The sequence below is a fragment of the Passer montanus genome, unplaced genomic scaffold, assembly GCF_014805655.1.
Source record: "Passer montanus isolate IOZ18808 unplaced genomic scaffold, ASM1480565v1 scaffold208, whole genome shotgun sequence".
In the NCBI taxonomy this organism is placed as follows: domain Eukaryota; kingdom Metazoa; phylum Chordata; class Aves; order Passeriformes; family Passeridae; genus Passer; species Passer montanus.
The window spans coordinates 26-72114 of NW_024366681.1; the positions used below are offsets into that span (position 1 = coordinate 26).

Below are 72089 nucleotides of genomic sequence, written 5' to 3' on the forward strand. Positions count from 1 at the left end.
AAGATAAAAGCAATATTTAAACAACAAGCATAGGTTAAAATGGGGGAGAAGTATGCGTTGTTTTCTTTAATACATATTACAGGAAAGAAAGGAATGGGGTAGAGAAGGCACCAGAAGGCAGCAATGTCAGTCTTCTCTACTCAACATCACAGAAAAATATGAAGGCAGAAGACACATGTCAAACTTAATGGTAAAAAAGCAAAATCAAAAATTCGTTTGGGGGTAATTCTGGTTTTTTGCTTTATTTCCCTACGTTAAATGGTTGAAAAACATCCATCTACAGGATGACTCTGTATCTCCCTAGGGTAAATTTAATGCTTAATGTATTAAATCATAAGAAGGAAAAATAGCTCTTTGCATCAGGTAATACTAAGATGCAAACAGCAATTTAGCACAGGCCTGATTTCAGTCTGTGACAGAAGGTCTGCAAGAATGATGTCAAAAAGGTAGTGATCTCTCCAGCAGCAGGAAGTTTATAGAAAACATTTGCACTTTCGGAATGCTTTGCTGCTTAGCAAGCCAAAGGAGGCCAAACTAGCCCAGAGAGTTGTGAACCAAGCAGGTCCTTTCCACTTTCCCAGAAAAAGTGGGAAAATGCCATGTTGAAAAGACATGGTCACCCTCTGAGGGGGACCCAATTCACTCATTTTTGAGATTGAGGCTGCAAGGAAATACCTGAATTTTACAGCATTATTTCTGACTTTTATGTATTACAATACTGACTTTAACAGCTCTCTAGTAATATTTAAAAAGTCCCTCCTCTCAGAACACATTAGAATAAAGTCTTAAACATTTACATTCCAAATATATCTTCCATTTTCCAGCTATTCAGGAAAGAGATAATGCAATGAAATGGTACAGAATGGCATTTAAATACATACTTCATCATCAAAACTAGCTCTCCCAGACTAAGACTGAATTTGCTTTATTATGCTTTAATTGTAGGAAGTATTTTAAATGCTTTCTTCAGCTACACAGAACAAGAAAAGGGAAGCAGCCTTTTAGAAATAATTACTAGTAAAATGCTATTAAATGCTGTATTATCAACAGAAGTAGTAAAAGCGAGTTCTAACAAAGCCTAGACATTCCAGCTAGCTGATAAAAAAAACAGAACTGCTGGGATAAGGCTTCATAATGGATAATACTGTCATTCTGTTTCCACCAAATTGTGGTTATTCATTATGTCTGTCTCCAGTTTGCAATCTTCTATCAAGCCAGTAAGGCAACTCCTCGCTGTTGGAGGTTAGAATTTTAAAATTTCTCTCTTTTTTTTTTTTTTTTGTTTGTTTGGGGTTTATGTTTTTATTTTTGTTTCTCTCAGGGAATTTTCTCCTTTGTGTTGCCTAAGGGATGGTAAGTACACCACTTAAGAGACAAAAGATGAGGATGGGAGGAGGAGGAGGAGGGGGAGGGTGCAGTTTGCTGCCATGTCTTAAAAGATTTTGGGTGGGGGATGAGGGGCTGGACTCCATCCTCGCTCACTCTCTTGTTCTCTGGATCTGAGGGGAGACGGTCGTGGTTTTAGTGTGGGACTGTTGCTGCAGCAAGAATTCACTGCCACCGCGAAGCTCTGTCCATCACAGTTCCTCCTTACCATGGGTGAGCCTTTGTTTGTAACAGCTGCCATTGAAACGGGACCTTTTCAACATCTGATTGCACTGGAAAGGACCCTCACCATCTACTCGGCTTCGGATGCCTCAGGAGAAATCCCGGGGCCCTGACCCCCTTCAACCTCCGGACGGAGTGCCTCCCCGCCTCCCCACTGCTTCGGGCCTTTTTTTTTTTTTTCTACATTTTAATCCACGGCCCTGTGTCTGCTGGGACACCCGGCAGCTCCTGCTATGGCTTTTGAATTTTTGCTACACTTTGTTTGTCACTCTGGGTGTGCCTGCCTCTGCTGTTCCAGCCTGCTGTTCTGAGGTTCCTGCTACAGCCCATTTCAGTGTCTGGAGGGGCACCAGGACAGCCTGCCTGTGCAGTTGTAAAGAAAGCCCCTTTCTATCGCTTCCACTGGCTGAGCGGCCACTACCATGTAGAGAGAGACAGCTGAGCTCACACCACAGCACCCCTTGCAGCTGGGGAGGAATCATCACACCTGCCCTGTCCGGCTGGGAGCCACCGGCGCCCCTGCCAGCTGTAACCGTAACTACAACAAAGGGAAAAGTGCTTGGCAGCCGAGAGAAGGCTGTTACTGGGTTTCTGGCTCTGTTTGCTGTTGATGCCATTGTGGTTATTTGTTTGCCTCGTTGCACATACATACATACATACATACATACATATGTGGCTGCATTTCTCTTCACAGAGAAAAGTAAGGCACAAACTCCCAAGGATATTTTCTGGGAATTGCAGCAAGGAACCTCAGAGAAAGAAAAAAAAATTCTTATCTCATTTGCTGCACCTGTGTTTGTGCAAAAGTAGAATGCAATATGGAGATTGTTTACCCAATGTGATGTTTTGTTTCCTTGGCTTATCAGGGCCAAGCACGTCTCCAGACTGTTGGTCAGGAGACAAGGACAAGATTCTGTTCAGTGAAATTCAGTGCTTGTGCAGATTCAGTTTAGATGTAGTGTAATACAGTATAGAATAATATAGTATAATAAAGTAATCAGCCTTCTGATATCAATGGAGTCAGATGCATCATTTTTCCCTTCATCGGGGTTGCCTGCTTTTACAATATCCATACATACATACCTGCATATATATATATATATATATATATATATAAAGAACTGTTATTCATGTCCCCATATCTTTGTCTGAAAGCCCTGTCAGTTCAAAGTTATAATAATTTGGAGGGGAGAGGGTCACATTTTTCCATTCCAAGGGAGGTTCCCACCTTCCTTGACAGACACCCGTCCATTAAACCAAGACAATGTACCAGCTGGATCTTACAAAACACAACCAACTACCTGAAACTGCAGAAGAGGTTTTACAGGAACTTCTGTGAGCCAGAGAACTTTGGTAAGAGAGGATCCATGTTCAGCCCTGAAAGAATTTTCTACCAAAGTCATTGACATAGAAACCAAGAAAGAAAGGATAAATAAGGGAAACTTTCTATTCCAGTTAGCACTTTGTTTGTCTTTCCTGAAAATTTACACCTGACAAAAGGTGTAAAATTACGAGTTTTGTAAGAATGTATAAAAAGCATGCATGCCATAATAAAACCGGGTTTGAAGCCTTCTGAAAATGGAGTGTTGCTTTGTCTTGTGACCATCTCAACTATGACATGAAACTACATACACTGATGGGTGCAGAAATCACAAGCCTTAAAAAGTAGTCAGAAAGAAAAAAAGACTCATAAAAAAAATTCTGAATTTAAGCTATGTGCTGACTGACTACTTCTCTGAAAATCAGAAAATAAGCTTCTTGTGAGAAATAATTGATTATTGAATTTTATCTTCTTTTCATTATTTTTTTAATATTCTGTAACAAATGCTAATAATTTCATTTCAGTTATTCAAAAATCATAAAACATGCCAGTCAGTATCTAGATGTTAGGGTATTATATAGTTTTGGTACTCCATATACTACTCTTTTCAACAGTCAACACCCAAATGGCTGAAAGCTGAAATGAGAGTTTCCTGTTTTAATCATAAGGCACACATATTAAATTGTTCATTTCCAAAACAGGTTCAAAGAATCACAACAGTCTCTAGAATAATTTAAATATCGTCATTTCTGGAAACTCTAGTTCTGTGCAGCACCTACCCAAGTAAATCTGCAAACTACCAATGTTATCAACAAACCAGATTCTTTCTTATATGACTGGTAGAATTCCATATTGCAAGTACTATTCTGAGAACCAAAGCTACTGTGCAAAGAGGGAGCAATTACATCACCTGGTCTAAGAAAAAATACATCTTTCCACTAAACTGCTTTGCTTCTACCAATAGACCACCATTATTATAATATTATTACTAGTTATTATTGAATGTATATAGGTGATGAAACCCTTTAAAAGGTACTATCTTACTTTAAAATATTACCACTGTGTATTTTATCATCTTATTTCATTAAAAAACCCACAATTCTGCATTTATTCGGCATACCACACAACACAGTGATTTTCAAATGCACATGTACCATTTTTACTCAAAATGGGAAATGCTTAGCCTATTGAAACTTGTATTTACTAGAATTTTCCAAAATTACCTGAAAAGTCTCTAAGTCCTCCACAAAGCGAAGATTCTTCTCTTGAATTTAGTTATACACCTTGGATGCACTGAATCAAACAAATGCTTGCAAACAAGGTAACAACACAGATATTAGGTCTTGATCTTTGGTCTCTAGAAGAGACTATAAAATATGCTGTCGTAATAGATAGTAAGTACTAATCAAAAGTTTAAGTTAAAAGAAGGGAATATTATCCCATAAAAGTGCTGCTGGAAAAATAAAGCCCTCCAAGACTGCTAGATTTAGACGGAATCTCTAAGTGTCTGTGATTTACACAAATCTAACAGTGGGGAAAGTAAGTCACGTGAGACCACAGAACTACTGATCTCATCTTGTGCAAAAGGAACTTGAAGATTTCTAAAGTAACAAAAATGTAGTCATGAAACTGAACTGGGGGAATCTACAGTAATCACTGAAAATTAATAATATGTTTATACTTTTATAATCAGATGCCAAACATTTGCCTTTAAATGTCTGTTGCTGTACATATTATATATATTTGTATAGGTGTATGTATACACACATACATGGGGGCTGATATACAGGTGTGCAAGTGACAGAGACTGAAATACTATAGTTGTTGACTTAAACATTTTCATGAAGGACTTTTATAACTGTATTACAAAAGCTGCACAGAATACCACCACACTCTGAATAGGCCTTCAGAGTGAGGCCTGGACCATTCACTGATGAAGGTAAGATAAAACTCAGGAACTGGAGACATTCACAAAGCACAACCTTAGCACTTTTGGGGAGAACACAACAGCTGCAATGCTGATCAGACCCTCCCACCAAAGGGGGTTGGGGGGAGAGACGTGCAGTGTGCAGACCAGCTCAGCTGAGGGGAAAGCTTATCCGAAGCTGAAGGAGGTGACACGACCCATCAAATCTGGAGACTCCCAGGGGTCTCCAGACCCTGCACCACAGCACCTGAGACGACGCAACAGACCTTCAGTGTTGCAAAGGACAATGTCAAACTGGACCCCTGCAAGTGGGGCAAAGCATGTATTTATCCACAGAATTATGTACTCCTCAGCATGTGTCAGCATGGCATGGGACCCTCACCACCAAGAAGACCAGATGGAAGGGAGCAACAAGGCCACATTGGGACCCTTGGATGGGTGATATGATTCCACCTAACTCCTGTCACTTTCCCCACACCCCCCACAAGTACTTTTTTTTCCTCTTTCTCTTTTCTCTCTTTCTTTCTTTCTCTTTTCTTTCTTTTTTTTCTTTCTGCCTCTTCTACTATTAAATAAAGTACATCAATTTCTTGGCACCAACATCTAACCTTGTTTGGTTTTAATCCCATTTTTTGGTATATTTTGAACCCCCCAAGTTCTTTCCAGTTTACACACAGAGAGTTAATTTTCTTTGCTTTTCTGGGTTTAAGCCAGATCATAACAGCATGTATACCTTATTCACTCAGATTGTTTTTTTTTCTTTTCTGGCAGAACTGTGTGATTTGTATTTCACCCACTTAACTTGATGCTTTCAACTTAAAACATCTCCTCCTGTGGGAAGAATGAGAAATTCAACCATTGGTGCAAATGTTTCAACTATATTTGGATTTTTTTTTTAATCAATGGCAAGAATAATACCCCAGCTACCCATCTTATTCTTTATTACCTCAAACAGATTTTTTTACCTCAGTTTTGAAAAAATGTAGATCAACAGCAAGAAGGGAGGCCAAAAAACATGCTTACCTTTTCTTCACATTTCCTGTGGCAGGCATACTTGCAAACTAAAACAAAACAAAAAAAAATTAAAATAGTAAGTGAATTGTCCCCTCCTTTTCTTTACATCAGCTTTCTGTAAGAGACCTAGCCAAACTCAACTCTATATCTCTAAAAGTATTTACATCAAAACAAAATTAAAAGAAAATATGCGTTTTACCTTTCATCTATTCATGAAAGACTAGTTAATTACAGCACTGTTGTCCGATTTGTGCATTCTATCAGCTAACGATACCACATATCTGGTTAAACATCATGAGCTGAATATCTTGACACCTTTAAAGCTTCACATATACTGGAAGTGTTACCATTTACATAGCACAGATAGTAAGATGAAATTGCTCCCAGTGTAACCTCTGAATCTTAGTCATATCAGCAGGCCCAGAGATGTAAGAAAAGCAAGTTAACTTCAAAGTCACAGGACAGCAGTACTAGCCAGACTGTAATTTGATTATTAAATTCAGGTTATACAGTGTTGCAAACATTACTTTCAAGAAGTGAGCACTTGATTTCTTTTAATTTACTTCTTCTTAAGAGCAGGAAAGGATGAATTGTACTAGCAATTTTAGATTCAGGAAACAGCATTTAACTTAAAAAGCAGCCAGATGAGCAGTGATGTAACTGTGATGCAAAGCACAATATCTAGAATCTGACACAAGCTGTTTTAAATTTGATTTTCCATATGCACTTCCTCCTTTATTCTGAAATTTGCTTTAATACCATGCAGTGTCTATCCTTTGGGTTACCATCAGGTAAGCTGTATTTTAAATTCAGGGAAAATTTACTTATTTAATCTCCAAGACTAAGCTGCAGAATACAATAGAGGTTTAACTGCAAGATTAACTGGGGCATAACCTCAGACCACTGAAGCTGAAAGCCATGTTTGTATCTCTGTGCTTCCTGACCCAACAGGAAAGATAAAACTACCAAGGTGTAAGGTCAGCAAATTCTCATACTCATTCAAGTGCAACAACTCATGAATGAAAAGCCCTAATGCCCCAATCACTGCTCAGGGGAAAAAAAGTAAGGCTTACTGACACATCTTCTATTCTATCTTGTACATGTGTCCTGGTAGAGGGCAGATTTGGGAGAAAATCTCCAAAAGGGGTCCACCAGAAAGCAAACCCACATGGCCCCTCTGCTCAACTGGTTCGGGAAAAATTTAGTCAGAGAGAAGTGGAAAAAACCTGTTTATTTAAACAGGAAAAGCACTCCCCAGCACAAAAAAAATTAACAATACCAGATGACGAAACTCATTCGCTGCTCTGAAGAGATGAGAAATTCAGAAAGACTCTCCTGTGGGTGGTCATTCTGTTATAATTTTCTCCAGCACTGGGAAAGGCTGCTGCCCAGAGCAGGCCCCAGCAGGCCACAAGGTACAAGCTCTCAGTGCTCCCCAGGTCCCAGTTCTGAGCAGGTTCAAACAGTTCCAAGAAAAGGGAAAGAAAACCCTTTTCTAGGAACTGTTTATTTATTCAGCATACCACACAAAACTTTTCTGCCTCAGCTATCTAAACTAACTAAAAAGCAAAAAACTGTTCTGCCCTCTCCGTGCCCAGACAACACAGTTCAGCAGAATGTGGAGGAGTAAGTGCAGGCTGATAAATTCTTCTCCCTTCCTTTGCTCTCAGAGCCAGTCTTGAAGGCACAGGATATAATATCCAGCATGAACAGAACACACGTTTGGGGATACAAGCATCATAATGTCACCCTAGGACAACATGCTATGTTCATTTATTTTCCCCACATAGAAGCAAGTTCTTTGTTCATAGTGCCTTACAGGATCAAGTTTCTTTATTTTCAAAATATATTAACATTCACACAAATACACTATTAGCATTGATAATTATATATACCACCTAAAAACTCTATCAACCTTAAAGCAAATGGAAGACTTTTCATAAATCATGAGGAAAAACTCAATTTTCTTGCATGACAGCATAGGGGATAAATGGCTAAATTCATTAAATTATTTCACATACCAAAACTGTCAGTTTTTTAGAAGAATCCATACTTTACATCAGTATGGTTTATTGGCAATGGAGGGAGGGAGACTGAGAGGTGATCAAAATCTCTTTATTGTGGACTACATATGCTTATGTACTATTCCAGGAAAGCTAGTAATTTTTTACTACAATGATTGGGTTAATCATCACATCAACAAACTTACACATTTTGCAACACCTCTTGCTTGTAGAAGTCTTGATGTAATCTTCTTTCTTGATTCTATCTTCTTGCTCTGATTGTTCTTGCCAAGGTATTCTGATTATCACATCTCTTATGCTAATCAGGTCCAAAGTACAGTGATTAGCTTTAATTTTGAAAAAGGATAAAAAATGCTCTAAAAATATACATATTACTTCTTTATTCTATAAGCTACTTTGAGATTTCCTCCAAAAATAAAGATAACCACAAAAAAAGTACATAATAAAATGGTGAATCTGTCAGAAAGGCCTGATATTACAGATAAGGTCTCATCTACTTTATAGGTGCTTAGACCTAGATTCCTGTGAGGCAAGAAGAAATATAAAACAGATTTAATTCCATGACAACTTCCATTATTTTGCTACTGGTTCATGTAAAACCAAATCACAAATATCACCAAAACACAAAGTCTCTATTAAAGTTGTTGATAACTAAATGCAAGCATTGATTTTTTATTTTTTTTTAAAGTTTTCATGTACAAGCAAATCAGCTTTTTCTGCACTTGTGTAACACAACAGCTCTTACAGTTTTTTTCTGGAAACAAATCACTCAAGTCAGATGTAAACTTAGTCATCAAGTTGCTGTCAAGGTTAAGTCTTTCAGAAGCTTCAAGAAAAACTGTCCCAAGCTGGCCAGCAGCAAAATAGAGACTAAGCCATATTTAGTCAATTTACTGCACTTCAAAACAGCTCCTAAACAACAGGGAGAAAAAGGGAGTAAGGGTATCAAAATGAAGATGTGTTAACTCCTGCAAGTTACCAGTATTGCTGCCAGGGTAAAGAGAGAAGAATAAGCATAGTGAATCATATTTTTTAGACTTAAGCTCCAAAGGTTTTGAAAAATGAAAGTTCTGCTTCTTACATTCTTGTGTGTAAGAAGCGAAGACCACTAGCAATGTATTTACAAAGCAAGAAACTACTGCTGTAAACAAACCGCAGAATGATTTATGCTTTACCAGGAGAAACTTTTCTCTGTCTGGTAAGGGCTCTGCACCTTGACACATTTAAGTATTTAATGGACTTATGTTATGGCAATGTTTCACATATTCCATCACAATGCACACATAGTGAATATGGCTGGTTTATAAAGACAACCATGCACTTAATCACAGCTTTTATCAAGAGATCCTCTGTGATAGGTTTTTGTGTGTTTGTTTTTAAACCCCACCATGTATGGAAAGGGTAGAAAAAAGATAATTCAGGAGTACTCTTGGGGTAGAAACTTGCATATTAGTAGAGAATCAAAGAGATGTAACCCAGTTTAACACCTTTCTAATCCCTAACAAAAATTTTTGTTCCAAAAACATACACCAGACAGGCCTGGATATTCATTTTTAACTTCCTGGTGACTAAAAAAACTGGGATACCAAATCAAAGGCCTAGATGTCTGAAAGATGCTTTCTTTCCCTCAGCAACTCCAATTCAACAAAACAGACACATGCTATTAAAGATAGATTTTGACAGTAATAGAAGAGTTCTCGAAAATTCACAACAGAATGTAATCTAAACCAAGCATATAAAAAGATTCATGTAATCAAGACTAAAGTTTTATAGTTCCAGACTTCTCTCTTAAATACCAGCACAGATGGATGTCAGAGGGTAATAGAAATGGTAGAGCCCAGCTATTTTAATATGAAGTCTAGTGATACTGCTACTGACCAACAGCTCACACCTGCAGGAAATATCATGCACAAAATATCAGGACTGTCATTGGCTGTGAAGAAAATTTATTTTCTTTTTGTTAAAATAACTTGATTTGGTTTCTAAAAATGCAAATTATGGTCACCACAACATAATCTCCTTGGGGTAGAGAAGGAGAAGAGGCCATTTTTTGACCAAAATCTCCCAAATGCCTAATGGCTACAGCAAACCGGTCTGGTTGAAATGGCTTTGTGGATGAAATGTTGCTACAAGTGCAGTCTACCAGCTATTTTTATTTCAACAAGTGTTTAATAATGTTGTGATCAGATTATGAGAAAAAAAAAATTCTGCTGACCTGCTCCTACCAACTTTGCAACAATTCAACTCAAGAAAAAAATCAAAAGAAAGCAGCATGAAAATCAGACACACAGAAATTAAGTGCAACATTAAAAATAAATTGGTATGCAATTTCGTGTGAGGCAGTTTTGTGCATTTCTTTTCCCAGCCCACTTTGTGTAGAGGGTGGGATAAGTATAGCCTAGCTGGAAATATTAGTCATTAGATGCAAAAATAAACACTTCTATTTTTAAGAAGTTACCAAAGCCACATGCCAAAGATCTCACTACTCTAACAGCCACATTACAGCAACATCTGCTGGTGCATTTCCTGTGCTTCAAATATTATCCTTCATTTTCTTTTGTTCTTTTTCTCATATTCAGCCAACCACTGTCTCGTCATCTGAATATTGCTCCCACTACTTCATGACAGTGCCATTGTTTTTGAAGAGAAGACTGTAGTGGTACTGGTTCGCCAATCTGAGTTTCCCAGTCAATACACCAGTATATGTAGTGGTTTTAGTGCTGGTCAAACAGCAGTGTACCCACTAGAAATTATTTACTCATTTCTTGCTGTGAAATATGGATTAGGAGGAAGAGAGTAAAACAGGTTCAAAACTTTAAAGGGTATGAAGAAAACTTAATTAACAGAATTAAAGAAAAATTATAAAAAAATCAGAATAAACCTTCAGAACACTTCTCTCCCCACACCCTCTTTTCTTTCCCACCAACAATGTAAAGAGACAAAACCTGGAATTTTCAATCAGTTTACCACCTCTAAAAATAATCTTTCTTCAGTCCACTCAGGAGAGGAGTCGCTCTTGCCATGCTATGGAGACTTCTCCACAACAAACAATTCTCTCAGCAGTCTTGGCTTCCATGTCACAGCCAATCAGCCACGTGGGTAAGGAAAATCTGTTCGCAGAAACAGTGTGAAAGTCCCTCCCATGTCTTGCTGCTTTCATGGGCCATGTCAACTTACAGGGTACTAATTTTAAGGATGAGCTGTTTTAGCATAAAAACAAAAGTTCTATTATTTTACCTCTGGGAACAAGGTTTTTCTTCTTCTATCTCATCTCTCTCTGTTCAAGCTTCTTGTTAGATTAGAGCTTTTCAGCATCCACACACTCCAGCATGAGTGCCCTTTCTTCATGGGCTGCAAGTGAATGCGGCATCCCCCCATGTACTTCACAAATTACAGGCAAAAAACAAAGTCAGATATATCAAAAATTTATGTCTTCACCATAGCCTCATCAAAGAATTTCAGTCCAAGACTAAGGCATCTCCTCAATCCTCTCCCATCTAGAATTTGATTTGCCTCTTTACTGACATCAGTGTCTCACACTGTTTTCCCTACATGTCTTCACCTTTTCCTCTTCCTGATTCGGGAGAGTATTGGTGTTCATAGGTTCATTTGTTCTCAAGCTTTATCAACTGAAACAGTTTTTATAGAGTTTTATAGCACTCAAAGGTTGATCTTATCCAGGCTCTGCATCAGGGAAATTGCTGTGTCTTTCGCTGCTATTGATGTGGTCTCTGCCGACACCGTGCAAACCTTGGCAGCTGTTGGCTTTACTTAGCGCTTTTCCTTCACTCAGAGTGCCAAAACCAAGAAAAGCTGCTGCTGACAGTTTTGTCCTTCTGTCCATAGTATGGCTCACTAAAAGTGGCTAAACAAACAAAGTCCATTATGAGCCACGCTGAGGCAGCCATGGCTGCGTGCCTTTGTCCCAGTCATGCCAATTTCATCTGCACAGTCTCGGCCCTGTGGCCCCTTCCCAGTCCAGGCTGGTGGCAGCCACACAGCCACCCCAGATCCGGCCACTCCTGGCCTCAGGGCTGCAGCCAGCGCCAACCATGGGACCACTCCTTGTGCTGGTCCCCACTGCATGGTTGCTCCTGGTGCTGATAAAGCTTCCGGCCAGCATGGCACAGCGGCACCAGTAGAACAAAGGACTAGCAGGCTTCACTGGGAAGGGGCCCAGCCCTGCTGGGAAGGGCCCCAGCCGCCTGCCAGGATGGGGCCCAGCAGGCTCCTTGGTGAGGGGCTCAAAAGCCCATGCACCATCCCTCATAGGGCAGAAATCTCAGCTGTGCTGTGGGCGAAGCCAACCTGGCCACACAGCACCAGCCCAGCCACGCAGGCGTGGCCCAGCCCTGCTCAACCTGGTCCCACAGGGCCAGGTCAGCCAACTACCTCCTCAAAAGCCAGAAGCCAAGAAAGCTTTCCCTGATGTTTGTAGTTTTAAAAAGTGCTTTTCCACAGATGCGTATTCACCTCTTTGAAGTGGTTTAACTGGATCTCAGTCTTCAAACCTGGCCAGATGATTGGTTCTTCAAAACTAGCCAGCTCGTTGGCAACACCAGGCTCCCCACAAGGAACCACCTCCCCCAACTGAAAACCAGACTTTCTTAAACCATGACCAGGCTAACAGACAGTTATGGGAAATTTGTGCAGAACTTCAGCATTTTGATGGGGGGCAGGGGTGGGGGGGGCAATGCAGAGTTGTGAATGAACCTTCCCACAGATGAAATATTCCACTTGCTGTTGCCAGCAACAGCTGTGGAAAATCTTTATAAAGAAAAAAATATTTTGGTCCTACAGCTGCAATAGCATGTCCTTTCTTTTCCTTTACTCCCACCTTCTTCCTGTCCTGTAGAAAAATCTTGACAACAAAAGGTTTACAAAGGCAGAACAGTAGTAACAATAAAAATGTTTTAACATTTAAAAAAATACACTGTTAATTTCTCGGATCTTTTTAAAGGTACACTTGCCTGTCAATTAATCAACCTTACTCCAGTTTAGAAACAAAGGTAATTTTTAGACCTCCTTCCTCCAGCTAAAAAGATAAACCCATGTTGCAACATTTCATCCACAAAACCTTTCCAACAAGACTGTGGATTACTGTAGACAGCAACTCACATGAAACCCAAAAAATGGCTGGACTGTCTCCGGGTTTTTCTTCTGTCTTCAGCTGCAGACAGTCTAAGATCTCAAGAGCTTGCATGTCTGTGATGGATCTTGAAAATACCTCCTGCATAAATTATGCTAAGAGCAAGGATCAAAGAAAAATAAAAAGAGATCAGCTTAAAATGGGTGATCTCCAAAGTAAGTAAGAAGGCAGATGTTGCTAGATTATGTGGGTAAAACCTTATGGACCTGGAGGTTCTGATTCACAGTTGTTCTTAAAGCTCATACAAAAAATGCAACAAAGACCACCAACAGATGAAAATATAATATGGGCTACGAAAAAGAAATCATCAATATGATATGCTGTGTCCTATAAGGAAGGCAGGAGCTTCTCTTAAAATGGAAAATGCAAACGCCCTCCCTTCAAATTATAATAATTTTGAAATTAAGGGACTCTCCGGTAAAGATATGGGAGTAGGAATAACAGTTCTTTATCAGGAAAAAATAAAAATAAAAATGCAGTAATAAAAAACAACACCAACAGAGTCAGAATATGACCTGACACCCTGTTGGTCAGAGTGTTCGTAGCAGTCCGATTAAATGGTGGCTGCAGTCCTACTGCAGTGACAGATGTGGTTCCGTTGAAGCAGTGATCCTGTAGAAGGTGTAGTTTTCCTCTGAAGGTCTAGTGGTGCTATAAGATGGGCCTGGTCTTCCCCTGGAAATCCAGTAAAAAAGGCTGACTGTGGTGTCCCAAATATGAGATTATATTCAGGCAGGAATGCCTGGCTCCTCCCCCTGGGTGGAGCATCTCACAATGGGATGATGAAATTTTATCAGTCATGCAGTGAGACTCAATGGCCCATTAACAGCAGGTACTTTCCAGAGGGAGGACTGGTTGTTGAAGAGCGAAGACAACTGCCCCACCTGGTTTTCAGTGGTGGCCCAATTAACAGAAGATAACTGCCCCACCTCTAACAGATGGCAACAGAATACACACCTCTAGCCACATCTTGCATTTCCAACCTAAGACATATGCTTATATAATCAATATGTTACGCTTGTAGCCTGCCTTAGGGTCTTGAAGCTTTCTTTATGTACCAAAACAAACTCTTCAGTATTACAATTTTCTTCATCCACCTCTTTAAATAAATTTTATCTTCCTATACATTATTTCTGTCTCCCATTGTAGTTGTTCCCCTGGTCCCACCCCTTGTTCTGAAGAAAATTAGAAGGGTGAAGTTGTTTTTGAAATGCATCAATATTACTTTGAGGTTCCTCTCCTCTCATAGCATATGAATTTTGTCACATTCACATCATATACTCTAAAGATACTAGCATTTAATTTCAGATTTTCCCATTAGAGCAGATAATTGATTTCCAATTGCCCTTAGGAATTTTATGTTCCCTTCAAGTGGGCTAAGCTTATAAAATTGCAGGAATATCAGATGAAATAGCCAATAGTCATTGACTTTGCTGGCAAAAACTGTGGGGTGAGGGATCAAATTTACTTCTTATATAATTATTTATTGGCCATAATAAAGAGAAGTTACAGCTTTTTAAAAACCTTAGAAGCACTAAGGTTAAAAGTAAGCTTTAAATGTTAACTTTAAATTAAATAATCACAGATCAAATTCTTGTATCATTAAGTTGGTGCTTCTGAGGTAAACAAATAGGGAACTCAGGTTCTACAGACAATTTTTTTGAAACATCATGTAACAGCTGTGAACAGTAAGTATTCCACAGAGGTCTTTGCCTTGTGTATTTTTTATTTTTAAGTTAGTAGGAACTTACCTCAGAAATTTTTGCCAAAATTCCTCCCCTCTCCCCGACTTTTTACTAAGGTACAAATATTCCATCAAAGGATGTCAATTTTACTGTCACTCTCAGCTACAGAGTGGCTGTGTTCAGCCAGAATGCTTATGTACCAGTTGTGTAGTGCCTACTGATTACAGTGGCTTCTTTTGTATCTCTATATGCTCCAGTACGTCTTTAATCATCATTCCCTTTCATGTCTGTGTTGTTGTTATGCACAAAACTTCCACGGTGAGCATAGTTTCCATGTCTCACTAGCTAAACTCTGAAATATTAATGCATATCTTGAGGAATTGTGTTAGAGTACATTTTACTAATCCAGTGGAACTTGCTATTTACTGGGTGCAACTTTTTTCTAGGGAAGAGGGGCTGACAATCCCAACCTTCTAATGCCACAGATGGGCTGCAGTCCACATTTCTTTTTTCATTCTCCTTCTTTCTAGGACAGTACACTCTGTGTCAGTCATATCCAGGTCAACATCCACCCATTTCTGAGGGGTCACTAAAAAGCTTCTCTGCTTCAGTTAACACAGTCTCACTTGGACATCTTCACAAACAAGACTGACAGTCAAATGAAATTTTACAGCAAGAACCTGGGTCCCAACCTAACTCAGCCTTGCTTGGGCAATTTGTAATCTCTCTTCCTTGGAGTTTACCAGAGCTGTAAGTTATTAATCTGCTATAGGGACAACAACAGACCATGCCATTTGGTCTGTTGCATGTCCTGCTTTAAATTTGGAGGTAATTATCAGTTAATCAATTTGGAAAATAGTATGGTTTTCTGGTTTGATTTCTGCTGTTTCTTGGTGAGTCTAAACCACACACACAAGAGATTCAAAGCAATCTTAAAACAATCCCGCAGAAGACAATCTGATTTGCTGGATCAGTCCTCAAGAAAACATATAAGTGTACAAACACCACACAGAGAGCAAACAGTGATATGATGAAAATCCCCTTCAATTTGATGACAATCTTTTCATTCTCTCAAAGACTTCCCATGTTATAACATCAACATGAGTAGACAGGTATGCCTGTTGCCATAACTAATGATCTTATGGTTAATCAACTAATGCCCATTGCCATAGTTAACGAGAAGGTGGTTTAGTTATGTTGAAGTTACAGTGTGTGTATCTATATATATATATATATAATAGATAGATCTCATAATACACCCATGTAAACACCTTACAGAACCTTAATTCACAAAGATCACTCAATGGAAATCAGACTGACACAAACACTCCTATCTCACTGCAATCTTTGCTATTTAGAGCCAACTGTAATGCCACTAACCGAAGCAGGATACAAATTCTTGCTTTCTAGTTTGGCAGTTCAAATTCAATTTCAAGCTTTCTAGTGTGTCTGTCAGGACTCTAACAAGAGACATTCTTTGCACATTATGAAGATGCTTGTAAGTTATTACTGATCTTAACACTTACTGAAAACCAGGGTATATAAAACCACCTGCAATATAATAACATAAAATTAAATACACATATATTTAGACACAGAGTATGCCCAAACAATTTGTCATGTCCATATGAGTCTTAATAAAAAAAACGTATTTTGACTTGCCATAAATTTGACAAGCAATGAATTTGATTAAATTCAGAGGGCTTTTTCAATTGAGTAACTCCAACTAACCCAAAAGCAAGATATTAAGTGGATCACTAGCCAACCACAAGCACAGTCACAAACAAGTGAATTTCAAAAGAAAATATCAAACCTCTTAAAGAAGAATTGCTCCAATTGTCTTCAAATCTTGATCTATGGTCTGTAAGTATGTGAAAGCACTTGATTAAACACAGATATTGCAATTTGATGAGAATATAGTTTCTATCATTAACCTGCTCAATGAAATAGTCCAGGACTTACTTACTATAAGCCAATTAACAAATGAATAAGACACATGTTAACACAATTTACAATTCACATTTAAAGATGGATAATATCTTACAAATAAGACAAGAAGATAAATTGTATTCTTTATTACACTCAGCTTGCACATAATATCATCTTAAGCATTTCTCTGCTCACAATAGCTAACAGCACATACCAACATAATTTGACACCTCCAGCTTACACTTATACAAGGTTTAAAGTAAGAAAGTATCAAAGGAAGAAAGCAAAACTCAAATGTAGTCAAAGCATCAAGGAAAAAGGTTTCAAAAAAATAAAAAAAACCAACAAACACCTAAGACAGAGGAACTAAAATTCTACAAGAACTCCTATTTGGATCACTCTAACATATATATTTCCAAAACAAGCACATTCATAGCTACATTAGATTAACAAAAAGATACTCAATTCATTCAAACAACCATTCATTGCTTCAAGTTCAAAAATTAGCTTATGGAATGCTTTGTATTGCATGTAAAGCCACACTAGCAGCTAAACCTAAACTAGGTAACTTAACTGTCAACTGGAGATAAGGGGAGTTTCATCAAAAGACATTTATACAGTGTTTCAACTTTTCACATATATTTCACCCATCACATCAATGTTCTAAGAGCTGTGAAATTACACTTTATTATTTCAAATTACTCACATCTCCCAAATCTGGTCTCCATTTTTTTTAATTGCCAAGAAATCTAGAGATTCAGAGCTCTCTGTTCTACACTAAAAATTATTTAGTCACAACACAACAAAGATAAATAATAATTTTTAAAAGGAAAGGAAAATAAAAGAAATTTTAGCACCTATTTTATAAATATAAAATATAAAGTAAAAATAATAAAATAGAAATCCACTTGTAAGGACAGAAATTACATCCTTATGACCACTTGTTTACTGTTGGAACCTGTCACATTCATATTTTCTGAAAAATCCCTTTGCCCAGGATTTTTCTTCTGGGAAGCTGAGAAGCCTTAAAGAAAAAGGAAAACAATTTTATCTCATTTGCCTTGCCTGTGTTTTGCTCCTTTGGAACGTGTTTGGAGATTGTTTACCAACAGGTGGTTGTTTCATTGGGTTTCTAATGTGAATTGTTTTGACTCAATGGCCAATCAGGGTCAAGCTGTGTCAGGACTCTAGAGAGAGTCACGAGTTTTCATTATTATTATCTTTTTAGCCGTCTGTAAGTATCCTTTCTGTATTTTTTAGTATAATTTAGGATTCTTTAATATAATATAGTATCATAAAATAATAAATTTTATAAATAAAAAAGCCTTCTGAGAACATGGAGTCAGATTCATCGTTCCTTCCTTCATTGGGGCACCCTGCAAATACAATAGGAAACCTGTTGCACAGGGAATATTTCTCTGCCTGTCCTGAGAAGTCCTGATACCCAGGAGAACACTGCTTTCCACCTTCAAACATGGAGGAAGCTTCCAACACTCTGGGATGAATTAAAGTCTATGAGTGTGTGATAGTTGTATAGTTTATCACAGGGTGAAAAACTTAAGAGTTGTGGGTTTTTAGTATGGAGGTAGATAGAAGACAAGACGGAAGATTTTGGGCATTGTCTGAAATCCTTCTTGCTCTTCATCTACTCTATTTTCTGCAGTGTTGGTAGCACAGAGGGATTGGTTAGAAAAAAACACAATGCAGATGTTGCATGAACAGATAAATAATTAGTTATTGGTAGAAAGGAAGAAATAAAATATGTTCTATTTTGGACAAAATAGCTTTAAAAAGACCTTGAACCTGTGTGCCCTGTGACTTTTGGTGCCTTCTTCTTGTATGCCAAGTCTGAGATATGGACAGTGTGCTGAACTTTTGATAAGAAAAAAAATAAACAGCAACTTGAAGACCAAAAAAAACCACAAGTCCCATTTGTCTCTCAATACTGGCACAGAACATTTTAGGGGTTTCCCCATCAGGGGGATCCTCAGCAGGGGGTTCTACATTTACAAAGAAGGTAAAATAGTGAACATTCAACATTTGGGGTAAGCTTAAAAAAAAATCAAAAAGCTCCTGTAACTCTAGTGGCCTTTTGCTAACTATGTAAATGTGCAAGATTATTATGTATTATTTGCTTAGCCATGAATTAAATTATACTGTACTTCAGGGAAAATCAAACCAGAACATTCAAGTTTGAGGTAGTGCTGAAGAGACATGGGGAGTTGTGCAGTCCTGGGCTTACTGCAAGATATGCAGGTACTGTCCAAATCAATCCACAACTTTTTGTCCTTCATAATGAGAATCTGTATCAAAGACAAACATGCTTACCATGCAGAAGAACAGCCAGGAGCTTCCCCTCCTTCAACTCTTTCCTTTTTGCCACTGCTTTTGTAAAAAAAAACCTGTAACTTTTATGAATGCTTTACTGGGACAGAATGAAAGTTGTCATGGTTTGACCCTAGCACAATGCCAGGGCCCCCATGGCAGGTGTATTTCCAAAATGGTTACTGTTTCCACTCACCACTGGATCAAAAGAGGAAGTTCTCTGGGAATCTTCTGCGTTTAACCCCTGTGTGTTCTCAGAGGCGTATCCAAATCCTCAGTGGCCACCCACAGGTGCCAATTTCAAATCTGGCCACTGATTGGTTTGACCACAACTTTTCCAGAAACTCACTTCTGGGCCAAACCACGACAAAAGTATAAAGGGACACCATTCAAAGGCACCTTTCATTCAAACATTCATTGTTCACAATAAGTTTTTACGCACCACATTTACAAGACAGGGCTAAAAAACACACCCCCAAAATGAGTACCACATACTACTAAAAAGCTATACAACACCCACTCACAGCTTTTTTATCCAAAACTGACTTAGATATAGACACAGATGTATCATAGACATGAATGTATTTGAATGGGGAGTGTGTTGGAAGGAAGTAGTATTTAAAAGACACATCAATGTGGCCCTTTAGGACATGATTTACATAGTGTTATACTTGGACGTGATGGGTTAGCACTTAGACGCAACGATGTCAGAGGTCTTTACCAGTCTAAATAATTCTATGAATCAAAGTTCTGATTCTCTCCTGATAGAGTAATTTTTACACTGAAGCTGATCAAGAGGGTCTTTAGGCAGTTCCTTCACTGAACAGTCTTCCTTCCAAAATTTCTGCTAAATTGAAAACAACTAAATCGTAAGAGCTTGGGAACCAACCTCCAGAACGACAGACAGAATAAATTTTTAAAGAAATGCACACATAATTACCACTACAATGATGATAGCTATAACGCCGAATATATAGCTGTTCTATGGTGCAGTCTGTACCACAGCTCAAAAAATGGCCACATTCCTTCCACATCCTCTCATACTTCCCTCTCAAACCCTCAGAGGGATCCTAGGTGTCTGAAGAATACAGAAGGGTGGAGATGGGAGAACGAGATCCAACTAGAACCTGAAGTTGGTGCAAACACCTCTAAGTGAAAACAGCAACCACTTTTTAAATGAACAGACAATAACACTCATTCTAGGAAGTAAACCATGCATATAGCAAGCAAAGAAACTCTTGATTAACATAACAAGAATAACAAGTGTCAAACATTAAACAGTTGGAACCAGGGGATCAAAAGCCCTATCCCTGGACAACCTGCAGCAAAGACCTATTAAGCTTTCCCAATATTTAATTTTATCACAGGTGAGCCCATGGAGAAGATGGAAGGATGCACAATTCTACACAGCAAGAGAGATGAGTGAGGGAAAACAGCATCAAGGTGCAGGTAGGAATGCCGCAGGCAGAAAGTCTCTAGTCTGTGTTATCCAGGAGATCTTCATTCTTTCAGTGAGTGATTAGACAGAGCATAATGCAAATGGAAAAATTAAAGTAAATAGACAACTGCTCTTGTGGTTTTTTTTTTTTACAAATTAACACAGATAAATCCTTCATGCCTTAGGGAGCAAGGGGCATACACTTCCTCATTTGTAGACTGAATTCCAGAGCCAAGTGTCATCCACTGTGCAAATGTCACTCATATGCCCCTCACAGATCCTCAGCAGGCACTGCCTTATTCTGTCTCAATAGCATAGTAGTAAAAGCACAAGTCCAATTACCTACTACAGAACACTATTCCCTGACAGTAGCAGGGAACCTTACTGTACTAAGGAAGGAAATAAACCAAAGGTAACTTAGTCCAAGAGGAATTACCAGAAATATGTATTCCTAGAAACTTTAACATAAATCTCATTTTTTTAACAAAGCAAGAAGGTAAAGACCACATCATGTATTACTCACCTCTGCAGGAAATTCTTTGTCTCTTGATGACTTGTTTGCAGAATCCACATATACTGGATTTCTTAAAAGACTTATTTTTGAAGGTGTGAGACCTTGAAGCTGTTTCTTGAGGCTGGAAGCAAGGAGAATAAAAAAAAGTGAGAATCACTCAGCTTTTGAGTAATAATTTTAAGGGAAATATAAATAATTTATAATAAAAATAGCAGTGGTGTTATATATAACAGTGTATATATATAAAACACTTTAACAGCATACTTCTGTATATAATACAATTTAACAGTAATGTTATATTTAGCAGTATAATAGTAGTAATATGAAAGTGCTCTCACTTACTCTCTCATCCTTGCTCTTCCACTCTCAAGTGTAGGAGACAACAGAACATGAGGAACCTCTTCCATATAAGGACATGGCCACTGCAATTAATTTTTTATCATAATTTCACAATTCCCTCTATAACTTATCTTTTAAGTGGAAATACAGAACAATGTCTATGATATGACCCAACACAGGGTCACCATATGGCCATCCGATGTAAGGTCTTATCTACAAAAAAAACTAGCATTGGTTCAGTTTAAACCGGTTAAAAATATCCTAAGTACTGCCCTATCACCAATTAGCCAATTTAACCAAGGCCTTAAAATCCCTTTGTTTCTTTCCTGCATAAGAAACATAGACTAGTTTAAAGTAGCATTATTTCCACAGTAGCTGAAATATCATATTGAAACATAATGCAATTATTACATTTCTAACTGGGGACAGAATTCAAGAAGTTGATACCATATTTGCAACGTGTATTTTATGGCTTCTGTGACTTAGGAAACATTTAGGTAGAAAAACAGAGAAGGCTACCAAAAGCTGTTGTTATCTTTTCTAGAAGGTGCAGAACAACATTCGTGTTCATTGGCAGACTTCTAAGAAATATCAGTCACTTATTCAGAAATAAATATACATTTCATCAGACCGTGAAAACTTCCAAGCACTCTTCACATTTCTTCATTTTCCATTTCATATTTCACCTTACTGTCCTTAAAATACTGCAAACAAGCCTGCATTCAACACTAACAGCTGTGCTGAGCTTTAGCACAAGCGTCTAGAAGCAGAAAGCTAGACCATTGTAGCACCAGACTTCCACCTGTGCGTTGGTTGAGAGAGCTTCCCAGCATGGTGCAGTGCATACGGTAACATGGTAAAGAGGTATCACAAGATTTCTTTGTGGCTTTAAGCAACCTTAAAGTTGCTTTCACCATCACTCTAGATGAAAGGTTTATTGACTCCAAAAATAACTACAACACAACTACACAACAGACACAAGAACAGTAACAAAAATCAATGACACTTTTCCTATCCAAATGGGCCTATCCAAAACTCCACAAAAGCCCTGAGGAGCACAGATTACAACAACTGACCACACTTAGCAGTGGGGGGACTCAGAGGCTATCCCCACTGGGAGTTCACAGTCAGTTTGATCTTAAGAATAGCTTCACAAAGTATTTTTGGTCTTGCCCGCAGTGTAAAATCAAGATAATTCACTTACATCTATAAACAATAAATTAGAGACTACAGGAATAAACTTTCAGGAAAATCTTTCCCATAATAAAGTATATTAATCAGCAGAATTTAGTGAGAGAAATAATTTACTAGTCCACATCCTTGGAAGTCTAAAAGAGAGGATGAAACATTTGAGAAATACAACTGAATTGTATACTTAATAATGCTTAATAGTGCTTAATAATGTATTGGGTTTGCATGGCCAGGCTTTGATGGGCAGGGTGACTACAGCAGTGGCTTCTATGAGAAACTGATAGAAGTTTCCTCCATTTCTAGCACACTCAATGCCAGCTGGCACCAAAACGGCCACTGCTGGTCAAGGCTCGGCCAATCAGAAATTGTAGTAATGCCTCTATGATAACATTTTTAAGAAGAAAAAAGTTATTGTGCAGATATAATTTTGGCCAGAGAAGAGCAGTGTGAGAATACATAGGAGGAACCACTCCGCAAACACCAAGGTCAGTAGAGACGGAGGGAGCAGAGGTGCTCCAAGTATGGGAGCTGAGCTTCCTCTGCAGTCTGTGTTAAAGACCATGGAGAAGCAGCTGTCCCTCTGCAGCCTACGAAGGATCACAGGGATGCAGAAATCCACCTGCAGCCCATGGAGGAGACCCACACTGGAGCAGATAGATGCCTGAGAGGAGGCTGTAAACATATGGGAGGCCTGTGCTAGAACAGGTTTCTGGCAGGGACCTGCAGAGGAGGGAGCAGGTTTCCTAGTAAGACTTGTGACTCCATGGAGGACCCATACCGGGAAAGACTGTTCTCAAAGAACCCATGGAACAGTGACCGACACTGCAGCAGTTTATGCAGAACTGCAGCCTGTGGGATGGATTCACATCGGTGGAGTTTATGAAGCATTATCTTCCATGGGAGGGACCTCATGCTGGAGGAAGGGGAAAGACTCCTCTCCCTGAGCAGCAGCAGAAACAACTTGTCACCAATTGATGTTCATCCCCATTCCCCATCTCCCTGCACTGCGGGCGGGGAGGAGGTAGAGCTGGTAAAAATGTAGGGGTGGGGAAAGGTATTTTTAAGGTCTAACTTCATTTTTTATTTGCCTGCTCTCATTTTGTTAACAACAAATTAAATTAGTATCTCTAATGTGAGCCTAGTTTGCCCAAGATGGCGTTTGGTGAGTCACCTTGTTGTGGTGTGGTTTTGGATTTTTAACTGTAATATGTTAGATTTTCCTACATTATGAAATGTTTTTTTCCACACCCCCCTGTTCAGTTTCAAAAATAGTTTTTCCAGAGTTGTTTACCCCATTTTTCCCGCCCTTCTTTATGTCAATCCTCATGCCAATCCCCTTTACCCCTCCCATACTTGTAAATCCTCCCTTGTCAATCTTCTAAACCCATCACCTGCAGCTTGTCAATTAGGGTTTGCTGTACCCCTTTTACCAGAAAGTCAGTTCTGTGTCAGTTTCCTGTCTGTCTGTTTCCTCTCATGCATTTGTCTATTATGTATTCACCCCTCCTTGCTTCTGCCTCATTGGTGTTATGTTAATGTAAGCCCACCCTATGCTCCTCCTTGCTAATCTCTAATTGGTTGTAGGCAGTCTCCTCCCGGGGGACTGCCCCCCTTTATAAGCTGTTGTCATGGGTGCTCTCCCGGTTCTTTCCTGAGTGTGCTTCCTGCGAGATGGTACAACAAAACAATCGCGCCACTTCTCTCTCGGGGGAAGAATAAACGTCTTGGAACTTTGCCACCAGAGAGTCCCTCTCTCCCTTTGTGTCACTCAGCGTCGAGGAGGAATCTCTGCGGGTGCCCACCTTCGGCCAGGCCAGGGAGAAGGGGAGGTTCCAGCCGAAAGGCCGAACCTCTACCCTCGGCCCCGGCTAAAGGAGCTCGAGGCAGGGAGCGGCCACTCAGTGGCACCGCTTGGAGGAAAAGGGCTGGGCAGCTAGCCGGTTGCGAGGCTCGCCCTTTCTCCCGGGATCCAGGCTGCGGCATCATCACCTGGCTCTGTCCTTAACTCACAAGCCCTTCCCTGTCCAGTTGCAGACAAAAGTGATAGAGAAGCTTTGGTGGGTGCTGTCATCCAGTCAGAGTCAACCCACTATAGTCTTCTTGGTGCCAAAACCCAGGAAGAGGTCTGCTGTGGTTTAAACCCAGATGGAAATAAAGTGCCACACAGCTGCTCTGTCAGCTCCTCTCTCTCTTTCCCCTCCACCCTGCATGGAATGGGGAGTAGAATTCATGTGAAACTTGTATGTTGAGATAAAAACAATTTATTAATAATTATTATTGTACTTAATTCTCAATGGTAAATAAGAATGATAATAAAAAGGAAATCATAAGCGGTGCATAATGCAATTGCTCACTACCTGCTGACTGATGCCAGATCACCCTTCTGAATGCAGACTGGCCACCCTTTCAGTAATTCATCCCACTTTTTACATACAGGGCATGATGTTTTATGGCATGGCATATCCCTTTGGTCAGTTCAGGTCACCTGTCCCATCTACACTCCCTCCCAGATTGTTTTGCCCACCTCCTCACCAGCAGAGTGTGAGACAAGGGGGAGAAAAAAGTTCTTGACTTAGTATAAACATAACTTGGCAAAACACAAAATATTAGTTTGTTATCAACACCATTTCATACCAAATCCAACACACAGCACTGTAACAGCTACTGAGAAGAATTACCTCCACCCTAGCTAAAACCAGGATAATTAGACACTTTGATCACTCCTTGTAGAAATCAAAGGCACAAATTCCCCTGTATGACATTTGCAGCATGTTACTTCAGGTTAAATTGGATGATATTGTCAGAAGTATGATTCATATCAAAAATAAACAATAAAGAAAAAGAATAGCTGAACTCCAGAATTACATAGGAACATAGCTGATGGCAAACAGATCAAAATTTTTAGTTTTGAAAAATCTTTGCCATGATTGATTCTTTTGCCTTTGAAACTACAGGAGATGTTTTTAAGGAGACGGGTCCGGGAGGAAGAAAAAGTGTCATTACACACAGGTTACTTCTCTAATCCAAGACAAGGAGGTTCTGTACTGGGTTTGGGCATTGTTCCCAAAGAGCTGGGAGTCCCTCATTTCCCTTAGTCCCTCATAGCCTCTTCTACATACACATTTTTAAAAAAAAAGGGGGGGGGGGGGGGGGGGGGGAAGCAATCTCCACTGGTTGCTGCAGTTTCTCTTTGTAGACTTCTAAACAAAAACCCACAATTCTTACTTTAGATTTATCATTCCTTCTTTGTTGGGGTGTGTTGTTTTATGTTGGTTTATTCCTATCACCCCTGTTTGTGTTAATGGTTCTACCCAGACCCTCTCTCTCCTTCTCTCTCCTTGATCGCCCTGCCTGTTATCCCTTTCTCCTCCCTATTCAGTTATTGTATCTCTCCAAACCCCTCCCTGGTTACCTGTCCATCCTTACCGGTGCCCACACCTTTCCATCCAGAACCTTCCACCCTGGGCATCGAGTGATTGGGCCAGGGGCCAGGGCTCCACCCCCAGTTGCCCACCATTGGATACCCGAGTTGTACGTTACTTGTTCATCCCGCCTTTGAAAAATTTTGATTGGTTGTTGCATATAAGTTATAAGCCCTTGCCGGGCACCTGTTCCTGGTCCACGACCGACGACCCTTCCCAAATAAAGACCCTTGTTTCCCGTGCCGTCGTGGTCCTGCTTTTTCATCCTCCTGCGGGTTGCAGCCTCATCCCTCCATCTAGCTCCGCGGATCCTCGTGTTCCAAAGGCGAAAGCCTTAGGCGCTCTCTCGAGGAAGCTCTCCGGCGAGAGAGTGCCCCCCAGTGCTGCCGGCGGTGCTGGCCGCAGCTTGCCGGGACACGCTCGATACCATTCGAGGCCAGCCGCCGCCGCTGCGCTTCTTCTCTGCAGAGTTTTACTTTTGGGACAGGTTTGTGACTTTCTCTGAAAATGAGTTCAGCAGAGCTTGCACTTTTGAAGAAATTAATGGATAAACTTCACTGTAAATTTATTCTGCTGCTAGGCCTGCTTCTCCTTATTTTCTACCTAACAAAAACACTGCTTTGCAAACCCTGGCACTTGCACTATTACAAAGAAAGACCTTAAGAAATTACTATTTCAAAGAAAGACCGTAACTCACAGTTTATATACTGAAGTTTAGTCTAAGTAGGTCTTGACATTAGTTAATCAACTAGTCAACCTGTCAATTTAATTTATAACATAAAAAACAATCGCAATTTTTCTCTGTGGTATTCAGGAAATATTCTGCATTGCAGTCTTGGCATCTGTATTTAAAAATATGCATGTTTTGTTCCCTGTTGTTCATTTTAGGCCACTGTGGGCTCTCTAAGCGATTCAGTTAAACAGTTAATTTAGGAAATTCAGTACCCACAACTTACAGTCTCTTTATATGAGAACTCAGCATAACCTACTGTGAAATCTACAGAAGCCTAAAAACCAGTTTTTTTCTTGTCACCTGGTACAGCTTTAGTGGAGAACCACAAAGAAAGACATTGAGGAAAAAGAAAAAATATATAAAAAGAAAGTGGGGGCAGGGGATGGGAAGGTAAGGCAAAGCAAATACACCACACAGCAAGCAATGCTACTTTCACGAGGCTCAAGATCGGAATCCAAAGTGCACATAATTGTTAGGAGCAAAAACAGGAAGAAAACAGCGTAGAACCATTGGCTCCAGACTCAGGTTTTGTCAAAAGAAAAGGCTACAATTACATGTGGTCTCAATTGATAGCATTATAAAAATTACTCTGGAAATATTTTGCCATGCTGTGCTCTCTTTGGCACACAGAAATCTAATGAAGCTGGAACTCTGTCCCAGACTTATATCAATGTAACTCTGCAGACTGTGTAAAAACTTACAGATGCATCCTCAGCTGTCCTCATCAGCTGATGAACTTCAAATACTACTCATGACAGAGCATTTTCACTAGGTAGCTACAGGCTAAACATCATCAAATGCAAATTTCACAGCAACTCTGTCAAAGGCAGTTTACACAAAAAACTCTCTAGACTGAAATTAATCCAATGTAGATTAAAACAGTCAAGATCCACAACTTTGTTTTTGGCAATACCAGTACAGCAATTCCTTCTTGACAGAGAATCATATTAAAAAAAAAAAAAGCTTTGTTCACTTCCCACCTGTGGTCATACAAATTCCTTTTCCTTATCCTCTAACTTAGCAACCTATACTGCAATTTCCTAGGACTCTCCCTTGTGCATTCTTCTACTCTCCAAGGTAGCTTTAAATCCACTGGATTATGTAATGGTTACAACTATTATTTTAAACACATGGAGGGAGGGGTCAGCAATGTATTAGCAAAATAGGTGTTTCACCACCTTTTATAGGCTGAAAAAATGTCCATAGATGTTTCCAAAATAAAAGTTCAGACAAGAGATGACTAAAAGAAGTCTTCGTGAAAAGTCTCAGCCCCAGTTCAAAAAAGGAAACCTTTGCAAAACTAAGCTGTATAAATAAACTGTATCACTAACAAGAAAACAGCACACCAAACAGAGGAATGTCATCTCTCAGTCCTTTCTGTTAAGTCTGCTCATTGTTACTTCTCTACTTCCTCTCTCCCTTCTTACTTGAAATGCACCACAGAAGTTTCATGATTTCTGCCCAGTTACTTAAAGATCCCAGGGAAAAATCAAATAATAAAATCTCTTCCGGTTACCCACACTTTCCCATAACCAGCATTCCTCAAGCAAATACTGATGAGATAGAGCTTCCCAGAGAATACAATACACAATACAATGAAACAAAGTAGAGTTAATAGTTTTGAGTTTCTCTACTCTCCATGCAGTAAAAGAGGATTTTTTAACTTTCCTCCTCCTGAACTGGTACTCCACGTTTGCTGCAGATTTCATTTCCAGAAAAATATTTAAGAATGCCTACTGTGCATACAGACCAAGTAATATATTGTCCATCTTCCCTCTAAACCTGGCTTTTAGAACAGGGCAGACCACAACTTCTTGGTGACAAAAAAAAGTGATTACGTCAAAAGTCTCACACAAGGATAATATGAATATACAATTAAGAACTTCCCAGAAATAACAAAGAGCATAGCATATGAGATTCCCTGAAGCTCTCATATGAGAATCTCTTGGAAAACATATTACTGCTTCAAATTCACTGTATTTTAACCAAACGACATCAACTAAACCTATCACGCACATTTAAGTACATCCACAAGTGCCACCAATGAATGTATAAATATTGTAGAACCTATGCTACATGACAAGAATATGGGATAGTGGCAAAAGAATTAGAACACTGAAGTATTTTTACACTAGCTGAAATAAGGCATTTCTGGCTGTACATATATGTGTGTGTATGTATAACAACATGGTTTTATTTTTACACACACATCCTAAAATGTACACAAATGGCAAGTTATAGTACTAACACTATTACTAAATAGCTTAAGAGGAATTTCAAAGACAATGGAGTGTTTGTTATAGATACCCCATTTTCTCCTCATTCATTCAAGGTGTTTCAAAGAAAGATTAACAATTAGACCATGCTAGAGTAGAGAGGTATGACTTAGGATCATACAGCCTGAACCAGCAATATGTCTCCAAGTGGAGTCTGCTCCTGACTTATGATTCAAGTGACAGCACATGGAGAAGTTAGTGAGGAAAAAAATGTCTCACCAAACCAGTTAAGTTCATGTCAAAAAGAAAAAAGTAATGTAATTTGGTAGTACAAAACTGCCTTACTATAGAAGTATAAGGGGCCAAAAAAGTAACATAAAAATGACAGAAGGTACTTTTATGCCAGATTTTTGAAAATACTTGGTGTTACAATTTCAAGCAGCAGAGGCCTTTGTAGTTTCTCAGACTAAAAAAAAATCCAGGTCTTCATTATTTTCATAAGAAATTCTTCCCAGGTACCAGGGTTTCAAACCTACACACTTTTCAAAAAAACAAATAAATAAACAAATCCAACCAAAAAAGCCCCTAAAAAGCAGGGTCCAAATGACCTTACAAGCCATACAGATTTAAAGAAAAAGGTCAGAAGTGAAAAGCACCAACATTCAATGTTTATTCAGTGTATTAACAGCCAACTGCAAAAAACATGGCTCAAAACATAACTCTGCCTTACTGGATTAGCACAACATCCACCTCCTTCACAAAAGTACTTCACTGTTGTTTCAAAGAGAAACTAGAGAAACTATTCAAACAGAGCAAGCCAGGCCCATCCCTTCTGTGTCCCACTCCCTTCATGCTCCTGCATGTACATGCATGCTAGAAGGTCTATCACAGACCCATCCTCCCCATTTATGCTAATAAACCCATTTCCCACTAGCTCTGTCAAACTCTTGCTTTGAACATATTGGTACTGTCTGCCCCACAATATTCTACAGCAGAATATTCCAAAAAGTTATACTCTCCTTTGCTTAAAATATCTTTATGTTGTGTCTGGTGCCCCATGTGTAGAGATGCAAATCTCAACTCGATGTTTCAGAAGGCTGGTTTATTATATTTGGGTATATATTATATTTAAATGCTAAAATGTACTAAAAGAGAGAAAAGGATTCATCAGAAGGCTAGAAAGAACAAGAATTGAATGAATAACAAAGACTTCTGACTCTCAGAGTCTGAGCCAGCTGCATCTGTGATTGGCTATTAGAAACAACCAACATGCCCCAATCACAGGTGCATCTGTTGCATTCCACAGCAGCAGATAGTTATTGTTTACATTTCTCTCCTGAGGCTCCTCAGCTTCCCAGGAGGGAAAAATCGTAGCAAAGGATTTTTCATAAAATATCATAGTGACATCTTTATTTGTTCACTTTAAAGTAAACTCCCACTGTGTCTGATGCTTACTAGTTTTTGCATCATGGGTCTACATAACTTGTCCTGTATGTTAACCTACCCAACATCTTTATGTTTTTGGAAAACCAAAGTGAAGAGTCCCCATCTTTTCAGTCCCTTCCCAAAAAGCAACTGTTACATCCCCCTGACCATTTTCATAACCCTACTACACTGACTTGCGACACATGCTTTTATACAGGCTGGGATCTGACACATACTTCAAAGTCTCAAGTTAACAACCTAAAAAGGATAAATTTGCTCCACAGCCTATTCATACAGCCTAGTACTCTAGATCTAGATTTCCAGACATGCCTGCTTCTAATTCCTACTGTCAGAATAAAAGAAAACACCTTGGTAGATGAAAGGAAAATTGTATTGGCCCTCACACAAAGCTTTTCAACTTAGCTTTCTTACTTACAGCTCTGAACTAACAAGTTAAAAGCCAGTCAGACACAAGGCAGCGCAAGATGCAACAGAGAAGCAGCAGAACAAATCTAGTCTTGCATTGGGTTCTGGAATGTGGGTCCAGAGCCTCAGCTACTCTACTGAGTGACCTGTCCAAAGAAAGCCATGACTAAATATAATAGCATCTTCACTGTACTCTGAAAGTAGATCTGTGTCTCATGTACTATTCTTTCATGCACATTTGTCCTTTGTAGACAGTTCACCTCAGAGGAGGTCCTTTATCTAGACCATCTAGGTCCTTCATCAATTGCAGGTGCTCTTCTCAAAATTTTAAATTCTCGAGAAAAAACACTTATCAGCTTTCTTTGAAAAACTATTTCTACAGGATGCAAACATAACATAAGAGAATAGTGTTTGAAGAAGACTGGTAATTAGATAAATTTCTTTTCCTTTTTTAAACTTTGAAGTTGACCACCTCCAACTTTAAACAACAAATACAAACTTCATATTTGCAATTTTCCAAAAAGTTCTTCCTCTATGATCTAGCTGAGATTTCAGCCCAGAAAATAATAGGTTCAGATCTGCACAGAGGTAGGTAACACCTGCTGAAGAAAAACAGCACCCAGGATTGTCTGCATGCCCATTAGTAGTCTAACATTTCTTCCAGCAGAATGGAGGCAGAGCGACCCGCCTACTGTAGGAACACAACCTTCTTGCCTTTCTCCAGCCAAATCCTCACTGCTCTCTTTTATCCTAATATCGCTAGGAATCAGTAACCTGTATAGAGCAGTGGTTCATTCCCACTCCTCCCAACAGGAACAAACAGGGGAGCCTGAGGTTCACTCCTCACATAAAATAGCAGCAGATCTCACATCTTTTTATTTTATCACTTCTTTGCATTTTTGTTTCAACACCTCCATTTCTCCACTGCTCAGGCATCTGTATAAGTGGAATAGCAATTAGGAGACAGATGGACAGCCCATTAAGACAATCATTATTCCAGACACGGAAAAGCTTGTCTATTTTATCCTCATCTCATTGGCAAGCCAACATTTGTTCTGTATGGGAAAATACCACAGAAAGGAAATGTCTGAAAGCAGCAAAGGACTATCCTTTGCTTTCCATGAAATTTCAGTGTTTGTCAATGGCTATTTTTCTTCGTTAAATGAACTGACTCTGTCTTCTCTGAGACTATAACACTGCTTTTATGACATCATGACTGGAACTCCCTCATATTCAGAACTAGACAGCTGAAGACTAGAATTCATCTATTTACATAACAGGGGGGGAAAGGCCATATCTGAACATACTTGGTTTATTCTGTTTACCGGGGAAAAAAATGAAGAGCATAAGAAAAGTTACAATTCAAATACATCAGGCATTTAACCTCAAAATGTTGCCAGGTAACCAGTTGTTTGTTTTTTTTAAATCATCTCACACACAGAATCTCCAATCAAATCTTTTCCCACTGCAGATGAATTCTTGCAGGTACACACATTTTACATGCATGAATTTACATGCATGTTTCCTCTCTCTGTCTTGATAGTCCCTAATGAGACTGTTTCCAGAAGCAACAAAGGACTGCAGTAATGTGTGAAGTAATCCCCTTATGACATAATGCAGATACAAGGCCAAACACCGAAGCACTACCAAGAGTTCTCTTGCAGCGATTTCTGATGTGCTAAGAACCAGATACTAAAAAAAACAAACAAAATAATAATTTAAAACAAAAATCACAAAAAATCCCAAACAGGAAATCTCCCAAGGAAACAACTAGGAACAATATAACAAGGAATAACCAGGAAATTTACCAAATTCTGCAGAAAAAGAAGAGAAAGCAAAAGAAGGGGTCATACCTGCACTAAAGAAAGGACAGACAGAAACAGCTATGTGTCAGAACATTGCTCAGAAGAAAAAGCTGAGAGGAATGAAGATGTCACTAAAAAGTAGAAGAAATATTACTGATACTAATGCAGTGGATACTTTTACCCATTTCATTTAGGCTCAAAGCTTGAGTTTTCTCTCCTACCCTAACAATCCTGTTTGAGGTAAGTGTGCTACACTAATACACATACAATTTAGCACTTCAAGCAGGTAATGTGTGTTGCCATCTTATTGCAAAGGTTTCATACCTTCTTAGTGATTTCTCATGGGCAGCTCCTCTCAGCACAGACTCCTTCTTCTGCACAGCCAACAAACTCCATCTTACATCTCTACCAGCCAAACTACTCTTTTACAATACCCCTCCTCATTGGACCCGGCTGTGGCCTGTTAAGGGAAGGCCTGTTCCTAATTCTTGATAATTAGCACAGCTGTAACTCATTAGGGATGAGATTACCTTCATTACTATCTCTATTTTCCTACATTCTACCCATCCACAATTCCCCCTTTTCTTTTAATTACAAAGTTGCAGTTTCTGTAGATATATTCAAGTAAATTGACATTATAACATATGTGCATATATTACTTAGGACTAACAGTAATATGAATGTTCAGGCAACATATCACAGTAAGAACATATGTTTCTAAGTTCTGATATAGTTTTGTTTTTTACAATCTAGAACATCAACTTAAGGCTCATCATCAAAAACCCTTGTACTTAAGACTTCTAGATCACAGTGAAGGTATATGTATCTAAATTCTAATTCAGTTTTGCTTTTTCACAGTACAGACTTGATTAATTCTCTGAATTCCCAGAGTACTTACCATGAAAATGTTTAGATCCATGCCTAATTGCCTAATCAAAGATAAACTCACAAGAATGAGTTAAAATAATGTCGTGTTTACTATCTTTTGCAGGGCCCATGGCAGAAGATAGTAAACCCAGTACGATCATCTTTTGTGTAATTTTTATTTAACTTTGGAATGCGCTTGTGCTGACCTTGATTCATTGCCCAAACTCACATTACATATCACCAGAAACCTTTAAACTTATATCTCTAGAATATTGACAAGATCCACAGCTGTACAACTTTATAAGGCAACTCACAAGAATAAGTTAAAGGCTATATGTTAAGACAGCAACAAATCAACAGCCACATAACTTCATCAACAGCCATAGAACCTTGAATCATCCACAAATGTATGCCACACAGAAGTGATATCTTACAGATATATCTTTTCTACCCACTATCCTCTAGAAAAAAAAAATCACCATCCAGGATAGAAGTACACAGAGGTAAGGAAGTTGACAGCTGCACACTGCATATATACGTGCATTCAGCAGCTGCTGTACTAAGGAAGAATACACACTGAAAGGGCATTTATCAGGGAGGTCATCAGTCAGACCATTACATCTTCAAAAGCAGAACTTAACAAGCTTTCCAAGTCTGCAGGAAGATCTTATTAAAGGTATTCAGCAGGATGAAAAAATTGCAATCTCAGTTCAGTTTCCTCCTCTCCCCACACACATCCTTATTTTACCTACATAATTTATGCCCAGGCTATCATCCTGGCTCATAAGACCTACTGACAAAGATAGTATTAGTGACTGCATAAAGTCTACCTGGCTGTTACACTTTGAAAGGCTGGAGGCAAAGAACAGAGTGCAGACCAGCATCTGTGCCCGAAACATCTTGACTCAACATCTTCACTCTCCACACCAAAGCAAGTACTTAAATTTATTCCTCTAGGTCAGAAGCAATGGTATTCCAAACACTCCTGTTTCAGTGTGTAAGCAGCTCTAGTTAAACAACCAATCGCATACAGATTACTATCTGATACTAACGATAGTAACTCATATTGAAAACAACACTCTGTGTGTATGCCTGGAATTATGTCCTTATCTATTTTCTCTTTTTATTTTTATTTTAGACTATTCCAAACAGTAATCTAAACCAACATATTTCATATAACAACTTGAAACATTTTTTGCATTTCATTAAACCTGAGGACTCAACATTTTTTGTTTACAAAATTTTTTATTCAGTAATTTAGGAAACAGGAGAGAACCTCATGCAGAAAATTTAAATCTCCATTGTGCACTTTTGGGTAAAGTTTAATTTCCTTCACAACATCTAGTTTCACTTTTTCCTGCTCTTTGACAATTTTTTCCATCAAGTTATAATCAACCATTTTCAGGAAAGCAAATCTAACTAGTATTACACAGATTTCTACAAAAAATTTTATAGGATAAGTGCCACTCCTAAAATCAGAAATATTTACTCAATAGTCCTGCTCCGGGATGCAAATTCATTACTTTCACTGGAGAGCAGACAACTTGTGGTTAGCCATTTATTTTGCATTTATCCTGGTGTTCCTGTGTGGTCTTTGAAAGCACAAGTTGATAGAAAACACTCTACTTGGAACTATAGTTTTTGCATACCTTCTGTTTTTTGGGTTTTTTTAAATTTTTGATAATACAAGATTGGTGGTACCAACCACTAACACAAGTGTTTCTTGTTAAAGCAGTATACTGGATCAAAGCCTTGATCATATTCCCTTATTGCTACTAACCACAGATAATATACAGAACCCACACCCACCATCTAAACAAATCAGAGGAAACTTTGAGATAGGGCAAGTACTGGGTAGGTTTGTATTTTTTACTAAAGAACATGAATGACACCCAAAAAAAAAAAACCAAAACCCAAACAAACAAAAACCAGCAAGCACTAGTGTAAAAACTTCCTGGTTAAAACTGCCATTTATATTACAACATTTTCATGATGCATAACAATTTTAAAAATGCTAAGGAGGAATCAGTGTTTGCCTGATGATAACAAACACATTGCTCACTGTGACAAACAGCAAAATAAGGCTCTTCTTCCAATCTGCACACTGCTTCCAGCTCTAACCATCCTTTACACTCTGGTACCTGAATCAGTACTATGGAAAGTAGGCTGTTCAGGCTTTGGCAGACATGCTGAGCACAAAATGCATTTACACTTTGCCATACAGAAGGGGAAAGCACTTGCCATATCAGGTTCAACCTTCCTTCTATTTGAGAGAGCAAATGTAAGAAATATTTAGCAGCAAAGTGTGCCATGTTATGGTAAAACAGTGCATCAATAGCAAGCTAGTAACCATAATTATACCTACTTGTGCTGAACCTCAGATTTTTATACATAAAAGAATTTTAAATAAATTAACCTTAATCCCACCTTTTAATTATTAATTGAAAACAATTAATAATTGTTTTCACAGTCACTTCAGTCACAGGCTGGAGATGGGATAACACCCTTGCCTGCCTGTCCAAATGGTCTCTACCTTTTCAGTTAGCTATTCCCATTTAAATGTTTACCTCTAGCAAGAGTACAAGAAAACAGCCGTCTTGACAAACTTTATCAATTCAGGTCACTGACAAGTGCAGGCTGCAACCAACTGGGACCACTCTACGTTCTCATCCAGCCAAAAAAAGATTTGTTGCTACTGGCCCGAGGCTTGGAACTTTAATTCCTCTCCTCTACCACATGAATGAACCAGAATAATGTAAAATGGCATAAGTACAAGGATCACATTCAGGTACAAGACCTAAAGCTCTTGTGGAAATGGAAATCAAACACAAGAAACATTTATAGAGTTATTATACAGTGGCTGCTCTGTAGCTGATTAACTTGGACACTCACCCAAGGACAAACAGTGTCGTGGTTTGGCCCGGAAATGTGTTTCTGGAAAAGTCTAAGTCGGGCCAATCAGTGGCCAAATTCAAAACTGGCATGTGATGTGGCCACTAAGGATCTGGATACGCCTCTGAGAACACAATGTGTTCCTTTTTAGATTTGTAATAAATAAAGTGTTGTGTTTTTCCCTCCATCCCCGAATGGGAGCCTGCTTTATTCTGTTCCCGGGTCACATCTCACAGCAACCCTTTTGGAAATATACCCTTCATGGGGGCCCTGGCATTGTGCCAGGGTCAAACCATGACAAACAGTTAAACTATTACATCAAGAAAATTACATGAAATGCAACTGCTGCTTCACTCAACTATGCTGCTCTCTTTTTTTGGCTCAAAAAACCATGTACTTTAAATTTCTAAATAGCTATCCTGGTTATTTCTCTGGCACTAAAATCAGGATCTCTTACCACAGCAAGTAAAGCCAAACTTGAGCAGCAAGACACATGCCAAACTTGATTTTCATGATCCTTTTCAAAGGCCCAGAGAATCCACTTGAAACACCAACTTCTTCCTTCTACCAACAACAAAGCTCCACAAACCCTTATTCTTATCAAATACTCTCCAATCTCATCAGTATCACTTCATCGGGGATCTTTGGTTTCCACTCACATCTGTAGTACCAAGGGTACTTTCATATTAGCACACTGGAAAAGTACTCTGCTTTTTTACTATTTTCTCAGGAAAAAAGTTTCCTTTAAAGCCTTCATAATTTCTACTTTATCATAGGTTAGATTCTTTTTCTTGCTAGAAAAAGAAATTTCTAGAGGGTTTCATTATCAGAGCAGTTACTACTCCTTCTGCCCCACAGGAAAAAACCAGGAAGCACTGCTAGAATAGATTCTTCAAATAAAGTAATTTTCTAGATCACAGCAATTTACAAAAGCAATAGTCCCATGATACACTTGCCAAAATCTGAAATTTCGTGGAAATAAATAACAAAAAACATGTGAAGCCACTGAATGCTTATTTAAAAGGTTTAGTTAATTTTGACATCCAATCATTCCGGTATCATTTTCATTATTACAGAGTATATCATGTGGTGTATCAATACTGCTGTTGAAATCAACTACAACTTCTAAAGCATCTTTATTGCCTGGACATGTTCTTTTGCAGGTCTGTTGACAAGGCAGGTCTGCAGGCTGGTATTTTTATAAATGCTGTGAAGGGAAAGCACAAATACTGTTTTGTTAAAACCTGAGGTGTATCTGCAATCATCTATTAATGAAGAAGAGGCAATCTTTCCCAAAAAAGCTACCATGTTTCAGTCCAGCCAAAAGTATTAGCAGGTCTTCATCATTCCACAGATTTCACCTAAAAAGCCAGATGGTTAGAGGTTTTACTCTTTCAAAAATTTTTATTTGGCAAAGTAGACTTCTTAACAAGCAGCAAGCCATTTGGCAAAACTAAGCAACTAAGAACAAGTAGTGATTCTGCAGTACAGGGAAAACATCACCTGCAAGTGTACAGTGAGCTACTCAAGATTTGTATGTTCACCTTTTAGAATTACGTGACTTTCTTTGTATAATGCAGTTTAGGGCAGGAAAATGTGTAACATTTTTCAGCTGTCACTGTATATCAACATAGGCTCTGTCCTGTCCTTTCCCTTACAGAAAAAGCAGAATTTCCAAACAATAACTCACTTTCCTACAAACACATATGAGAACATCGAGCAAACTACAGTCAGAATACACACTGTTGTCCCAAGAAAGAGCATACAGAAGAGAAAGGGGAAAAGAGAGACCTGCCTCTTCATAGTGTTCTTTCAGCAAAAATTTATAATGCCTTAATGTTGCCAAACAAACCTGATACTAACAGCCAAAGAGAGCCTAATGACTATAAGCTTGTTTTGTTTAATTTCCACTACACACAAGATTGTAAGGCAGTAATTTTTTATAACCTGCAGTCCTCAGCAGTAGAGAAACCGCAAGGAATGCACAGATGTGATTACATTCTTCCAAGTTAAAAGCATTACTTCAGAAACATCAGCATATAAAATATGTTGAATCACTGATGAATGAACGTACCCTGTTTGCCCACAAGCCAATTCTCCAGATGAATTGTTGTGAGCCTGTTTTAAATAAAGGGTTGCTTCAACTAGTGAAATATTACTAATTGACAGGGCAAATTCCAAAAATACTTCATTAGAATTAGAAACTTTTTTCCCCTCACTAAAACAATTTTTAAATAGCACCTAACCCCTACACAGCCATATAGGTATGCTCTAAGTATATCCATTTCTCCTCTGTACATCAAAAAAGCAATTAAGTGAGAAATAAAAATGTTTACCAAAGCATCTGTAAAAGCTTTCCAATGTTATTAGCAGAGATGAAGGCAACATTTATTTCAGACCTGTATCAGATCCCACTTGGTCTGAATTTTTTTACAGGGAGAAGGAAGGCTGGTGGCACAGGGGGAAATGAGTAAAGGAAAACAAAATGCTAGACAGCTGTTCAGACTGTTAGGGATATGATAGAAATTCGTGCCTGTGAAATATAGATACATGTATTAACTATGGTATTAAAGGAGGGGACCAGGGTGTAATCCTAGGATGAGGAGTCCACAGCTGGCTGACAAGGGGGGAACGCGGCATTAACATACAAAGGAAACTCTGCTGCACAGGAGATGGTCATTCAAGGTGGCATGTACCCGAGGACACCCAGTAATGATGGCCCATGAAGATACATATGCCAGATAACCAGGGCCATCAGCACCTGCCATAGGTGCAATACAGGATTCCGGAATCGGAGAAGGAACATTAATCCCTTCCCAGTCGGCTGGCGTTTTGTGCAGCTTCGAGTAAAGAAAAGAACCAACATGAATATGATAAACTTTGAAAAGAGACAAAGGGACTCAGCCATGGCAAGAAAAAGAGTATAAGAACTGTCCCTGCAAAGCAGTGTGGACGAAGCGGGGTTTGGTGCCATAGAGGCCAAATCTCTGTCCACCCAGCCTGTATCGCGGGGTCTGCGCTGTTATGAATAAAAAGTTATTTTTTTTAGGTTGCAGAGTTAAAAACAAGTCAGACCAGTTGCTGTTAAGTTAGTTTCATTGTTAAGAGTTCTTCTTCAATTACCTGTTAATGGTTGGTGATTAACCATTGTCACCCTGATGCTTACCAGGGAGGGACACCGGAACAGACCCTGCAGGTACCAGGAGAATGGGAGTGGCATCAAAGCTAGTATGCAGATGAGAAATGCATTGCGCCCCGAATTTTGCAGTTTTCCAGGAAAACCCCTAAGAATTACGAGCCAACATAGAACTAAGTGACCTAAGTGACGTCTAAAGATGGGAATGTAGTCCAGTACCTGCTTGGATCCTTTTTGCTTCTCACCCTAACCTCAAAAGATGTTGATTAAAGAGACGATCCGGGGTGTTGAACCAAAAAGGCGGAATCTGCTAATCTCCCGTGAGGACGGAATCCCCAGCTCTGCCTGCAGACCAGCGGACAAAGCTACATCACCCTCCTCCTCCGTGCCACTCCTGGGAGCAATGGCAGTGTGGGCACGATCCGTCGATTTCTCCCCACCTGAGCTGATTCTTCGTAATAAAGGCATTAAAAAGGAGAAAGATCTCCTGCCCATTTATTTCATGTGCTGTAATTTTTTTGGTGGCTGTCGAGGCTGCAATATGGTCACAAATAAATTTTCTTTGTTTTTATTTTTAATATGATTGGGTCAATTTTTATTTTTGCCTATAACAAAACTAACGTTCAGTTCAGCTTAAGTTCAATTCACAGCCTGTTATTACACTGACTGCAACTGTCACCTTCCCCTACCTGCAATTAATTGTCCACCTTTTTGCTTTCCAGTTATTCTTTCACCACCTTGAACAACCTAACACACCACAGTTCACCATGTGAACTGGAGACTCCAGCCTGTCTCCAAGTCCTCCAAATAGTCACAAGGGTACTGTGTTTATATATGATAGCAGCTTGAACTCTGGAAACCAAAATTTACTGCTGATAGAACAGTGCAGAAACTTTTAACAAAGAAATACCATTTTGCAAGCAAATAAAGGATGAAGTATTTTTCTTAGAATAAGTGATAAAATTCTTTTAAAGTTAAGACAAAAAAAATTCTGCAATTTCATAAGCGAACTACTGTATTCTATTCACCCAACCATGACAAATTAATCTTTTCCATGCAAAACATGCACATATACACAATCTATTAATTGTATAATTCCTGTACCACAACACAGAGATGCCCTTTTTCCTCTTACTGCTTGCAAGTGCTGTGAGTACAGACAGATGTCTTCAGACTAAATGATATGTCTTGTCATAGTAACAGTTTGCAGAAAAATTATTAGCTTTCTATTACTCTGCCTCTTGAAGGAATGTTGTGTTTAACTGTCTCTCTGTGACTGAATGTGCTTTGTGAAAAGGAGAGAGACTTGGTTTATGTAAAGCATCCTCCAAACATCAGGCTGCCTGAATTGAGATTCAGTGTTCCAGTGAGCTCAGTCTCAGGTAAGCAAGGTGATCCTACAAGGTCATCTAAGTGAAAATTTCTAGCAGAATCAGTTGACTGGAATTTAGACTCATAGTTGTCCAGCTCATGACACTGTGATAAATATATATTAAATTTGTGCTTGTATAAATATATATTAAATCATGTTTGTAGAATGTATGTTATAAAAAGCACCAAGGTTTCAGAAATCTTACACAGGGGTTGGGAAATCCATTACCTCACTGGATTGTAAAGCCCAGGTGGTCACTGAATAGGAGTCCTAATTTGCAAGTGAAGGAACTAGCTCTGGCAGAAACTCTGAGTGAACACCCAAGCCATCATCGGTCAATAACAACCATAGACAACCGAGGACAGCCCTGGAATGTGAATACCCAGTTCCCATAACTCGGACTTGACATGTATCTTTTCCCAGACTATGTATTGTATTCCCCAAGACAGCTTTGTCTTGGGGCAGGAGACGGAATTCCTCCAACACCTGAAGGAGGACAGAGGACTGCATGAATATTTGAATCTTTCCTGGGATGCAGTTCTGTGTACTCGAAGATAGGCTTCTTCCAACACCTGACAGGGGATGAAGACCACATGAATATTTGGGAAAAAGAAAGAAACAAAGGAAACTTCGAACTGGGCAAGAAAAACTGTATATAACCAGGGCTCACTGAACCAACTTTGTGAAATTGGTAGATACGATGAGAGGAGGTCAGATCTGTGTTCACCCAGTGTCGAGTCCCAGGCTCGGCACTGTCCCTTTGATTGTGGCTGGCAAAGATTGCATTTCGATTCATGAAATAAAATCTGTCTTCTTTGAATTTTAATCTGGCTTTCTCAAATTAATGATTTGGCCTTATCTGGTTGTTACCTATAACACCATCATTTCCAAGCATTCCAATCAGCATAAGCTTGTATAGTTTATAATCTATAAGCTTGCTTGCATCATGACCTATGCTAAGACTTCCTCTTCACCACTGACCTGTCTAAATCTAGAAGCAAATACTTCCACAAAGACAGCAATAAAAAATTATCCTCCAAGGTGTCTCAAAGGTCCTTCTATATTAAGTGCCAATATGTAACACAGTCCTCAAAAAAAAAAATCATTTTTACAGGCATTGCACAGTTTATGTTCTTTGACTCACTCAACTTGCTTTAGTCATCAGCTTCTTAAAGAGACATTTGTTAAGAAAGCAATTCAATTACTAGAAACCACTTACTGCTCCTCAAAAATGGTAGCCCATGGCAGAACTGCCAATTCTTTAATTTTTTTTAACACTACTATATCACCCAAGGTCTCTCAAACACAAAAAACAAAAACCTCCCATTCAGTTTATTCATATTTAACCCCAAATACACAATCTCCTGTTAGCAGAGGACCAGCTACCAGCACGTGACAGTCACTGTGAGTTCAGGAGGTTTCAACTGCCCCGGCTTCTTTTTAAAAGACCTCTGTGAGGTAGGTGAGAAGAGTGCTTAGTATTCTTTCCTTAGGACCCCAATCCACCTAGAATGAGTAACAAACTACAAAAGCATCAAGGTAAATCATCTAACCAAAGCTGGACAGACTACATTTATTCATCCTAGAACATGGCCTTTGTCAAACACATTTCTGAACAAAATTCTGTGAGATCTTAAAATAATCAAAGAGTGATCCCAATCCAAAGCAAACTCCTAAAGTCTTTAAATGCAAAAGCAACACCAGGGGAAATTCCACTAAAAAAAACCTATAAGCTGACGCCAGGACTCTGACTCATGTGCTGCTAGTTTCTATCTTAATAAGAAATAAATACCCTCAGAGAGACAAAAAGTTCCAAATTACACATGTGCACATAAAAAACGTTTGAAAATGTCTTCTGGGGTGGGGAGAGGTAAGGTATTAAATCTCTCTGTAACCCAACAAGTGCTATCTTACCTGCAAGATAAGCACCCAAGCAGAATTCTGAGAAAATACAAAGCAAAGAAAATTCTCATTCTTTTGGAAAATCTTGACTTAAAAAAGAGCAACTTAAGAGGAGCCAGGGCAATACAACTTCAACAGAGGACAAGCTTAACAGTCTTTAAGATGTTTGGTTGAAAAGCAGAGCATAAAATTTGCTATCACCAGCCCCTTGTCTATGTATATGATCCCTTCTACCCACATTTAAGAGGTCTGAAGTTGAAATAAACAAGAATAACATATTCATGAGAGTGAACTATTGTGGATTGTCAACAAATAAAATTTTCCGAAACTCACTGAAGTTTCTACACGGTAATCAAATACTATAGAGGAGGCTCAGAGTGCTACTAGAGGAGGCTCAGAGTGCTACTGAGCAATTTTACTTCCCTCATTCTGAAGAATACATGATGTTGTTCTGGACAATTAGTGTAAATTTCTTCAAGAGTTGTAGCTTAGGAGTTGTACAGCCCTACTTCCCATCTGCATTCTTCTCTATCTAGTCTGGAACTCCGTATCGGCAGACAGAGAAATGTCTTCCAGCAGGCAAGAATGAACAATCTCTCCCCAATTACAGAGTCATGTGTGGGCTATAAGCAATTTTCCAAACATAAAAGGAAGGCGGGAATTTGCTATCCCTATATTAGCAAGCTAAAACAAGCCAGCCTGCAGATGGCAAGGATCAAAGCATCTAAGTCACCTCAAAATTAATCCCCTTCAGGAATGTTCACCACCTACCCATTCACACATACTATATCCCTCCTGTCCCTCCCAGAGCAAGAAGTTAAAGTCTTTGAAATTAGAATGATTACCCAGAATACTGTCATGGTTTGACACTGGCCAAACAGCAGGCACCCATCAAAGTCACCCTCCCCTGCTATAACTGACAAAGGGTTCATGAGCTGAGATAAGGACTGGAAGAAGACACTCCAAGGGCAACACAGGCTCAACTTAGACTACAAAGTAAATTTATTATTAACAAAATCAGAGGAGAATAATGACAAGTAAAATAAGCCCGTAAAACCACTTTTTTTCTCCCCAATGCCTCCCTCCTTCCCACCAACAGAGACAGGAAGCAGAGTTTTAGTGAGTTCATCACCCCAGATCTTCTTCCACTGCTCAGGGAGAGAAGTCCTTTCCCTGAGGGACCATGGGGTTCCTTCTCACAGGACACAGTTCTCCATTAACTTCTCCAATGTGGCTCCAATCTTATGAGCAGCAGTATTCCCAAAACCACTGCAACATGAGTCCCTCCCAGAGACAAACAGTCCTCCCAAAACTGCTGCAGCATGGGTGAGTCTTCCACACAGTGCAGTCCTCTAACGACAGGCTGCTCCAGCCTGGAAGCAGGGACCTCCTCTCCCCATTTGGTCTCCCACTAGATCACAGCTTCCTCCAAGCATTACCCGCTGCAGCATGAGCACCTCCCCCATGGGCTGCGGATTTCTGCATCCCCCGTGGATCCCCATGGGCTGCAGGGACACAGCTCCTTCACCATGGTCATCAGTCACCACAGCCTGCAGAGGCATCTCAGCTCCAGCAGCTAGAGCACCTCCTCCCCCTCCTTCTTCACTGACCTTGGTGTCTCCATGTTGCTTCCCTCACATGTTCTTACCTCCTCCTCTTCTCTGGATAGAAAAACACCATGCCCCCTCTTTGTTTTGATTTTCTTCTTAAATATGCTATCACAGAGGCATTACCATAATTTCTAACTGGCCCAGCTTTGGCCAGAGGCATGTCCATCTTCAGAGCCATCAGGGATTGTCTCTGCTGGACACAGTGGAGGTTTCTAGCAGCTTCTGACAGAAGCCACCTCTGTGACCCCCCCACGAGTACCAAAATCCAGGCCACACACAACCAATATGGCTTTACTCACATTTGAGTCCAGCTCAGCCTAAAATTTTTCTGCATTAAGTGGAATAACTATGTTTTCACAAAATCTCACACCTACAGGGGACATAGTCTCACTTAAAAGCACACAGCTAAAAGCACTAACCAGGACAACTGGATCCTTTATATTAATTGTTAATTCAACTAGGGGCTGCCTTCTTCACAAATAAGCACAAGCCATTAGAAAACAATTCTCAAAGATTCTTCTGATTATTTAACAGTTCCTTCTAGCAAAACGTGATCTTGCACCACATGATCATTGACCATTCTGAATCTATAATCTTAAACTAGACTGAGAATCCTGGTTTTCCTCAGAAGTACTGTTCTGTACTTTAAGACTCAAGACTCAAGTCACAGCTGAACACAGCCACTCTTTCCCAATTAGCCCCCAAATCCTCTTTCTTGGTAAGTGGCATATCATCTCCTGCAGACCATAATGAAAGCTGGAGTGCCTCATTAAGAAGCCTCCAGCTTTCGGTAAAGGTCAGCTTGTTGATACACTACTACCTTAGCATATGAAGAGAACAGCTATTCTCTTTTCAGGGCAGAATGAGCATCTGCATTTCAAAATAAAATAGAGTAACAGCATATATACACACAGAGAACAGTCAAAATGTTTCAATGACATAAAAAGTTGAAATTGCAATTTTTTTTTAAATTAGTTTTCTTCAAATTACTTTTGTACAGCAGAGACAGCAGGTATTAAAAGAATACTTCCTGCAAAAGCTAAAAGATTTTGACATGCTACTCTTGCATTTCCTGGGGAATGGATTTTTAACTGGCTTATGGCATAACTCCTCTAGAGGTTCATTTCCTAGATGGAGCTATAAATCCTATGATGCATTTTATCAATGCTAACAATAAAACTATTGTGCTTCAACAAAGCTACTCCTTGGAGCAAAGTCCAGTGCTTACCAAGGCTGGGGGTGGGGAGGGAGGAGAAAAATATCACAAATTAACCACATTCAGAAAGCAGTACAGAAGTCAAAGCAAAATATTAGACTGAAAAGGCAAAATTTTTAAGCTTCAAGAGGCAAGCACTCTATGGAAGAATATTAAGTGTCAAGGCAGAACTAAAACTATTTCGTCCTCTGCCCCATCATTAAGCGTCTTGAAACAACACTCATAATTTAATATAGACAGAGAAATCTTAACATAAGATTCGAGCTTACACATTTAAATATACTTTTGGAAGGCAGGCAGGTAAAGGAGCAGCGGGGCAGCACCAAAATACTTTACGTAACCACAGTATATGAGACAGAAAGAAATCAGACAAAAAGAATACTAGCATCCATAAAATACTGCAGAACACAAAAAGCTCCCAAAATAACACAGAACAGCTGGTATCAACTGCAGCAAGGCCACTGCTGAATACCTGCTGAAAGGGAATACCTGCAAAGTTACAAAAAGCACAGAATTGTCAGTCATTTGTTTCCACAATCATAAAGAAAGTATGTAAGACTTGCCCATATTTATGTGCTATATTTTACTCATGAAGATGCACTTCTAAAACATGCATATTGCTGGTATTTGAAAGACAGTTTTATTTCAACAAACCATACTCAAAGAGCAAGAGCAGCTATAATAGAATAATGGGGTTTTTTTAGATGTTTATAACCTTACAGATCCAAAAAAATTTCTAATACTGGGATTAGACCAGAGCCCCAGTAGAGACCTGACAGAAATTTTAGGAAACAGGCTAATAACTATCTCAGTGGTTCAATTGAAATCTACTAATCCAAACATTTATTACTTAAAATCCAAGTCTAAAAACCAGTCTACTACTTAAAACCCAAGTCTTAAAATCCAGTCCACTACTTAAAAAAACCCTGCATTTTCCCCCAGAGTTTGATCTTAAACACCCTAACTTACTGAATTTGCACTGGAAATGCCAGGTTTCCCAAAACCTGGGAATAGTTGCAGTAACAGGTTGTACTTGACTTTTCATCTTCCAAATCAAATCCATCTCAACTGAAAATAAAAATAGTCCTAAAGACTGAGTGTGGCTGATAACTGCAAGAATAATTGAATGACTGCAAAAAAAGATAGCATGCCTCAGGAATTACTTATTTTTAACTTAGTGAAATACTTTGTGTTCTTAAAGGAAGTGTTTTCAGAGGTTTTTCAAGCACAAATTAAATTGATTACATACTAAAATCAACAGCAATTAATTAAACCACAGACCTAGATTCTCATTTCTTGACCACTATAACAGTCTATGTGTTTATTAGCTACAATCAGGTAACAACACATTCATCAAAGCCAGAGGGAACAGCTTGTTACCAAAATCCAGGCAACTAAAGTTTCTTCATGTACATATAATAAATTAAAAAACAGCAAATCACCCATAACCTGGCAGACAGAGAATATCAGCAATTTGTTTTAAATTAACTTTCAATTGCAAACGTGACAGGAAAGTCCATCAGGTAAACAAAGCTTAGCACATATTTTCAGAAAATCAGATGTTCCCAGAAGTACACAATACCCACAAAGATATTCTTTATAGCTACTATTTCCAGGACACTGACTGTTAGAAAAGTATCCTGTAACAAGACACTATCATCAAAAGCTTGCATGCACAAAAGCTGCATTTCCATGACTAACTCATTTACAATAAGGGTAAAAGTCACACCAGGCTGTGGAACACAGATCATGTCTCGATCTTCACTAGCTCCGTGAGAGGCAGAAAACAAGGATGCTCACAATGTGGTACAGAATCTAACACTGCTAAAGCTAGGCATTACAAACCGTCCAGCTCTGGAAGAAACCTCTAAGGGAGTAATCCACTAGCTTGTGGCTGGTATAAAACAGTCAGGAATGCCTGACCTGAGCACATCTTAGTCTCTCCTGTTACAGCAATTGCTCTTCATACTGAAGCAGGAAGGGGATAATCTGCATGTACAGCATACTAAGAGGGACACTGGAAGACCTCTAAGCCAGTACACTGTCCTCTGATGTGGAAGATTCACCTTCAAGCTCCTTATCACCTTTTCTTCCAGGCTGCAGATGAGCACCCAAACACAGTGGTGTGATCTTTTCTTGGCTCTCTGAATAGTGGATTATTTACCACAATGGCTTAGTTTCAGATTCCAACACCAATTTTACCCCCCTTCTTCACAGTGGGTTGCCCTCAATTCCCCCTATGTTGCTAAACTACCAACTTATCTGCCTAACGGCAGCAAGCTATCTCTGCTAACCACTATAAGCACAGCCACAGCCCTGAAACAGGAAAAAACCTCAGTGTATCAGAGGACTGAGCTACTGACACTACTGCTGCCAGAGGACTGGAGGAGGACGTAGCCACTTATGCAAGGACAAGAAGCAACAGCAGCATCCTGACACTGACCAGTCAGAAAGAAGGCGCAGAATGCAGAACACAGCTCTCTGGGCCCTCCTCATCCCCTCCAGAGAACAGGTGACAAGCCAAATAGATCAAAGCTTCTCTGGGTCACTTTTCAACTGCAGCAACCTGCTGAATCACTAAACCAAGAGATATGGAAACCTGAGTGCACAAAAAAGGCCCCAAAATGCACTGACTGAGATGAATAAAGATGATTAGGACATACAAATGTCCTATTTTCGCAACCAAGAAGCCTTGCAAAAACCTGACATTTTTGTCTGCCAAAAGATAAAAGGTGCAACATGCTTTATATGGCACAAAGAAATACTGATAGAGAAAATATTTCAGCAGAGACCCTGGTATCCAACAAGGCAATATTACACAAATATAAATATCCCTCATCAAATTAGATACTATCGATTTCTTTTTACCTTATCTCCTCAAAATAATTTTAGTAGTACTAGTTGCAGAAAAAGAACAAGTACAGAAAGACCTAAGGAAGAAGGAAGGCCACCCATTTTTCTTCAACTAAAAAGACAGCTGTAAATACAGCTCTTCTACTGATCAATGACGATGTGCTTACAAAGCAGAGTCTGAGAAATGGAATGCAAGGTACACAAGGTAGTACAGTACATCAAAAATTTTATATATGGTCTAATGTACATACTTCCTTGTATTGAAAAGAGCGCAAACTCACATCACAGGATTCCACAGTTTCCCCAACTAAAATTATCGTTCAAGAAAAACCATAATACAGTATTTTAACTGCAAGTAATATCAGATGTCTACAATCACCTTTTCAGTCTATCTGCAAGCATATAGATTTGACCAAATGGGGAAGAAAAATATGCCCTCTACTCTGCTTTTTTTGTTTGTTTGTTTCATGGTTAAGGCTTAAAAGATATCATCACCAAAGTTTTGTTTTTTCAGTAAATTAATGCAAGACTAAAAAACTAACCTCTAGAGGTTTCTCCTGAACATATAAAACCTAATAGACTGTTCTCCAAACACCACCATTCTTTTTCTTATTCCCCAAATCACAATAAATAACTCCTAAATGGATTCATATCAGCTTTCTGCCATGCCCACAGCTAAGAGAGTGTCTGTGCAGCTCACAGAACTACAAAGATGTAACAGCATCTTCCCTTCCCCTGTCTCTAAGGCTGCTTAATTTCCTCAGATCCTTTTCAGGGGATATACACTGAAAGCAGGCTGCATCAACACATCTGTGCATTAGATTTCTGCATATCAATCTGCCACCTTATGCCTCAAGTAATTCATTATCTCAATTCTGTTATCACACAGGTCTGTACCTGCAGGGTAATTAGATAGTAGCATGGTGAGGTAGGCAAGATGAGAGAGGGAGTAGTGAGCAAAAGAAAAAAGAAAGGTGGACAACTAATCCCCGTGAAGCAAGGCAATGTTAATTTCCTGTCACTGGCAGATCGCTACAACACACCCTGCAGACTATGAAAATTCTGGCTTAATATATCAAGCACAGAAAAGCTATACTCTTTTCCAGAAGTTAACAAGTCCTGAGTATGCAAATTTAGTTACATTCTTAAGCTGTGAAAAAGGCAACTTTAAAAGCACAGTTACATTGTGAAATACATCAATACAGAAAACTACCAAATCAAGTGGGAAAAAAAGGGTGAGAGGGCACTTACACGCATTAAGTGTATTACCATTATCACTGCAGACTCCCTCACTGTCAGAACCCAGAACATCTCTCTGGGTGCCCTGGATGGCTCAGAGATCCTGGCAGGGGCTCAGAGATCCTGGCAGGGGCCCAGAGACCCTGGCAGGAAGCCAAAGACACTTGGGATTTTGATCTTAACCCATGGAGCAAATTACCAAACTTGTATGAAGAATCACAAGTCACAAAAGTTTAAGTAGCATAATAATAGTTGCCACCGGGTGAAAAGTGGAATTTTGAAGATTTTCTGCTATAGGGGTCTAGGAGGCAAGATGGAGGGACTTGGGCGTTGTCCTATGCTTCTTCCTTCTTCCTCCTAGCCTCCATCTTCTTGGTGATGGTGGCATATTTGGATTGGCCTAAAGTAGAAGTACACAGTCTAACATAGATGATAGGTACTGGAAAATAACTCTAAATAAAGCAGTATAAAGAGATGGCACCACCTCAGGGCAGGGCGCCCTTCACAGACCTGCAGATCAGACCTCTGCGGGTCTGAGAGGAAATGTTTTGGATAATAGACAATAAACAACCTTGTGAACATGAGCTGAAGAATCCCGACTCTTTCTTCAGCCAGCGGGCTGGGAAAAAAAGACTCGTGGGTCATCCCAAAAGCAGAAAACCCGGGACCTCACACTACCATAAATATAAGAAAAGCTCAGACGTAGCTCAGGGTGATAGTGACTTGTTACAGGATACTTTTCTAAACAGTCAGTGTCCTGGAAATAGTAGCTATAAAGAATATCTTTGTGGGTATTGTGTACTTCTGGGAACATCTGATTTTCTGAAAATATGTGCTAAGCTTTGTTTACCTGATGGACTTTCCTGTCACGTTTGCAACTGAAATGTAATTTTTAACAAACTGTTATTTGTTATATATGCTATTGTATGCCTTTTATCAGAAACAGCAGCCTGCTCTATCCCTAGTTGTAAAATATCATATTGCAGCCTATTTCTCTGAAACTCAGTTTTTATTCATCATCAAATGGCAGGCTTTGGGGACGTTGGCCTGCCAAAACCTTTAACAGCTTTGACATTTCCCAGATGCTTGCTTTCCCTACCCCTCACTAAAATAATTTGCTGCCAAACACCTGCAAATACTTACATACAAATCTGTCTTACTGGCCTGCTGTGTACGAAATAACTAAGCAGGAACCAAACTTCACTTTCAGAGAGGGTATCCAGTCACGTGGTTTGCTTCTCACCTTCTACCCACAAAGGTACTAAGACCAGGAGAAACAATAGAACAAAATATCCATAACCCAGCCCAGCCAAAACAAAACTCAAAAACCACACAAAAAAAGCCCACGGGAAAAAAAAAAAGCTGAATCATGCACTCCCTGTCTCCCACCCCTATCACACATCCTCCTTCACAGCTGGAGAGACTCCATCAAGAGGTATTTTCCAAGAGACTCTTCAGCAATAGGTCAAGTGTGTAGCTGATACATAGACTCTCATTATGACATGATAACTTCTGGTTACTTTCAGTCCTCTATTTGAGCCAAGATACTTCCAAAATGCAAATAAGTTAATAATCCCGTTCTTCAACTGGCAGCCAGAAAAACACCACTGGAAATTCTCACCAGGAGTAATATGGAACTGTAAGCCCTAAAATTAAATGCTAACCAATTATTAAGTTTCTATAGCATTTTGATTGACTTCTAAAATAATTTCTTTATATTGGTTCTCCTTCATTATACCTGTTCTGCAATTTCAGAACTACTCTATTTTAGTTACCATCTCTCTTTTTGTAAAAGAGTATATTTAAGAGACACGTAGGTGATTATACTAACAAGGTTTTACCCAAATATGTGCCATCTATCTTTCAAAAATACCAACTCATTCTCTGTCATTATGGACACTTCCAGAGAAGGGAAGTCAGACAAAAGGGATTAAGAGACTTCTTCTAATGCAAAAGAAATTGCTGTGTTTTTCCAATATTTTGCATTATTATATTGCTATCTCAGTGGTATCTTCTGATCTGCTAGCTATAGAGGTTATAGTCAAAGAGACAGATAACCCTGAGGAATGGACTCACATGCCTCCCTGCAAGCAGCCCACAGAGAGAAAGAAAAAGATCCCTGTTGTGGGTTCTGTATTCGAGATAGAAATATTTTCTGAATGACCAGAAAAAAAGAGCAGGCCAAAAAAGGTAATGGCAATGGTGATGATATCCAAAAATATCATAGCTGTTTTAGTAAAACAAAGTGTGACCTGCAGAAAGGTACTTTGGATTAATCAGAGATTGCAAGGAACAAGGATTAAGCTACTTGTGACCACTGCCTTCTCTAAATAATCATTCCGTGGGGCACATACACAATCTAAACTGAAATAGAATATTTTAACTTAAATCACAGAAAACTCTTGGTAATGCATCACTGATTCATGAGCATATGTACTTCCAACAAATTACACGACTAATTAAAACTTCCAATAAACATGAGTTATTAGAAGTAATTAATTTAGTTACACAAAAAAAAAGTCAATTCTGCCTATGTAGGAAGAAAGACCCACTACTTTCAATACCCGAGGTTCTCTTTCACAACTTCAACCTCATCAAAAATCTCATTTGTTTAAACAAAAGTCCTGTTAGCCTAGACTAACTGTAGTTGTTTCTTTTAAAATTTAGCCAGCTTAAGACATCTGTAATCAGTTAAAGTTGAGCAGCACACAGAAATTTCCTATCAAATATCACATGAAATAGTCCCAAAGCCCTTATAGCTTTCACTACTGTTTTATTTCCTACCTTGTAGACAGTAAACACTGCAATTACCAATTCAATGACTACCACCAGGCAGTTCTCAGCATTACCAAAAAAAAGGGGGGAAAAAAGGAAAAAACGCTGTTAAACATATAAGCAGCATTCAAAAATACAAAATTCAAGTCACAGAAAATACTGTAGTTCTCACCTAATCCTAGACTTCTCACCTCACTTTCCTAGACTTGGAAATGTGACTCTTGGTTAAGGTGCAACTCCTTAATATTCAGGAGACCACGAGACATGGAGGATCACAGCTGTAGAGCCTGAGCCATCTAGCCTGCACTACTGGCCAGCACCAATGCTAAAAGCTGTTCAAGACCAGGACGTTTGTGAGAAGACATACAAAGGTCCTGAATATCGATCCTCAGTAAGGATCATTTATCTAAAAAAGGGACCAGAAAGCTTCAAGCAGCTGGAAGTTTTAGCCAGTGATGGCAAGACACTGCCAAAGTTCAGAAAAGCTGGGCATCGGGAGAGATCTGGGTGAGTACCAAACACAGCACCATTTATCACACACACCAGCAGATGTGCTGAGGTCCAGGGCACCCTCAGCAAGGGCTGTCTGTGGACGACGAGCTAAGTGCGAGGGGAAGGGCTCCCTGCTGGCGGACGCACCTCAGCCCCAGACCGGGGGTCTCCCTGCCTCACAAACCCACAGGTTGAAGTAACTTTCTAAGAGAGAAGCGAGTGCCCGGCCGTTAAGTTGCCCAGCATGGAGAGAGAGCTAGCGTGTCTGCAAAGATACGGGAGCGCCTTCCCGCCCCCTTGGCCGGAGCCTGCCTGCGGGGCCCTCAGCCCCGGCGCCATCCTGCCTTCTCTGCGGCAGTGCTCCACCACCTCTACCCTCCCAGTAATATGAACTCCCGAATACTGTCCCAGTAGACGGCGCTCCCAATCCCTCTAGACTGCCCGAACCCCCTCCCGGCCTCACTACCGGGAACTGCGCCCTTCCCGCCCTAACACGCTCCGGGGCGAGCGCGCGGAGCACTGGCACCCGGTAGCGGCGACTGTGGGGGCCCCGCATCTCCTCAATCCCCACCGCGGCGGCCCCGCGGCCCGCCCAAGGGCCTCCCTTCCCTCCCTGCCGCCGAATCTCCTCCGCGCCGCCGCACCGCGCCCGTGGATCACGACGGCCGACAAAGTTTACCTTGTTTTCCTGGCTCCGCGACAGGACAAGGCCGGGGAGCGGGAGCAGGAATCCCCCTCCCCCAGCGCCGCGCACACTTGCTTTTATTTCCTGTGCTCCCTCCCGCCGTGAGAAGCCTCCAGCGTCTCGATCAAGGCTGAAGAGGGGGCGGGGAAGAGGCGCGTGCCACTGCTCCCGGCTTGGGGCGGGGGGGTACGGGGCAGCCTAGCCGTGCCTTGCTGCCCCTCACCCTGAAGTGGCGACACTGGCCCCCTCCTGTGGCCTGCTACCTGGCGCCATCTCTCCGCGCCAAGCCTGACGCGTTCGGAAGGCTGGTCTGTTTGGGAGGGGGGTGGAGAATCTTCAGGCCGGGAGAGTGCCGCCACCCCTAGGGCCCTGCATGGCTTGGCTTTCCTCCCTGTATCCCGGCGACTTTGAGCTTAAGTGCAAGGCTAGAAGTTGCAACTCCTGGAACCAGAGCATTTACCTCTCTCCGGGACGGCTTAGCGTGGCTGCCGGCAGAGAAGTGAGGCTAACACCCATAAGCAGCCACGTGCAAAGCGGCCACAATAAGGAAGCCAAAATAATTGGGTGCCGAGAGGTTTGCACCTGTTAGTTTCTCAGCACAGCACCAGAGATGCAAAGATGATCCCTAAAATCACTGCTTAGATGCTGCCTGTTATAGATATGTATTACAATATTGGCTCTTCGCAAATATTAAAATGAATACTATATGTGTTATGTCAGAAAGTTACGTTGTATTAATCTCTTTTAAGTAGTGTGGTAAACCTAGGTTTTAGGCTATAGCATAATATTAAAATAGAAACTGTGTGATGTAAGATACTTTTTGTAACTAGCTCAAGGAATGGAAAAGATAACCAAGAAATTCTTTGCATTATCCTAACTGGATAGAGATAACAGCAACAGACACCAAGATCCCAAGACAAGTATTGCCTCCTTATCAGGAGAGCTCAGACTTTGAGGAACCAAGAAGATTGATTTACAAGATGAGGGGGAGAAGCTAAAATTAACAAAAAGGAACTTAATTAATAGGATTGGATTTGCTGACACACTCAGTTACTCAGATGGTAACTGAGACCTCATTTGAGGTGAATGCATATTTACTAGTGACAAAGAAAAGGATTTGAGCATGCCTCTTATGACTAGGACCCCATGTAAACATGATGTGACCTTGTTGTAGCAAGTTCCAGAAACAAGCTCATAGTGGTGATAAGCAGTAATAAACACCTTATTACTCTTAGAGGCTAGATTTACAGCCAGCCTATTCTAGCACGAGGCACTTCCTCTGGCTGATTTAGGCAATATAGTGGCTAATATTTGCAATTCCGTTGCATTGAGGACAAAGGACCACCAAGAAAGAGAAATCTCTAGAGATCCCACAGATGGGTTTCAAAGTTCAATGTTAAGTTTGTTTTTTGCAATGCTTCATATTTATGGGAATAGGCAAAGTGCCTGCAACGCCAACAAAACAAAAGCAGAATTACAATCACCTTCTAGCTTTCAAGCAAAAGTTTCGAAACTTGACCTCCAAGAAAGAAGGCAGAAATTACTATATTTTTAAAATTTAAACTGTCATGATTTAGTACTCTGACACATGGCTTTTAAATTCTTGCACTTAGGCAATACTTCACATATATGCAGATACCAACTTACAGATGCACGTATTTTACATATGACACTAGCCAATGGAAAAAAGTGGTTTTGTACAGTATCTGCAATGTGAAGGCTCAGTGCCAGGAAGTTCAGTGTATAGGGTTAATACCACAGTGTTAGGCTAGCATAAATATTCTTTACATTTTATAGCATCTCTATGGTAAATAATAACTTCTAATATGTTTACAGATGTAATTATCACCTCTATATTGTGAATTCCTCCCTACATCACTTTTTCCCTAGGAATTGGGAAGGACAGGAAAGGAGAAAATTTGTGTCTGTGTTTTAAAGAGGTTTCAGTGTTTTTGAACCTGTCTAGAGATGTTGCCACTGACCATGTTAAACATTCATCTCAGACACAAACTTGCTGAGTCAAGGAATCTGCTGTGTGCTATGCTAGCCTGCTACCAAAACAGTCTTGTCTTCTACATTAATGACACCACAAACACTTTTAAATATCCCAAAGAATAGAATAAGAGTAATTATGGTAGTGATTTCACACACTGGGTTACCACTTGCCCTGATGTGTTTTGTTGTTACTGGTTTCTACAGAAGCAAACAAGTTTGAGTAATGTATCAGGTGAACAAATAAGGTTTTTATATCAGAAGGAGGAAGGATTGCTTGGTCAGTTATCACTATGTTGAAACTAACCATCTATTCTTACCAGCAACCAAGAACTTGGAAAGGAAGTTATGCAGAAATCAGGGCACAGAAAAATGGTTTCAGTGCTATTGCTATTTTGCTTAAATAATACAAACCAGAACAGTAGTCTTTCATGCACATAAAATACATACAGTGATGGCATATGCTATGTTTATAACCACTCATAAGGCATATCTATATATATATATATCACATTTGCATCAAGAGCACTTGATAGATACCAAGTTTCCCTTGAGAAGGTCTCCTAAAATTCAGTAACTTCTTTCAAACTAGGCTATTTAATATAAATTTGTAATCTGACTTCAGTGTTAGAGATCACGAAATAGCTTTAAGTAGCCCCAAATGTAAATAAACAGTAGCATAAGAATTTGCAGTGTTTCATAAATGTCTCTCCAGCAGCTCTGTATTCTGGCATGAACAACCACCACATTTTTATTTGTAACAAGAAAACGAGTTCTCTGGTGTAGCCGCAGCACTCTCCACAGAGAGCAGCAGGCACAACTTTCCCAGGCATTTTCCTGGGGAAGGCTGTGAGAAGATTGGAGAAAATAATGATAAACAAGTCTTATCTTCACTTGCTGCACCTGTTGTTGTGCACATGTGGAATGTGTTATGGAGATTTTTTTACCAAAGGGTGATGTCTTGATTGGCCAATGGTGATGGTGTTTGGATTGATTGACCAATCTGGTCAAAGCTGTATTGGACTGTCTGCAAGGGCAATGGGTTTTTTCTTAATGATTATGGTATGGCATGGCATGGCATGGCATAACATAATAAAGCGATTGATCAGCCTTCTGCAGTCATGGAGTCAATGCTAATTATTACCCAGCTGGGGGCTTGCTACAACACTCTGGTAACTGGTTTTATTGTTTCTTTTCATTTTCAGCAAAACAAATCCTTATAGCTGCAGTGCTGTACAAGTAATAATCATCTCATTCATGTACTGTTGACAGAATTGGTACCTGGAAATTTTCTTCCAACCCACCATTCTGATTTATGCCCCTGCATATGTCAGCTTTGGGCACTGAGTCACCATTTCAGAAATTTTCAAGCTACCACACTAACAGACCATATTTAAGCCCATGTTCTAGGAATGAACCCACCTGACCTATTTTCCATAATTGACTTACTGGCACAGATGATACTTGGTATCTGTGGTGGTTAAAAAGCTAATGTTAAATCTGCTGACTTATCAAACATACCCATGATTGTGTTACAAGTGCAGCAATGAAACATCATTCTGCATTAACCTTCTGAAATGTTCAGTACAAAAATCAAAAGAAAGATAAAAAAACTCTAAACTGGGAATAACTTCAGTCCATACCAACAGTGTGCTGAAGAAAAATCTATCAATTATCTGATTCTTATTGGTACTCCAATTCTTTAATAAAAAAATGGACAAGAACAAGAATCTTGCACGGCATTTACAACATTTTCTCCCTGTGCTGATTTATGATGTTCCTAATGAATGATTACATTTTTGCAGATTATCAGCTTGCAAGGCAAGCCCTTGTAAATGCATGTCTATATCACCCACTACAAGATAGTATAGGCATGCTGAAAATAATTGTAAAAAATTAGGACTATTCAGTTTTAAGGTTGGCTCATTTATATTATTATGATACAATGAGCACTATATGGCTATTCATGTAATCCAATACTTGATGCCCCGTGATATAGCAAAAAAAGCCTGGTACTTTACATATTCCCGTAAGCATTTTTCTATTCTCCAGTCTCCTAGAACTGCTCCTCTTTTATTTTTTTTTTCTTGCATTAAAAAGAATTAAGAAGAAACTAGTGAGAAACACTGCAATTGGCATGTTTAAAATTGTGAAGGCTGCAGAAAAGCCTCTAATATATTGTATAATTGCTGCTTTGTTTAACATACATAGTACAGCTGTAGTCCAGAAAAAAAAACAGTAACTCCAGAGGTGCTGCTTTCAAGGCAAGTCTGGTGGTACTGAGTGAGGGAAGTCATGTGTTATTTGACACAAAGAAAACCGGTAGGAAAGAGAACTAAATAAAAAGTAAAGCAGTTGCTGCTTTTTACTCTTCACAAAACTCAAATCAGTTCTCTCATAGGACTGTCCTGGTTTAGGGCAAATTTGGGAGAACCTCTGAAGGGTTTCTCGTAGAAAGCAGATTCAAGTAGCCCCTCCCTCAACCAGTTCAGGAAAATATTTCCTTGGACAAAAATGGAAAAAAAACTGTTTATTTGGCAGGCATTCACCAGCACAAAATAAATGAGCCATATAAACAATAAAACCTCTCGCTGCTCCAAAGGAGGTGACAAACTCCGAAAAGTACCCTCCGTGAGCTGTAGCTCAGCTCACTCAGTCTCTGATCAGTCCCTCTGGTGCTGGAAATGACAGCCCAGGCCCTGCCCAGTGGGCCACAGGTGGAGCTGCCGGTGCTCCTCTGGTTGTTCTGACCAGAGCAGGTTTAAACAGGTCCAAAGAAAAGAAAAACCACAGTCTAGGGAACATCTCTGAGTCAGCTAGGTAAAAACTAACTAAAAGCAAAGGAGAGCTCTGTCCTGCCATCTGTCTGTCCATCCTCAAACAATGCAGTCCAGGAGTAGGAATGTGGAGGAGTGAGTGCAGTTTCTGAAAAAAAAACTCTGCGCTTCATCTTCCCTCCCCTTCACTCTCAGAACCAGTCTTAAAGGTGCAAAACTTATTTCTGGGCTAAACATACAAATGGGTCATACAAAAGTCACCCCAGGGCAAGGACTCAAACAAACGTTCCACACACAGGGATCAATTGCACAGTTCTTCAGCTCCTGTGATGGGATACAACTGAATCAAATGCCATGTGTAACATGACTGGAAATTTAGTGCAGAACATACAAACGTTTCTGCAACTGGCTACACAAAGTTAAAAAACAAACCAAATAGAGAACCTATAGTATGATGTTACAACATGCCTCCTCAAATCTCAGTGCATTGCTCCATGATTGGTGACTGCCAGGGTTTTTTGATGGCACAAGAGCTTCAAAATAATATATTTCTCTTCCTTCACCTCCCATTTTCATACAGTGAAACAAGCCCCAACTCAGAACAATCTGTAAAGATAAAAGCTCTGAGACAGAATCTGCTGTACATGTTGAGTGTCTATGAATAACGTTAGTATATGTGTACACTAGTTATTAGTGGAGATGGGAGGATTTCCTTAAACTGAAGAGAAAGCAAGCTTTCTTCAAGTCTGTGCAGAACATCCTACCTCCTAGTTATAGTTCAGAAGTATCAGCTACCAATTATCAGTGAAGTCATACATGACCTCACAGGTTAGTATCCATGAGTTTCCATGTCCATTTAGAACCTTCTCAGACTGCAGGTTAGCCACCACTGTTTTCTAGAATCTGGAACCAGACAGCTTGGGATCTAGCCATTAATTTAAAATTAAGATTTTCTAGATAAGGGTAGATAGAGCCACACTCTTTAAGTACCTGTTGTGGGTTAGGAATGGTATTCCCCAATTTAGTATTCCCACCAAAACCCAGGCACTGCTCTACTCACTCCCCCTTCCACTCCCCCTCTCCATCTGGCAGCTGGAGAGGAGAATTTGAGATACAAAAAATAAATATCAAATAAAAACAATTACTGCAAACAGCAATGAAATAAGAAAACAAACAGTAACAATCCTAATAACAAAAGTATACAAAATAGAGAGTGATTCAGAGAATTCCTTCCCCCTTCCTAGGAATGACATGAGGAGGTATTGAATAACCTCATGGTCCTAGCCATGCCCCCTCCTGCCTACGGGAAAACTTAACCCTGTCCTAGTTGGAACCAGGACAATACTATAAACAGAATATTTATTTAACCAAATACAATAATAATTATCCCTTCTTAAGCATAGTATGCTATGTCTCTCTAATATATAAAACCACTGGCTGTGCCTCAAGGAGCCTAAATTTTTGTCCAGTTACTCAATTCCTGGCTGCTTTTTACAACCCTTCATATCATCTCCAGTTTAACGAAGTTCTCTAAACTTTCATAACAATGCCAGCTGTACAAAAAGCTTTAAAGATTTGAATGGCACATCTATTATTCACAAAAATCATAGGTCTGGTAGTTAACCTTCTCAGGGAATATGATGTCCCCTTTTTAATTCATAATGACATGATTCAAAGAATAGAACCCAAAGTGTAGAATCTAACCTGCAAATGTATATCCCCTCCCTTATGAAAGGGGGATGCAACAAGACAAAATGGTTTTTATAAAACACCTTCTTGTGAGTTGAGACATGTCTGCCTCCAGGCTCCAGGTACCCTATTTCAAACTCCTGTATCCTCCTTTTCCCTCCACTCCAGTTTATAAATCAAAATAGTCTTTTTCTCCCCAGTTTTAATCATTTGGGGAGAGAGGAAGACACCAATTTTGAGTTTGGTGTGAGCTGTCCAATAACATCAGAACAGTTGCAGTAATATAACTGTAGCCACAGGAATTAGGAAAATACATTCAATTAGCTATAATAAAATAGAACAGAGAAACAACATTGCTCTGAGTGAACAGGAGACACTAATCAGCCTGTTGTATTTTCCCAGAGCTTACATTCAACTCTGCAAGACAAACTAAGACTCTTGAATGAGGAGGAAAACTTTTAGCAAGTGACAGTTATAAAGCACATGGGAACTGCATTACCTACTTGTTCAATACCAAACCTCAGCATAGTATCCAATCAAGAAAAATGTAGGTTAAAACACAATGAAAGTCTTCACTGAGATCTGTTATAGGGATGGAGAATGTTTCAATAATTTCACTGCATCTTTGGTGCTCAAATTGTCTCATGGTTCTCACTGAAGACAATAAAAAAACCCCAAAAACCTTCTTACACTTTGTTATTTCCCATAGAAGTTTCTGAAAAGTTGCTTTCTGCCTACCTGTTAGATTATGCCTGCCTTACACTAGTAGAGATACTGGTAAGTTATTTATGACAAGTGGCAGGAAGCACTACCATGAGCTTTTTCTATGTTCTGTCAGCCACGTGTGAAAGCCCTTAACTTCTTGAGCAGAGCACTAATTGGTGCTGTCCCACACTTTTAGCCCACTTACGCTGACACAGCTTCCTACCACAGACTTACTTTGCACTGGTCTACAGAATGTCTTTTGCCACTACAGCCATCTTACTTGTTCAAAAAATATGAGCACTCCGAGAATTACCCTTCTGCTGGGAGGCCTCCATCTCCACTGAGGCTTTGTCAGCAGTGTTCCACCAGTTTAGGAAAAGGTATTTTCCCTAAAAGGACTCCCAGCTGACATGTCTGTGCCAGTCCAACTTTACAACTTTAAAATGTACAGCAAGACATAATTCTGAGATTAACTCCCCTTTATCCATGATAATCTTTGTTTTACTTCCCTTTCTTTGCTATCTGTTTTGTCAGCCTGGAGACTTCACATTTTCAAGCCTTTATCCTGAACCAGGAACTTTCCGTACAATACAGAAAACCGGGATTAATGTATTATTTACTTATCTTCAGAATCTTATAAATACACCAAATTATTAATTTGGTGTATTTATAAGGTTCTGAAGATAAGTAAGTTCTTGTATTTGGCAAGATTCAAGATAAAATGAAGAGTACAGGCAAGAATATCCATTTTCTCAAAGCTACAGGCAGAAGATATTGCCTAGAAACTTGCTATGGCTGAGACATATCTACTTATTTACCTATGTCACCAGAATAGCTGATATCAAATTTACAGACTGACAGATCTTCCTGATCTCACATTATTCTAAAAACATCACCTCTGAAATGAACTAAGTACAGAGCTTTTCTCTCTTCAATATGGAGAACAGAATTAAACCTAAAATACGGGATGTTATCCCTCATTCAAATTTCTTTCACAAGAAGGGAATTTCTCTTTCAAGCTTGATCAAGTTTATAGTTATTTTGGATCATTCCTGTGCCTACTCCAGTATCAGACAGATCTACAGTTGTAGCCTAACTGCATGACTCAGAATTTTGTGACTGCTTTTTCCTTTCTTTTCCAACACTTACTGAAAAAAAAGCATTAAATGGAGGAGAGAGGGTCTAGAAAAAGAAACTTAGTAGACTTCTAAGGTTCTATTTTAAACAGGCCCCATAAAAAAGGTCCAACACAATCTTGAACAACTCTAAATACATTAAAGGCTGTATCTTGAGATCACAGTGTTGTTCACATAATCACAGAACATTCTGATTTGAGAAAGACCCACAAGGATGATCAAGTCCAGCTCTTAAGTGACAGGTGCATATAGAGATTGAACCTACAACTCTGGTGTTATTAGCACCATGCTCTAACCGATATAGTATTTATAACTTCACAGAACATCTAAAGACAAGTTATCAGGCCACCTTAGTTTAAGACGATTATATGGAGTGGAGATGTCAAAATGAGCTACCTCCCCTCAGTTTTAACCACTCGCGTTTCACCAATAAGGAGACATGAATGGAAGAAGATATAAGTGAAAAAATAACAGTTTACTAGAAAACAAACAACCACCAAGATAACAGCAATAACCACTAGATACAAAGGTGCTGAAACCCTTGGACTCCCCAGGAACAAAGAAAACCAGATGCTAGGTATCTTGGTTTAAGACAATTTAAGGGAGACACTCTAACATGAGTCACCTCCTCTTGGTTTTAACCAATCCCTTGCCACCCATAAAGAGAAATTAATACAAGTCGATGTAAGTGAAAAAATAAGTTTACTGATAAGCTAAACAGAAACAGGCAAAAAAATACCCCAGTGAATAATTATTAGATACAAAATTGATAAGTCTGCCTAACTTCCCTAGGAACAAAGAGAAACTTAAAATGGCAGTGACACCTCCCACCAAGATGGCTGCTCTGCAGCCAAGCATGTGGCTCAAAAACAGTGGGAAAATGGCAAGCTTAATCCTTATCTCTCCAGCAGTGGAAATTCCATCAAAGGCAGCTGGCACACTCCAGCAGCTGGTACTCAGTCATAGGCTAAAACTCATGAAGAGACTTTGCCATCCTCTTGGCAGGCAGGAGACAGGAAAGCAGGGCTGGAGCAACCTTCTCTTCTTGCCTCAGCTGGGCACTGTTTGTGGGCCACTCTGTCAGCTGTTACTTTAGATTACATTCAGACATGTGCAAGGGCCTGTCTTTTCAGAGTCAGCTTGCATCAAAATGCTCTGATTTTGTGTTTTACCATAGTCTGCCATCTTTCTGGACTCATTACACCAGCTTTGCAAACTAATTGTGAAAGCTGTACTAGACAATTGTTTAATTGCTTTTGATAGGTGCCGCTTATCCTGGCTAGATGGTGAGAGGGAAGGCGGCAAATCCCTCCTGTTGAGCCCTGTTGAATCCCAGCTACCAGTGACGGCGCAGTATAAACAAAGAGCAGCACCATAACTCCCAGGGTAACTTTATTTGACAGTAAAACTTCCCCTCTTCAGCATCCCAGGACCCCGAACTGGGGGCACACAGTAGCTTATATACAGAGGCAGGTCTCAAGGGGAGGATATAATATTTAACAAATCAGGAGAACTGGGAGTGAAAAACAAGGTGGGGAATGCAATGTATAAACCAAGAAAGAATTTCAATGGAGGAGAACATTTTCAGTGAGCTAATAAAATGGAGAAATACAAAACTGACAGGAAAATTTGTCAAAGGAAAGCAGGTTGGGGAAGAAACTGGCATTTAATGAAAGGAGAGCTAAAGAGATTCTGGGAAAAGGGCAGGGAAAAAAGGAACAACAAAAGGAAACTACAAAATTACAAATCAAACAGTAAACATACTAATTAAACAAAAAACACACCACAACACATAGGTGCATTTATCATTTAAAAAAACAGAAATTCCTTTATACCTGAATAACATCATCATAAATTTCATCATATTGACCTCCTCAGGTATTTTCAAGTGGATGTGTAAAAAAAAATAGCAAAGAATGTTGCAGCTATTTTTAGGTACATAGGGTCTCTTAAACAGTCATAATTGCCTTTTTGTCAGCTCCTTACCCATATCATCATTATCACACAACCTTCCTCTTCAGTTAATTGTTGTTGAGCTTTTTTTTAAAAAAACTTGGCAATTTTCATTCACACTCCTGAAAAGTAAGGCATATCCTCACAAACAAGAGTGCAACAAATTGTATTGCATTGACCAATTAATTAGTGTTTCATCTCTTGTAGCCTTTAAAATGTCTGTATTGATTTTGCACTTTTTCCCATTAAAATTACAGAATGGAAGATCAGATTACGTGGATATTTTCTTTCCTGGGAGACAGAGATCCATTGTGAAAGGCACTGGACTGCCACAAGCAGCTTCACGTTCAGAGCCCACCCACATAATCTGTCCATTGCCCAGCCAAATGGTTGGATCTGCCGGCAGTGACTGGAGCTGGACTCAAGCAGGCTACAAATGGGGGAACACATCTCTCAGACTCCAGCCTTCATGTTTTGCTGCCATATGAAGCTCATGATCAGGTTTTTTGAATTTAGATTGCAGAAAACCTTCTCCTTGTTTGGTGTGTGTGTGTGTGAGCTGTCCTCATTCTTTAATTTCCTACTGTTCAGGAAACAAGACCTGCTTGGCCTGTATTCCTGCTGCATCTTTCTGTAGCTGTGTGACTCCTTTGCTAGACTGAAAAGTGAAGAATTAATCAGCCTACACAGAATAGAATAGAACAGAAAATAGAATAGTTGCGTGGATGTATGATGACAATCAAGTCCCACTGCCTGACCACTTCAGGGCTGACCAAATGTTAAAGGATATTATTATGTCCAAAGGCGTGACAGGCATGGGGCATTGCCTACTTCTCCAGGAAGCCTGTTCCAGCATTCATTGTAACTATGCTGTCATCTGCTATCAATCTTGAATGAAGTTTGGAATTTCACATGCACAAAATGTGAACATGCACTACATTTAATCTACATTCTCCAGTAGATGAAACATCCCTTGTCATATATATGTAAGTTCCTAACAGCTTTTTATATTTATACATATCTTATTTGTCTCCTATTGTAACTTGAAAAGCAGGGGCAAATTCCAATTTATTCTGCCTTAAAAGAAAGATAAATTTAAAAGAACAAATCCCAAAATTTTTTCATCATTTTGGTTTTTGAAAACTATCTTCAAAAGCCACAAATAGAGGTTTGTAGTAATATTCTTTGGAATAATCTTTGCATACTTATATTAAGTGCTAGGCAAATATATCTGGCAGTAAATAAATTTTAAGCAGCAATGTATCACGTTACTGAGCTACATCCAGATGTAATTTTTGGATGGGACTTCAGAAAGCTCACAGACTTTTTACTGAAATTGACTTAAAACCCTGTTAGGTTTTAGTGAAAGGTAACTGTAAGTTGTTTTGTTTTGTTTTGTTTTGTTTTGTTTTTTAATTCTACATTACAAGAGATAGGATGGGCCTAGGATCCAGTCCCTGCTTTTTCTATATTGTAGATTTTTATGCTAAAAAAGAACTGGTTAAGACTAAAATGCAAGTCTTTCCCTTATATCTGTGTTCAAAAACCAGTACACTCCTTCAAGAAGCTGTTAGTAGTACTCTTTGGAAGTTGAAATGGCTTCCGTAAGAGGGACTGTGTAGTTAGTGCCTGCAGAATCACCTTCTCTTTAAGAGCACCAAGTGAAAGATAGATGGTAAAATCATCTAACCATAGAAGGACGCAGTCTGAAGATTAGTTTTGATATGTACCAACATATGTTGACATATGCCACTCCTTGAAGCTAACTCTAATGTGTGTGGACTGGGAAGGAGGATAATTTATTAAACGCACATTTAGCATTTATTTTTGTTGAACTTGACAGCTTACTGTACAGTATAATCTCAAATATGTTTAGTATTTTCAGGTTTATTTATCCTCACATATTATGGAGGAGGTCTTTTTGTATTACCACTTAGCAAAAGTTCTGTTACTTGGTGTTACTGCAAAGAAGTGAGGTATCTTGATGATATGTGTAGGATCAGTCATCTATTCACTAATACTGTGTTGTCAGGGTAAACTTTAGAACAAAATCAGAACCTTAATTAAAATAGTATAAAATATATGTTATCAATTTGAATGGGATACAAAAATTCAGGTTTAATCCTGAGCATCCCAAACAAAGCTTGTTACATATCACTTGCTTATATTTACAACCAGAAGACAGCAACAGCTTTGCAAAAGCAGAGGACTAGTGTGAGAGTCTACTGATGTATCATCTGAATCTGAGGTCATTGCTAGTGTACTTACATCAGCTTCCTTACTTCCACAAGGCAAAATAAAAGAGATTATTAAAAGATATTTTCTACTCACCTGGCAAGGGAAGCAGATGCTTGTGTGGAGGGGAATAAAATAGCCTGCAGCAACAGTTTACCTGCTTGAAATTGCCGTTTGCTGCTGGTTCAGAAAATGCTACCTTGGGTGGAACAGCTAGTTATGGAGCTGAGTCTCTTGAGATATCCTGAGATATGTCCTCATGGGAGTCTGATGATCAACTGGAAAGGCAGTGGAAGAGATAGACGTGGAAGTTGAACCCCTTGATTAATAAGAAGTTAAAAGCATATTGACAGGCTCAATTAATTTGCAGTCAGACTTGGAATCACAAGACAAATCACAAGCTGGAACAGAAACACAGAAAGTCATCAAAACAGAAAGGACATAGTAAGACTCCAAAAGCACACAGGGTTTTTTTTACCTTTTTACCTATGCAAGTTTGAGTGTCTAACAACCCCTTCAAGTTGAGACAGGTTTAGAATAAAATACATTCCAAAACAAAACTGTGTGAGAGTCAATGGTTTCTGTTAGCAAACCAAGTTAAAACCTTGGAGTGTGGTTAACTTCATCTTTTTGACAAAAATATCTCTATATGTATATATGCCTCAAAATACCTCTAAATGTAGAATCAGTCAATTAAAATACTAGTACTATTAGTTTACTAATAATTAGTGTACCAATTGCTAATATTAAGACAAAAAATTAGCACATCAGGATTATAGAGGTATAGTAGTATTTATATACCATAACCAAACCCAGAGCAGTTTAAACTAATATGGAAATGGCTGGAATGCTTTCATGCCTCTTCTGGAAATTTAAAAGTTTTTATTAGATCCTTTCTGTTAAAGTATTATGATTGGCTTTATGCAATGGACTGTTAAAGTATCGTCATGAAAACATGAATAGGCACAGCTATGCTGCTGTTGTGTGATTTCATTATAAAATCTATGCAGGTTTTGTGCAGTGAATACATTGAGTGATTTAAGATAGTTTTAGTACTGGATTGGATAGGATATTTCTGATACCATTTTTGCTATTGCTTGTTAAAAGTACAGAGATAAAAAATAAAAAATACAAAATTACTGTACATTTAATAAGAAACATACAGTAATTAATTCTCTAGTTTTATAGTTTAATCATAGCTAAACAGAAAAGCAGACATTCTTTTTAATTCTTTCCCATGCCTGCTTTCTCTGAAAGCATGAAGCCCAACACCAATTCGTTTAGCATGATGTTTGTAGAGGATTGCCCTCCCTGCAGCATTCCTGGATGCCATGCTCCCAGGCTCTAGCACAAGCACAGCATTAATTGAGTTGCTCCTGTGCAACTTGGCTCTAAAATTTATATTTGCACACCATTTATCATAACACACTACTCTCCTCCATTAAATAGGCTATGGGGTAGAGTTCCACTCATTTAAACCTTCATGTAATTTCTTATTTTTGGAATGACAAACACCATTCTTACTTACTGGTTTTATTAACATGGTTCTTTGGGGTCTCTGCCAGAGAACTTTTCTGTTTAAGGTGCTGTATAAATACATCATAGCAGGTCCATGCTGCTTCTCAGAGGAGTAATGACTACAGCTCTGCCCTGCTATTTCTCTCTTCCCTTGCCCTGATGATGTAGACTGTGTTTCCAAAAAAATCTTCTGCAAAATAAAAGATGTTATTTCAAGTATTCAGTCATGTTGAAAACATTATTTTATGCAGTCAGCTGTGAAATACACACATACTTGATTTCAAGCTTGCAAGTCATATTGATACATTATGCATCATCCAAGCATATAGTTTGTATTAATTGCTAGCTATTTATAAATTTGGGAGAGGACAAAAACAGGATGAAAAAATATTAAAGATTCTTTAAAGAGAATAGGTAAAAAGTTTTTCAGGTAGAAAAATTATTCCTCTTGAAAGTGTTATAATTCAGACTGGTTTGCAAGAATAGCACACTCTCAGAATAAGATGCAGATTGTTGTAAGCAATTTTTGTTATTTTTTTGAACAGGTTGGTTTAATTAAAGGGAAAAACATTTTTCATTATCAGAAAAATAAAGTATATGGTGTAGCTCAGTCATTAAAAGGCTGGTTTTGTCCCCGTTTTCTTGGGGTAAGATTCAGTACAGATTCCTGACATGGAAACTAATATTTACCAAATAGTGAAATGTCATCTTTATTAAATTTTGGAAATAACTCTTATAGGAGGTCATTCATAGAACAAAATATTCTCAGATGTGCCATTAGGTGGAAGGAAATTACAGTATCTACATGTATTACATGTATTTTAAGGGGTCCACGTCCCTACCTTAACTCTTAGATCACTTTCACTATATATATATAGTTTTACATTTTAATACCCACTTCATTGTATTTGTACTAGTTTTATTTTAATGATAACAATAGCTGGTAAAATATGTAGCTCATGAAAAGAAGAAATGTAAAGTTTCAGAGTTCAACATCAGTCTAAAGTGTTTTGCCTTTGGTTCATCTGCCTTCCTATCCTTGCTTTCCCCCTTACAACTTCTGAAAACACAAAACAGATGAAACACAAGCCCTGTGTTGAAACAGATGGAACTGCCAGGCTTCCTGGGTGCCTTCAATTCATCACATGTGACAAGTTCAACCAAGCACAGGAACCTTGACATTAAAAATGTGTCACTCACTATTTTTAGTGAAATGTGACAGAAGCTGGGCTAATTAATTATTATGCTCTTCAGTCATTTTGTATGCAAACATATTGAATTTCTACATACTTCCAGCAGAGACTAAGTTACACAGTTTCTTCTAGTGGCTCATAAGAACAGTCATTGAAGGAGCTGAGCCTGCTAGCAAGCTCTTTAATAATTAACAGATCCCAGATGCAGAGCCTTTTTTTCTCCTGATTCTGTCTGCTGTGAACAGCACTGACAGCTTCTCAAGTTGCTTTGGCTCCAGCAAAAAGAATGCTCTTGTCATGGTTTGATATTGGCCAAATGCCAGGCACCAACAAAAGGTGTTCACTCACCCTGTTCTGCCACAGTTGGGCAGAAGAGAGAGAAAAATTAAAAAATATAATGAAGGGCTCATGAGTTGAGATAAGGACTGTGAGAAAAACACTCTAAGGGTGAAATAGGTTCAAATTTAAAAGTACAAAGTGAATTTATTATTAACAGAGTAAGAGGAGGATAATGAGAAGTAAAATAACCCTCTAAGACACCTTTTTTACCACCCAACCCCTCTGTCTTTCCTACTGGCAGCACAGAGAGACAGCGCATGGGGGTTTTGGTCAGTTTGTCACTCAAGGTCTTTCTCCGTTCGCTCAGGGAGAGGAGTCTTTTCTCTGCTATGCTGTGGGGTCCCTCCCACAGGCAAATAATCTTTCCAAAACTGGCATGGGTCACTCATCCATGGGGTGCAGTCTTCTAAGGACAGGCTGCTCTATTTTGGAAGCAAAGACCTTTTATCTCTATCCCTGGAAGGAAGGGCCCTCTCTCTCTATTTGGGTCTCTCACTGGATCACAGCTTTCTCTAGCATCCATCTGCTCCAATGTATGCACTTTTCCCACAGGCTGCAAGAGGCTCTATGCATCCCCCATAGACTTAATGGATTACAGGGGGACAGTTTGTTTCATCATAGTCCTCACTATGGCTCGCAGAGGAATCTCAGCTCTGGCACTTGGAGCACCTCCTCCCCACTTTTTTTCCACTGACATTGATGCTGCCATGTTGTTTTTTCTCGCATATCCTCACCTCCTCCTCTTTGACTAGAAGAAAAACTGCTGTTTGTAGGTACCATTGCCAACAAATTCCACCAATTCAAAGATTCCTACAGGATCCCTCAGCACTGAGAGGTTGATCTTGTCTAGGTTCTGCACTGGAGAGTCACTCGCCTAATTTTTGCTTCCAGCTGCCACAGCACTGGAGCTATTTAAGGCCTCTCTACATGTGGGGCACCGGGAAGGAGAAACTGCTGCCACCATCCCTGCCCTTCTGCCCACAGTGCTGCTGGTTAGGGGCAGCCAGGCAGGCAAGGCTTGCTGCAGGCTGTGGGCTGTAGGCTGTGCTAAGATGGTGGCAGCCATGGCGGTGCATCACCACAGGCCATGCCAGGATGCTCCCCAGTGGCAGCACCTCACCACCGCTAGAAAAAACTACCTGTGCTGGTTTGATTTTCTTCTTAAATATGTCATCACAGAAGTATTACCAATCTCTGTAACTGGCCCAGCAGCATGTCCAGAGCATGTTCAGAGCCATTAGAGATTGGCTCTGCCAGACATGGTGGAAGCATCAAGCAGCTTCTCACAGAAGCTACTTCTGTGGCCCTCCCCTGCTACCAAAAACCAGACTGTGCCAAATCAACACAGCTCTGTACTCAAGTTGGACTGAGGAGAAAGGTAGATTATGTCAGCTGTGCCCCATCTCAATCTAAGTGAAAAAAGCCATGAAATAGTTGGGGGGGAGGAAGTCAAGAAGCAAACGTCTGGGGAGATAGCTGAACTATTAGGGTATTTTTAACGTTTTGGCATGTGGAGGCTCTATGATGTTAATCACTGTCCTGGTATTTTCTCTAGTGGAAATGCAGGAAGATGCACATGTAGGGATACCATTATAACTTTCCACCTCTTTGAAGGGTATGCCATTATGTTTTTTAAATTGAGAACTTAATCTATATTCCAATTTCTCACTAAGATAAGTTTTCTGGCATACCAGTCGCATGATAGCTCTTAGATAGTGCTGAAGAAGTTACTAGTTTTGCTATCCCACAGCAGCTAAGTATGTGACCTGGAATTCAAATTTAAGCCTTTTGTTTTGTAGATTTTTGTCTTTAGTTATCTCAACAGGGATATAATAGCTATGTTTTTGTCTCTTCTTCCTGCCCCACCAGTCCTCTGCTGAATTATTGAATGTATCAATACATGTTTACTGAGATCAACTGATCCTAAATTCCAGATACTGAAAATTAATTTCCATCTTTTAAAGGAAAGGATCAAACAAAACAAGAATACCTATTAACTTAGGGCCTAGGACTTCCAAAACTTATGCCTCATGGGTCCTACGTAATAATCAAGGATGTGGAAAGAAAAGGAAGGTGTTTAAATGATTTACCATTTGTACCACCTAGGCACAGGTTCCACTGTCTACTATGGCATTTACAAGAGTGATACTAATGAAAAAGAGAGAAAAGACAAGATGAATTTACATTCTGAACGTATTTCATAAAAATCAACTCTTATATTCCACTTTGTTGTGTTGCTGTGACATGTTAAGGGAGTAGGTGCAACAAACTTCAAGTTGTGTATACTTCATTGTTTCAAATTAAAGTACAAGACCAGCTTACATCCAAAAGCAGGTTAGCATTTCAATTTTTTTTTTCCTCTGGATTCCTTAGAACACATGCTCAAATCTGCAAATGTCAGCCTTATTTTGCCCTTTAAGTAAGGATGTGCAAAGCTTTTGGAATGTAAGTCCTTCAGTCAGTATTTCCCTTGTTTATATTTATTTTATTTATATTTGAGTTTCTCAATAGACTTGCTCACATCAAAAAGATAAAGCTTTGGCCTTTGGAGTCATAGTGACCTGGAGTTAATTTGGCAATATTTATAATATTATAAAACAATACTGATAATATATTATTACAATACATTATCAATAAATATTATCTATATGATGTCAATATTGATATATTGACTGGAATTAAGTTGTAACTCAGAAAAGTCCATAGAATAAAATAAAACAATGTTACTCTATATTGCAAGATACTTGATCTTAAAAAGATGAAAAATTTCTGAGTAAGAATTGACTTGCTCATTGCACCTGACTTCAGAAGCTCTTTGGAGCTCTGGAGAGCCCTGCCACCTCACTGTTGCATCAGTCACCCAGGGTATCTGCCCAGGGTCACGTCTGGCTGGCTCTTCTCCTGCCAGGATGATGATGACAACATTCAAACCTTTCCCTTGGCACTCTACTACCACCGTTGTCACCTCTGTTTTGACAGCTGAATAGTGATGATAGGATGTGTACTCAGTGTACCTTGTCAC

The 72089-nt window shown here is 39.4% G+C and overlaps 1 long non-coding RNA gene across 5 annotated transcripts; it reads right to left on the reverse strand.

Moving 5' to 3' along the window:
* Nucleotides 1-4205: 4205 nt before the first annotated feature.
* Nucleotides 4206-54120, reverse strand: LOC120501856. 5 transcript variants are annotated; one of them, XR_005627414.1, is made up of 6 exons: nt 53525-54120; nt 20944-21055; nt 16542-16589; nt 8080-8192; nt 5880-5917; nt 4206-4238 (listed from the first exon to the last, which is right to left on the reverse strand). It is a non-coding gene; the product is annotated as an uncharacterized LOC120501856 (long non-coding RNA). The 5 variants fall into 5 exon arrangements; XR_005627412.1 differs by lacking the exon at nt 4206-4238 and adding an exon at nt 4832-5687; XR_005627415.1 differs by lacking the exons at nt 4206-4238; nt 16542-16589 and adding an exon at nt 4832-5687.
* Nucleotides 54121-72089: the final 17969 nt, after the last annotated feature.